Source organism: Esox lucius, chromosome 11 (genome assembly GCF_011004845.1).
Source record: "Esox lucius isolate fEsoLuc1 chromosome 11, fEsoLuc1.pri, whole genome shotgun sequence".
NCBI classification, from domain to species: domain Eukaryota; kingdom Metazoa; phylum Chordata; class Actinopteri; order Esociformes; family Esocidae; genus Esox; species Esox lucius.
Genome location: NC_047579.1, coordinates 26284206 through 26356294, shown reverse-complemented (window position 1 = coordinate 26356294; position 72089 = coordinate 26284206). Strand labels below are relative to the sequence as shown.

Here is a 72089-nt window from a genome sequence, read left to right as displayed (position 1 = left end):
GGAAATTCCTCCCAAGGAATACACCATTACTCCACTCCTACTCCCAGTCACTGAACTCTGAATCTCCTTGAAAGTGGTCTTAGTGGCAGAGCCTGTGTGGTGTGAGGCAGCTTCCACTTCCTGATTATTGATCCAACTGTGCTCACTGGGATATTACTTTGTACCCTTTCCTTTGCATTTGTACCACTTTATCTTTATTGTTTGTGCAATGCTTTTTGGCCTTCATTTTCCTTCAGATTCATAGCCTTACCAATGGTACTTCAACAATATATTTTATCCAGAATTGTATTCAAAATTCCCCATCATTCATCTGGGAGCTTCCACCGCACAGGAGTTCAATGAATGCACAAGCAACATATTTCTGTTTTTTTTATTTTTTCTAAACGTGTTTCCCAACATAAAACCAGTGTCACCTTATAACAATTGCTTTTGAGTGTCAGTGTATTAAAATTAAATAACAGAATGGAATTTCTATGTCCCATTTAAAATTCTGTGCCTTTGTAAATGTACTGTACCGGTATACAGTATGTATGCATGTATGTCTGTATGTAAATGTACTGTATACAGTATGTACGCATGTATGTCTGTATGTAAATGTACTGTATACAGTATGTATGCATGTATGTCTGTATGTAAATGTACTGTATACAGTATGTATGCATGTATGTCTGTATGTAAATGTACTGTATACAGTATGTACGCATGTATGTCTGTATGTAAATGTACTGTATACAGTATGTATGCATGTATGTCTGTATGTAAATGTACTGTATACAGTATGTATGCATGTATGTCTGTATGTAAATGTACTCTATACAGTATGTATGCATATGTGTCTGTATGTGAATGTACTGTATACAGTATGTACGCATGTATGTCTGTATGTAAATGTACTGTATATAGTATGTACACATGTATGTCTGTATGTAAATGTACTGTATAGTATATATATATATGTGTGTATGTACGTATGTATGTATATGCAGTATCTCACAAAAGTGAGTACACCCCTCACATTTTTGCAAATATTTGATTATATCTTTTCATGTGACAACACTGAAGAAATGACACTTTGCTATAATGTAGTGAGTGTACAGCTTGTATAACAGTGTACATTTGCTGTCCCCTCAAAATAACTCAACACACATCCATTAATGTCTAAACCGCTGGCAACAAAAGTGAATACACCCCTAAGTACAACCCAATTAGCCATTTTCCCTCCCCAGTGTCATTTGACTCGTTAGTGTTACAAGGTCTCAGGTGTGAATGGGGAGCAAGTGTGTTAAATTTGGTGTCATCGCTCTCACACTCCCTCATACTGGTCACTAGAAGTTCAACATGGCACCTCATGGCAAAGAACTCACTGAGGATCAGTAAAAAAGACCCTGAACTGAGCTGCAGCACGGTGGCAAGACCATACAGTGGTTTAACAGGACAGGTTCCACTCAACAGGTCTCGCCATGGACGACCAAAGAAGTTGAGTTGATGTGCTCAGCGTAATATCCAGAGGTAGTCTTTGGGAAATAGACATATGAGTGCTGCCAGCATTGCTGCAGAGGTTGAAAGGGGTTGGGGGTCAGCCTGTCAGTTCTCAGACCATATGCCGCACACTGCCTCAAATTGTTCTGCATGGCTGTCGTCCCAGAAGGAAGCCGCTTCTAAAGATGATGCACAAGAAAGCCTGCAAACAGTTTGCTAAAGACAAGCAGACTAAGGACGTGGATTACTGTAACCATGTCCTGTGGTCTGATGAGACCAAGATAAACATATTTGGTGCAGATGGTGTCAAGCGTGTGTGGCGGAAACCAGGTGAGGAGATTTTCACTTAGGGGAGTATTCACTTTTGTTGCCAGCGGTTTAGACATTAATGTGTGTTGTGTTATTTTGAGGGAACAGCAAATGTACACTGTTATACAAGCTGTACACTCACTACTTTACATTGTAGCAAAGTATAATTTCTTCAGTGTTGTTTCATGAAAAGATATAATCAAATATTTGCAAAAATGTAAGGGGTGTACTCACTTTTGTGAGATACTGTATATACTACCAGTTTTTGGGTCACATAAAAATGTATAAGGAATGGAAAATATAGTAATTGACAAGGTTAGCAATAATGACTTTCAGCTCCCTCCAAATATTTTTATTGGGTTCAGGTCTGGAGACTGGCTAGGCCACTCCAGGACCTTGAGATGCTTCTTACAGAGCCACTCCTTAGTTGCCCTGGCTGTGTGTTTCGGGTCGTTGTCATGCTGGAAGACCCAGCCACGACCCATCTTCAATGCTCTTACTGAGGGAAGGAGGTTGTTGGCAAATGTGCAGTTAATACAGGTAATGAGTGAAGAACAGGAGGGCTTCTTAAAGAAAAACCAACAGGTCTTTGAGAGCCGGAATTCTTACTGGTTGGTAGGTGATCAAATTACTTATGTCATGCAATAAAATGCTAATTAATTATTTAAAAATCATTCCGTGTCTCACAGTTGAAGTGTACTTGTGATAAAAATTATACACCTCTACATGCTTTGTAAGTAGGAAAACCTGCAAAATTGGCAGTGTATCAAATACTTGTTCTCCCCACTGTATAATCAATTTCTCCCCAACCATGCATCTAAAACAGTCATTACTCAAGTTCATTGAAGCTTGCCTGTAAGAAAATACAAATAGTATGTCACTAATTTCCATTGATTTCGATATAATATTGTTGTGTGTTTCATTTGTGTACACTATTGATTAAAGTAGAGCAAACCAATCAGCTCAGGCGTCTCTGTCTGGGTCTGTCAGTGTCCCTGTGTGTCGGTCTGTCTGTCTCCCATGCCTCAGCAGAGGTCACACATAGCAAAAATCATCATCACACTAGCAGGGAATAAGGAACAATCACAAGGAACCAGCAGCATCAGAAAACTACATGTTGTTGTTGTTTTCTGTGTTTCTTTTCAGTGGTGATAAATGAATAAGGAAGGGTTTTAAATGGTGTTGTTTAAATGTGTTACTGGTCCCAAACACATTCTAGTAGATGTCGTTGCTGGTATAGAAACAATTATTATGTATCCACTTTCAAACATTGGTAAAATATAGTAATAAGGAGAAGGTGCATGACTACGGATTAACGTTCTATAAATGTAACCAAAAATACAAAATCTATGAGCATGATCTAAATAACGACATCTACTAGTGGATTAATAAAGTGTATTCATAGGTTTGAATCTTCTAAACCTGCAGTTTACCATTGCAGTTTCTCCAAGCAGTCGTGTAGATACATTGAAACAATGCTTGTGGCGTTAGCGGATGTTTGTCTTCAACTTGGGAGCATGGCTCCTCCTGCTGGCCTTTATAGCAAATTAAACAACACAGACTTTTTAACCTGATATCACAAGTTGACTGCAAACACACTCTCATTTACAGCAAAGGCCTGGGCACGAGAAGGGAAGAACGAGGTAATTGAAAGCTGTGGGTGATGAGGGCCAGATTGTACATTTAGCCAGGACACTGGGGTTGATACCTTATTCAAATAAATGCCATGGAATCTTAAGTGACCGCTGACATCCGCTGTGAAGTGTTAGACAGTTGGAGTTGTTGGCGGGAAGGTATGTCTCATTCAATGTTTCATATTTTTTGGTTGACTGGGTGTAACTGAGTCTAGAGATCAATATTTACAGAGGATTTAAGAGTCCAACTCATGAGTCAGACAGTTTTATGCAGGTGCTTGAGGTCTTAGTTCTGGTGGCTTGCATCGGAGGGTGTTTGCATTACGCCTCAGAGTCAACAATACAGTACAATCCTCTCCTAATACTAGTATCCCTCTTCAAACTAACAAACCCAATGTAGCCACTGTCACCTGGTGGCAATTAAAAAACAATTGTGCTCCAAAGTTTGCATACCCACGGAGAATTGGTAATATACACTCACCTAAAGGATTATTAGGAACACCTGTTCAATTTCTCATTAATGCAATTATCTAATCAACCAATCACATGGTAGTTGCTTCAATGCATTTAGGGGTGTGGTCTTGGTCAAGACAATCTCCTGAACTCCAAACTGAATGTCAGAATGGGAAAGAAAGGTGATTTAAGCAATTTTGAGCATGGCATGGTAGTTGGTGCCAGACGGGCCGGTCTGAGTATTTCACAATCTGCTCAGTTACTGGGATTTTCACGCACAACCATTTCTAGGGTTTACAAAGAATGGTGTGAAAAGGGAAAAACATCCAGTATGCGGCAGTCCTGTGGGCGAAAATGCCTTGTTGATGCTAGAGGTCAGAGGAGAATGGGCAGACTGATTCAAGCTGATAGAAGAGCAACTTTGACTGAAATAACCACTCGTTACAACCGAGGTATGCAGCAAAGCATTTGTGAAGCCACACGCACAACCTTGAGGCGGATGGGCTACAACAGCAGAAGACCCCACCAGGTACCACTCATCTCCACTACAAATAGGAAAAAGAGGCTACAATTTGCACAAGCTCACCAAAATTGGACAGTTGAAGACTGGAAGAATGTTGCCTGGTCTGATGAGTCTCGATTTCTGTTGAGACATTCAGATGGTAGAGTCAGAATTTGGCGTAAATAGAATGAGAACATGGATCCATCATGCCTTGTTACCACTGTCCAAGCTGGTGGTGTAATGGTGTGGGGGATGTTTCCTTGGCACACTTTAGGCCCCTTAGTGCCAATTGGGCATCGTTTAAATGCCACGGCCTACCTGAGCATTGTTTCTGACTATGTCCATCCCTTTATGACCACCATGTACCCATCTTCTGATGGCTACTTCCAGCAGGATAATGCACCATGTCACAAAGCCCGAATCATTTCAAATTGGTTTCTTGAACATGACAATGAGTGGCCCCCACAGTCACCAGATCTCAACCCAATAGAGCATCTTTGGGATGTGGTGGTACGGGAGCTTCGTGCCCTGGATGTGCATCCCACAAATCTCCATCAACTGCAAGATGTTATCCTATTAATATGGGCCAACACTTCTAAAGAATGCTTTCAGCACCTTGTTGAATCAATGCCACATAGAATTAAGGCAGTTCTGAAGGTGAAGGGGGGTCAAACACAGTATTAGTATGGTGTTCCTAATAATCCTTTAGGTGAGTGTATGTAACATTTATAAAGAAAACAGTGAGTGAGTAGGCAAAACACATGTCCATTATTTCTTATGGGATTCACATTCAACTGTAGGTCATAACAGAATAGCAGAATCATAAAACAAAACATGGCAACGAAGAAAAAAATGAACTGACCCCTGTTCAAAAGTCTGCATACCCTTAATTCTTAATACTGTGTATTGCCCTCCTTAGCATCAATGACATCGTGCAGTCTTTTGTAATAGCCGAAATCTTGCAGGTGGTATAGCTGCCTATTCGTCATGTCAAAAGGCCTCCAGGTCATGCAAAGTCTATGGTCGTCTTGCATGAAACGCACGTTTGAGATCTCCCCAGAGTGGCTCGTTGATATTAAGGTCAGGAGACTGTGATGGCCACTCCAGAATATTCACCTTTTTCTGCTGTAACTATTGGAGGGTCAACTTGGCCTTGTGCTTAGGGTCATTGTCATGCTGGAAAGTCCAAGAGCATCCCATACGCAGCTTTCGTGCAGCTTTCTGATAACATACTGCATTCATCTTGCATTCAATTTTTACAAGATTCCCTGTGCCTTTAGAGTTCACCATCCCCAAAACATCAGTGAGCCACCACCATGCTTCATAGTGGGGATGGTATTCTGTTCACTATAAGCCTTGTTGACCCCTCTCCAAACATAGCGCTTATGGTTGTGATCATAATGCTCTATTTTGGGCTCGTCACTCCAAATTACAGTGTGCCAGAAGCTATGAGGCATGTCAAGGTGTTGTTGGACATATTGTAACTGGGCTTTTCTGTGGCATTGGCACAGTAAATGCTTCTTTCTGGCAACTTCACAATGCAGTAAATTTTTGTTCAAGTGCCATCATACTGTGCTCCTTGAGTACTGACTGGCATTTGCAAGGCTTTGGACACCTTTTTATACAGTGGGGAGAACAAGTATTTGATAACCTGCAAAATCAGCAGTGTTTCCCTCTTATAAAGCATGTAGAAGTCTGTAATTCTTATCATAGGTACTCTTCAACTGTGAGTGGTGGAATCCAGAAAATAACATTGTATGATTTTAAGTAATTAATTTGCATTTTATTGCATGACATAAGTATTCTTATACATCAGAAAATCAGAACTTAATATTTGGTACAGAAACCTTTGTTTGCAATTACAGAGATCATACTTTTCCTGTAGTTCTTGACAAGGTTTGCACACACTGCTGCAGGGATTTAGGCCCACTCCTCCATACAGACCTTCTCCAGATGCTTCAGGATTTGGGGCTGTCGCTGGGCAATATGGACTTTCAGGTCCCTCCAAAGAGTGGCTAGGCCACTCCAGGACCTTGAGATGCTTCTTACGGAGCCACTCATTAGATGCCCTGGCTGTGTGTTTCGGGTCGTTTTCATGCTGGAAGACCCAGCCACGACCCATCTTCAATGTTCTTACTGAGGGAAGGAGGTTGTTGGCCAAGATCTCACGATACATGGCCCCATTCATCCTCCCCTCAATACAGAGCAGTCGTCCTGTCCCCTTTGCAGAAAAGCATCCCCATCTCCATGCTTCATGGTTGGGATGGTGTTCTTGGGGTTGTACTCCTTCTTCTTCCTCCAAACATGACAAGTGGAGTTTAGACCAAAAAGCTCTATTTTTGTCTCATGAGACCACATGACCTTCTCCCATTCCTCCTCTGGATCATCCAGATGGTCATTGGCAAACTTCAGACGGGCCTGGACATGCGCTGGCTTGAGCAGGGGGACCTTGCGTGCACTGCAGGATTTTAATCCATGACGGCGTAGTGTGTTACTAATGGTTTTCTTTGAGACTGTGGTCCCAGCTCTCTTCAGGTCATTGACCAGGTCCTGCTGTGTAGTTCTGGGCTGATCCCTCACCTTCCTCGTGATCATTGATGCCCCACGAGGTGAGATCTAGCATGGAGCCCCAGACAAAGGGAGATTCACTGTCATTTTGAACTTCTTCCATTTTCTAATAATTGCGCAAACAGTCGTTGCCTTCTCACCAAGATGCTTGCCTATTGTCCTGTAGCCCATCCCAGCCTTGTGCAGGTCTACAATTTTATCCCTGATGTCCTTACACGGCTCTCTGGTCTTGGCCATTGTGGAGAGGTTGGAGTCTGTTTGATTGAGTGTGTGGACAGGTGTCTTTTATACAGGTAACAAGTTCAAACAGGTGCAGTTAATACAGGTAATTAGTGGAGAACAGGAGGGCTTCTTAAAGAAATACTAACAGGTCTGGGAGAGCCGGAATTCTTACTGGTTGTTAGGTTATCAAATACTTATTTCAAGCAATAAAATGCAAATTAATTATTAGAAATCACAATGTGATTTTCTGGATATTTGTTTTAGATTCCTTCTCTCACAGTTGAAGTGTACCTTTGATAAAAATTACAGACTTCTAAATGCTTTGTAAGTAGGAAAACCTGCAAAATCGGCAGTGTATCAAATACTTGTTCTCCCCACTGTATCCTTTTTTCTTCCATCCATCCATCTTCTTCCGCTTATCCGGGGCCGGGTCGCGGGACACTCCCCAGACACTTCCTCTAGCTCTTCCGGGGGGACACAGAGGCGTTCCCAGGCCAGCTGGGAGATATAGTCCCTCCAGCGTGTTCTAGTTCTTCCCCGGGGTCTCCTCCCTAGATCTTCCCCAGGGTCTCCTCCTCCTCTCCTTTTCCATCTTTATAAAGTTCCATTACCTTGTTACACAGGTCTTTTGACAGTTATTTTCTGCTCCCCATGGCTCAGTATCTAGCCTGCTCAGTGCATCCATGTAAGAGCTAACAAATTAATTGACTATTTATACACAGACACTAATTGCAATTTAAAAGACACATTTAAAATGTCACCTTGTGTGTCTGTAACAAGGCCAAAGGCATGTAAATTTTTCATCAGGGCCATTTGGGTGATTTCTGTTATCATTATGATTTAAAAAGGAGCCGAACAACTATGTGATAATAAATGGCTTCATACGATCACTATCCTTAAATAAAAGATGTTTTTGCATGATCAGTCACATTTTAAATATCAATCCCAAAAGTTCACTATTTCTGCCAGGATATGCAAACTTATGAGCACAGCTGTGAATGCCAGAGCAAAACTGGGGAACCAGGGTTGGTTCTGCAGCGTAGGCAGGTAACAGTGTGTTCCTGTTCAAGCCGTTGGCTGTTCTTTATATTAAGTTCTCATAAAAGAAAAAAAACTGACTGGCTGCAGACCCAGATTTTCTGGAACCCAATATACTGTTGCTCAGTATAGACATGCCTGTGCACTGATCAGATTCACTACTTTGCCCCTTACCTAGCGCTCCCTGTTGCCAGAGATACCATATTGCTGGGGATACTGTTACAGACATTGCTTAGGAGCCAGAGAAAGTGGCTTTTACCTACTTCCCGATGAGAAACATTTTTCTCTGTTTCTATTTGTGCCAGAAGCCACACGAGTGCAAAAACTCAGTTTTTTCAACACCATGATCAAGTTTCTATTCCAACATTTCAATATCGTCTGCCTCTGCTCGGGACAAATGAGGACCCTGGTGGCACTGCGCAGTGGCTGATAGTACGACATCTCTTTTATTAGGTCCGTCTTTACTAGAACATCTACACCCAGGGAATGATTGTTGTGATTCCTCTCAAGGCCCTTTACGCTCTTCTTGCCATACAAGATGTCACTTCATGGGTCGATAGAACCAGCTATGCTGCATTGTCAGGGAGCTTCTAGCTGTAAACCACTTAATGGCACGCCTTCCCTCGAAGAGTCAGATGTTCAATTTAAGATAACATGTCAAGTGGATACTATTATTTTTCTACTCTTCGGACGAGTTGTTGCATCCAGTGCTTAATCTGGGTCCATCCACTGGGTCAAAGGGCACTCATTAGGCTGCCCAGGTGACTTACTTTCGGGGTTGTTATGCCTTCCTAACTGTTAGTAAACAGGTTTTTGTTTGTGTCTGGTGCAGATCATTGCCTTTGATGAAATCTACAGTGGTCGCACCTCTTTCCAGAACTTTTTAAATAATCAAGTTTGTATGGAAATTAAGACCAGTACTTCATTGATATCTTCGGTTTGCATTTTATTTACAGCAAGACTGACCTTTTACTAATCTTGTCCACCAGAGGGCCTCTCAGCAGCATTTTGAAATAGGCCCCAAATTTGCAGTTTCACAGAGGCCCTGTCTCTGAGGTGAATTACAGATAAAATCACATAGGTTAGCTGGGCTACTGTTCAAAACTAGCGAGAAGATTTCAAAAGCTATTGTAGTTGTCTATATTTTATATATAGTACACAGTACTATATACTACACATCAACAAGTCAGAAAAACCTAAGCAGTTGTCTTTTCAATCATATTTTCCAGTTATTTTCATAAGTCACTGAGACCTCACCATCCTCTTCGACTTCTCACAGCAAGCGTACATTTTAGGGTAAGATACAGAAGACAGGCAAATGACAGATTATTTATTTATTTTGAAATCTCATATCAGAAAGTTAGGTAATAACAGTCAGAAGCATAGATTGACTTACTGTCCCTCCGGAAATAGTGCCCCCTTGGTAAAGATGAACAAAAAAGGTTATAAAAACGTTGCATTGCTCATAAGATGGACCTTACACTTAAAATATGAGAAATCAAATCTATAATTAAGTAAAACTGTGGGTTATTTTAAGAAAGTGCAAGGGTGCTAATACATTTGACTGTATATGTGTCTCAGAATCAGACAAACTAATGCATTCGTCATAATAATCTATCCATCTATTCATTCTTGTGTGTGAAATAGCACCAGCTCAAAAATGATGCGGTGCATTATGGGATTTCACTTCATTCATGGAGGGCCAATGGAAGGTCTAATTATATAGAGATAAAAATGCGTAAAATGCTAATAAAACCAGAATGCAATGATGTGCAAATAATTCATCCCTATATTTAATTGAAAATAGTACAAAGACAACATTTCTATTTTTTTTAATACATGCCAATTTTGAATGTGATGCCAGCAACATTGTTTAAAAAAAGTTGGGATAGTGGCATGTTTATTAATGTGTTGCATTTCCTCTTATTTTAACGAAACTCTGTAATTGTATGGGAAAAGAGGAGACCAACTGCTGTAGTTATGAATGTGAAATGTTTTCCCATTCTTGGTTGATATAGGATTTCTGCTGCACTACACTTCGGGGTCTCCTTGGTCGTATTTCTTTTATTTCACAATGCACCAAATGTTTTCAATGGGTGACAGGTCAGGACTGCAGGCAGGCCAGTTTAGCACCCAAACTCTTTTACTACGTGTCACGGCTGAAAGGCAGGACACAATGCACAGATCTAATGAACATCCTTTAAAAACTGAAAACAACAAAAGGAGAGGTACAAACCATTAACTGAAGGGCAGCAAACCACCATGCTAACTCAACAACAGTGACCGAAAACCAAGGGCACAACAGGGCAACTTAAATAGGATCCCAAATCAGAGGCAATAAGGAGCATCGGTTTCTTTTTTCAGTTTCAACATTTGATATATCTTTATACATTTTTCTACTGAATATAGGGTTTAAATGGTTTGCACACCTTTGCATTCTGTTCGTTTGCACATTGAGTTTTCTTCAGATTTGAATGAAGTCGGTGATGGGTTCTCAATGGCAAAGAATCTGACAGACAACTTTCATGTTAATAATGTCAGGCCCATTTCAAATGCTTCTTGTTGCCTTTATTATACATGTTGATGCCAACAAATGATAAAAAACTATACAGAATAAAGCCATACATATCTGATCATCATGAGAGATAGTGTGCTTTGCATATCATTATTTCATCTTGTTATAACAAGATAATAGTTGATTTAAAAAAAGTGTATCCCGTGACACAACATACTGTAGTAAAAACAAAGGCAATAGTTACAAACACAATGAAAACACACCTGAAAATTCTAATTTGCACTGGAGCTGTGACCAACCTGCCTGGAAGAGGACCCAATCGTATTTTGCATCCACACACAGTGAGGAGGTTGATTCCAGTCAAAAATAGTTATCCAATGAGAATTGCAGAAGTTTATTTAAGTCACGTCTCCAAAATTACACCACCTTTTCTCAGCTGAATTTAATGAAGATATTTAAAAAAGGTACAACAGGGCCAATTATCTCAAAGAGTTGTAGAAACATTATATTCACAGTATCAAATTCTAATGAACATACATAATATATCAAAATAAAACAACAAATACAGAGCTATACATGTTGCTACTGCTATTCCAAACAAAGTTCCCCAGCAATACTAAAACAATCTCATGTGCTATGTAAAAAAATATTATAATAACACATCTAAAAAGGATAGTCTGCTGTAGATAGATGTACAAAAACATGCTACTCAAAGCTAAAGCTAACTACCAAAAAGGACACTTGCTTAACTCATTCTAGCTAACATGAAATGATTTAGCATAGCATAGCATAGCATAGCATCATCTTCCGCTTATCCGGGGCCGGGTCGCGGGGGCAGCAGTCTAAGCAGGGATGCCCAGACTTCCCTCTCCCCAGACACTTCCTCCAGCTCTTCCGGGGGGACACCGAGGCGTTCCCAGGCCAGCCGGGAGACATAGTCCCTCCAGCGTGTCCTAGGTCTTCCCCGGGGTCTCCTCCCGGTGGGACGGGACCGGAACATGGTTTAATCAGGCTAAATGTACCAGGGCTAACTAACATTAGCATAACCTTTCAATCAGTAAACAAACACATCAACAATACAAATTACCCATGCTTTTTGAAACAAAATATGAACATCAACATTTTACTGAGACAGTGGCAATAATAGGCCTTGATCTCTTGATCCAGTTCCAAAACATTAAGATGTGTGGGCTAACCCACAAGTGCCATGTAATAATAAGATTGCCAGGACTGAGATAATTACAAATGGAATTGGAGACAGCTGATGTTGCTCTGATGGAAGATTTTTAGGAAGTCTAACAAAGATAATGACTGTCACTCCGTTTGCTCAGCGAGACAAATAAAACATTTCGGTAAAGGTTTGCACATTTTATGGTTAAGTTTAAACTGGATAGTATATTAATGCTACCTGCAGGATTGGGTAACGACACTTAAACTACAGTAAGTTGTGACTGATAATTTTCTAGACCAATAGTAAACTTTGGTGTTGTCTTTGTCACAATATAAAAGTGTGTGAGGAGACTTAATAAAAAGACTGGGTTTGAGATTCTATTTATTTCAGCTTGGGTTAGTGTTACCCAATATGAAGTTCCAGTTATATTTTTGTTTAACAATGTTTTCTTAATGACTATTGGCTAAATTGCATGTTAATCCTCCTTTGCTAAGCGCACTGCCTGCCCTTCTAAAGTTGCATCGCTTCTCAAGGCAATCTTTCCATCTCGATTCAGTGTACGTCATACCAGACACTTTCTTTAGTTCTTTATCTCTGATTGTGCAACCATTGTGGTTTTGTCATTCCGGTTCAAGGTACATATGTATATTTAACAAGGGTGTTGCCTGGCAGGCCCACACTACTACAGGAATGGCTAAAGCCTGAGCTTTCTTTGGGAAGTTCATGTGGCAGAGATTCACGCACAGCCCCAGCCTGGTGCATTGAATACTTTCAGATGGGAGGGGTGAGCGTGTCTAAGTGTCAAAGTAGATGTGCATTATCCAAGGCTCCCTGTGGAATTTAGAGTCTTAGTACTGCTCCTTGGGTCAGTAATGCTAAGCCATAATACCAATAATAGTAATTAGCGGAGTGCTTGTATTTTTCCTGTTTCACAAATGCACAAAGTGTTATACACAATGTATGCATATTCCACTCACCCTGAGACATACTTGGAGATTGGAGTCAAAGCCCAGGAATTGGCCATTATTGATGGTGACTCTGAAGCAAGTACAGTTAACTGTCTTGCTCAAGGGCTTAATGAAATATTTTCCACCTTATCCACTTGGAAATTAGATTTTGGAAACTGCTTTTATACGCTAGGCAACCCGTTGCTGTCTAATCAGCATCTTGATATGCCACACCTGTGAGATGGATGGATTATCTCTGCAAAGGAGAAGTGCTCACTAACACAGATTTAGACAGATTTGTGAACAATATTTGAGAGAAATAGGCCTTTTGTGTACATAGATAAAGTCTTAGATCTTAGAGTTCAGCTCATGATAAATGGGGGCAAAAACTAAAGTATTGCGTTTATATGTTCAGTGTAAATACTTAAGGAAGTATGAGGACATAAAATAACAAGCAACATTCTATGTCTGTTTTCGTTCTCCACAAAATATTAGCCTTATTTTGGTAAAAGGGCAAGAAAATATAACTCATCTGAAATTCTTAGGCAGAGATCTAGATGCAAGAATAACGGGCCATGACTTATTTATAGAGAACAAAAATATTTAATGTTCTTCAACAGTTTCAATCTGTATAACCACGAACGGATGTTCAAGGAACCTAGAGAGCTAGCCAACTCTAACTGGCCGTTTTTCCTGCCAAGGAGCTCTCTGATGATCCTGATTAAATTAAACAGTGAGATCATATTGCAAAGATCATTTGTCCCCAACTGCAACTCACTTTCTGTCAACATATAATGTATCCGGCTAAAGGAGCTACAAGGCTTAAGATCATAACAAGTCAATGGTACATCCATTAAACAAATCGATAAGGACTGAAATACCTGACAGAATTTGTTGTAGATGGGGATATTACAGGATTTGTATTCAATCATCAAGACGTATTGAAATTAGCGTTGCCTATCTGTAATCTAGACACTTGAAACACTACAGATAAACATAAAGATCTGTTCTGTCTTAGGGTACCAAATATATGAAATTGATCCTATACTCTCTGAACATTATTGGCATCATCCAAGACATACTTGATTATTTATATACTCCTATGGCCACCCTAAAGCATTAAGAAGTTACGGTTGTGGTTGATTGCGAAATCATAATGATACTTTCAGCCACTTACAGTGCCCTGCTCTGTGTATTTTCTTTTATTTCTAATAGTCTTCCTGTAAATTGATTTCTTCTGTCTTCTGGTCAGTTATAAAGGCTTGTTTCCAGTCAGATCAAAAAGCCCTACGTTGTAGATCGGGGGTATGGGTTAAAAAAATTCACAAACCACGACATGCATCTTCACATGCGGTCTGAAAAATGAAATCTATACTTGAGAGAATGGATGAAAGCTCTCAAGGGAAAGCAAGGCAAGGCAAGCGTCTAGCCCAAACAGGAATCATCATCAGTTCAGATCAACATCCATTTCAGATGCTGTGCGGGTTAACATGAGATGGGATTCAAGGGGGTCTGTTGAGGAGGTGGAGAGACAGCAAGGGATGATGTTTTCTATAGGTTATCTGCAGTGCAGTCACGATATCCAGACTAGACCAACAGTCCAGAAATATCCACGCCCAATGCTATTTGGTAATTCTTTCACTGAGTACTTCGGAATCATCCCTAACAGTAAAGATCCCTGAGATACTGTTACTACATCAGGACTAACATCAACGTAGCAATCTCTTTTCAACATCTCAAAGGTAGGTCTTGATCTGTTCTCTTTAAAATGTGTTTTTCGCAAGATTTCCGAAAGGATGATTATTGCAAAAGGTAGAATATACTTTGGGTTTGATGTAAGGCTTAAAGAGGAGCAAACTTTGATTTCCAATTTCTGTCAGTATTAAATTGCATTATCTTGAAGTTACAGTACCAGTCAAAAGTTTGGACACATCTTTGTGGCAAGGGTATTTCTTTAGTTTTACATTTTACACATTGTAGATTAATATTAGTGAAGACATCCAAACTATGAAATAACACTTATGGAATCATGTTGCTACAAATATAGTGATAAATAGATACAAATACATTTTAAACAGTAGATTCTTCAGTAGTATCCAACCTATGCCTTGATTACAGTTTTGCACACTCTTTTCATTCTCTCAACCAGCGTCATGAGGTAGTCACCTGGAATGCATTTAAATTTAAATTAAAAAGTAAAAAATGTATTTGTGGAATTTCTTTCCTTGATGCATTTGAGCCATTCAGTTGTGTTGTAACAAGGTAGAGCAGGTACACAGAAAACATCATCATGTCTGTACTGTAGTAGTACATATTATGTATGTGTGGCTCCCATGGAAGAGGGCGTGGGACAGTGTGGGGACACTGTCACTGATTTATTTAGAACTCAAGGCACACTCAACACGAATCGCTACCACAGCATTCTGCAGCGAAACGCCATTCCATCTGGTTTGCGCTTAGTGGGACTATCATTTGTTTTTCAACAGGACAATGATACAAAACATACCTCCAGGCTGTGTAAGGGCTATTTGACCAAGAAGGCGAGATTTGATGCTGTATCAGATGACCTGGCCTCCACAATTACACAACCTTAACCCAGGTGAGATGGTTTAGGATGAGTTGCAGAGCAGAGTGAAGGAAAAGCAGCGAACAAGTGATCAGCAGATTTGGGAACTCCATTTAAGACTGTTGAAAAAGTATTCCAGGTGACATAAATCTGGTTCAGAGATGACTAAGAGTGTACAAAGCTGTCATTAGGGAAAAAGATGGCTGCTTTTAAGAGTCTAAAATATAAATGCATTTTGATTTGATTAAGACGTTTTTGGTTACTACATGATTCAAAGTGTTATTTCTGATTTTGTGATGTCTTCACTACCATTCTAGGATATAGTAAAAATAAAGAAATACCCTTGAATGAGTAGGTCTGTCCAAACTATTGACTGGTACTGTATATGACCCTGATGTCTATCACTGATGGGAAACGATTTGAGCTCCATGTTCTTCTCAGAGAAATGGGAGATTCAATAAAAAGGGTGTGTCCATGACATTTCCTCTGAATGTATCATAAAAACGCTGTTACATTTTCTTCTCCATGATTCTACATTTGATAAAACAAGGAATCCCACTCAAAATGGAGAAGGTTACATGGCTTCTAAAAGAGGACATTAATATTCATTTGACTTTTAAGTAGATACTCTAATATGGATCACACATTTGTGTTAGATGTTATTACATTTGATAGGACGAACATCTGAGAGTGATGTGTGGCTATCTGTTGAACCTTCTATTTTCCCTCCACATGTCTGACTCCCAGGCGAGGAGGGGTGAGGCAAAAGGCCATGCCTGGACTCCGGAGAACATCCCCCCTTGGGGAGTGCACACTATGCTCCCAGTCCCAGGAACAGCCTCACTCCCCCAGACAGAGAGCACCGTTTTCAGTCTGTCCCGTAGCGAGTCACTGTGGACCACTGAGTCTGCCCGCAGCACCTGTGAGATATATTGGTTCCCCTTCCACCTCATGTCCACCGGGGGCAGCATCTTTGCCTGCGGCTTTATACTGAGTGGTCTGTACTTTGCTGGCTACTGCAGGAAGGCCACCAACATCCTGGGCCCAGCCTTGGTGTCCATTGGCCTAATGGTGCTGGTGGTGGGTGTCGTGTTGATCCCCATCACCAAGGAAAACAGGAAGCAGCCCACCACAAAAAGGCCCTTCAGTTACTACAGGCAACCACTCTTTAACATATGAAGTGTGACCGGATGAGGCAGGCCTTACAGTCTGGTACGCCTGTGGTTTTCGGGAGTCCTCAGGCTCAATGTCTGATTTTCAAGACTGTTTAGTTTATCAGAAGCACAACAGAGGATTACATGAGCATGGCTACATGTTCAAATGATGAATGTATGAAAATTGATGAATGCTATTGTGAAAATTAACTTGTGTGGGGATAATTTGTTCTATTGTTATGAATGCCAATGTTTTTCTTCCACCACTAAAAATCTTTGCAGAATCTTAATATCTGTCAGGCCTGAATATGCATGGCAAAGGATGTCATTACCAAGATACTGGTGATTCAAGTTTTTAAGCATTTGAAAGCATTAGGTGATTAACATACAGCCAAATTACACAATTCACTGCGTTTATGCAATATTATTTGACTAAGTGACATTAAGCTTATTAAGAAGAAAGATGTGTGCATGCATGTCTGTGAGAGCATTTTTGTATTGTGGCAGGCTCCTGGTTAACTCTTCATGAATAAATAAATTATATTAGAGTAAGGATGAGCAGCAGTGGTATGTGTGCGTGTATGAGAGATCCAGGTCAATGTATATGTGGGGCATTATGGGCTAGATTTAGGCATTAGAACTAGGTTAGGTTTAGGCATAAAGGTTAGTTAATTGAGATTAAGAATTATGGATTTAGCTAAAATGAAAAACAAATGTGTGTGATCTTGGTAGTACTATACATTTTGGAACCAGATGTTCCCCAGAGAATTTGTGAAATCTTACAAGCTGTTCCCAATAAGAATGTTTGGCTGGTCCCAACAGAAAAAAACATTTCCGCCTTAAGGGTCAACTTTAGGGTCAAACTTAGTTCAACACCCCTAGTGTTAGAATTGGGGTTTCTTTTAGGTTTGGGCATTACAAGAGAAGAAAAACAAATATACCCCAGAAGGAGTGTGGCAGGTCCCCACTAGGCAAAACGGTTTCAGATTTAGTAGGGAACACACAGTCTTGGTTCAGGGTTAGGTCCCAGGTCAATACACAAGTGTAGAAAGACAATGTGTGTGTGTGTCATTGCTTTGAATGGCAGTGTGACCATATGAATGGAAAGGATTTTATATCAAGGGAAGGTGAAGTGCATCAAACGTTTCAAAGCATTTGAATATTGTTTTCCATTGCTGAAACTCTGATTAAAAAAAAAAGACCAACATTTTAGAGTGACAATAAAAATGCTGTTGGTATTAGTTATTGTTTCTATTTGAATATCAAGGTTTGTCTTAACATGGCTATTTACATAAATGCATTCATTATCTTTTTGCTGATCCAGGGTAGGTAGCCTATTTTTTCTGCAACATTTCTTTCCTTAATTCCACATACATGCAAATAATAATTTGACTGGGCAAATTACGTGACGTCAAAAGACTTGAGTTGGTCTGCACATTTGCATCAAGATCGATACGTGAGTAGTCCGGTGGATATATGAAAATGATGGTATTAAAAGCCTCAAATTAAATATTTATTTGGACAGGTTGGGCCCGGAACATTCTGAGAATGGGAGATATTGCAAATGAAAGAAATTCTCTCCATCATATCTGCTAAACCAAACATGTTACCACAGTAAAGATGATGGTTGATGTGTTGATGGTGAAGGATTACAATGAAGCGATAAGAAGAGGCACACACAGCAATAGATGCTTCTTCCATTGCTTTACTGCATCAGACAAACAATGTTTTCTCCTTTCTCAGAAGGCTTCTTTAGGTTGCCGGATATGACATACAGATCTTTACATTTAAGCTCGCTGGGTCTGTCATTTAAGCCTCATTGATAATCAAACAAGTTCCAGATAAACAGGGTCAGCTGCATTATACCATGTATACATTATATTACAAAATATTTAAATAAATTCAGATATCACAACATTTGTACTGTATATACTATTTACTGTATATACAAAAAAATAAGGCCCACCAGTGTGTGGTATATTGCTAACATACCACAACTGTCGTTTGAGGCACAATGCCTGGCAAAGTGCTTAGACACAGTGCTTATGTCAATAATTGGATCAATAATTGGGAAATGGAAGTGGCTACACCACCAGGCACTGCTTGTCCCTCAGAAATCTGCCTTCGAACATGTGTGAACAATGTTGCTTGGCTAAAACTCTAAGCGCTCTATGTGATGCAAATCCCACACTGCCCATCCTTCAACACACACCATTGCGACAGAGAAGTGTGGTGGTGTTAGCATCACGATCTGGAGATGCTTCTCAACAGCAGGGACAGTACGTCTTGTTAAAATTGAAGTAAGAATTGATAAAGCAAATTACAGGAATTTCTGCAAGAGGATATGCTTCAGAGGAAATTCTCTATCAGAAAAATGTTTTGATCCCAAGCAGGCCAAAGAAACAAGAAAAAGTGTCTCAAGAAAAAAAAAGGTGAATGTTGTACATGGGGCCAAGTATTGACATCAACTCATTTGAAAGTGTGATCCACAAGATCCACAAGTGTCGTCTAAACAACCTAAATAACCTGGACCAAATCTGACAAGAACAATGGGCCAAAATCACACTGATGCTGTGTGCAAAGCTTGTAATTAATTACCAAATATATTAAAGCTGTTATTGCAGCAAAAGGTTCTGTAGCCCTAACAAAATATTATTGTTTAGGGGTAGAATGGATACTGTATGCAAGCAAAATATTCAAATAATTTCTGTTTTCTTAAAAATTATTTTCAACATAAAACCAATTACACCTTACAATAATAGTCTCTGTGTTTAAAAAATAAAAGATCAAACACAATTACATATCAATGTACAATTACTACACTATATTAAAATCAGTCTGATTTTTGTAACACTGCCTTTTTTGTCCAATCTACAAATGTAAAATTAATATTTTATTGACAGTGTACAGCTTACACTATACTTGTGTTTACATTGACTTGAAGAAAAAAAATTAAAAAAGGTGTGTCCTGCAGGAGATTTCGAAAACAGGAACAGAACAGACGCACCTTCCGTTATTTTCAGGTGTCTCTACGGCATGATGGATCTTAGATGTATTGGCGGTTGTGTTCCGTTATTTTTTCTTGGTATTGCTTTTGATGTTGTTGGTTTCATTATCCTGTTTATTGGCATATTTGCAAATTTGCAAATTAATGGTAGGTTTTATGGCGATTTCTTGATATACAGTGGTTCAATAATCATATTTTTCAGTCTGGCTTGGTGGATAATGTGGTACGTAGGAAACATACACGTTTCAGAAGATAGCTTTGGAACAAGCTTACTAAAAAAGAAAGATACTTTTGTGCAGTTGGCCAGAAAGTTGTCGGAGAGGCTTTCCAGAAAATTCGCACATGGAGATGCAAGCTCAAAGTATGCAGAAGACTACGACAATAAACTGCCGACACATTCACCTGTTCACATAGCTTCCCGAATTACTTGGGGGAAATCGGTCGGTTATCACAATGACGGCTATGACTTCAGCTTGGAAACTTCAAAGGAGAAGGAAAAAGAGACAACAGTTGCCGAACATGGATCCACAGACAGTCGTTAATGATAGACTGTTTTGATAGTAAGTTTTGGGACAAGGTCTAAGCTTCTAATACATTTAGCATACTTTCTGGAAAATTCAAACACAGCAGTTTAAGAGGAATGATCGAACTAACATTACAACGTTAGATTTCAAGGTATCTAATACATTATGTCTAGTTGCACCATAGGTCATCTTATAACGGGATTGCCAAATATGGGTTTATGTAAAGGTTAATCTTTCAAATGTAATTGTTAAGGATGAACGTTTTTAAGCTAACTGATTGCTTTTCTCATTTTTATTTCAAAGTTCTCTAGGACTTCTGATCCCAAGACTACTGCCCACATTGTAAAGTTCAAGCAAAGGTAGCCTACTACAGATAATTCAGCCTTAATCAGGACAGTTCTGGACATTATACTGAAATATAACATTACTTTTATCATAAGGCGAAGGGAACCGTAAACAGATATATATTGTAGATATTACTCTGCATAAATGTCTTACCTTATTCAATTATTTTCGATATTTCTTTCAAGAACATTTGTTAAATGTCATCCCTAGCTAAATACATGGATATTTAATGTGTTGTTTGAATTGTACATCTGTGTGTTTTTGTAAGAGTTATGTAAAAAAAAAATGTATATATATTATTATTATTATTATTATTATTAAAATAATATCCATGTTCTACCATGTAGGATAACTCACACTGACGTTCGTCTAGCCAACCAATAGGTTACTGACAGACGTTTTACTGCACTCACAACTGCCACGACAACATTAAAACAGTTGTCCAACAGGTTTTCCTTTGTGTCAACGATGGTATTGTCAACACACTTTGAAAACCCTCAACAAAACATTGTTTGACCTGGGGCATGGAGCTTGCTTTCAACTGCATGTCAACATTATTTAGACTATACTTTTTACAAAATTACTAAGTTAGGCAAAATTACACTATTATACATTTATCTGCTTAAGTTTCAGAATTATTTGTTTCTTAGTGATGTATTATATATATTTTTTCTACATATTCTTTAGATTTCACTAGTCTTACCAGCTTTAAGTGCTTGTCTAAAATGTGTATGTAGAATATTGAGTCAGCGTACTGACTAATAAATGTACTCTGGGGGTTGCCTGCTCCTATGCTAATGTTTACCGTGGCCTATTGCACAGAGGTAAACCAATCTCCCAACACTATCAGACCGGTCAGACAAGTTACTTCCAAGGGAGAGCTTTTTAACTCTAGTTCCACTTTCTGTCAGTCACATAGTAAATCATCTGTACGGAATGCACCCACACCAAAAGGTCCCCCATGAACAAAGTGTGTTGACACTCCCTTCATAGAAGGAGCTATGGAGTTATGCACGTAGCTACTGCAATGTCCTCTATTTAGTGGTTGGCACATTCAGAGTGCTTTCCATTTAACTTGTACACATTTACCTTTTGAACGTTTTTGAGGTATGGCTGTAAAAACTGATCAATTAAAATGTATAATGTCGATAATGAAAATAGTTGGCAATGTTTTTCATTATCAATTAGTTGGGTGTTTGTGAGACACAAAATGTTTTGTAAGATGGAAGAGACTGCAGTACACTGTAACATACTCTACAAGTGTCTGTTTTTCATTGAGCTCCATATTGTTTTGGCATCATTTGGAAGTTTGGAAATAAAATCCTCATTCGATCAATTGTTAGAGTGAAAAATATTTCCCATTAATATAACGTTCACAGTAACACCACTAAACAGGTGGTTGATTGACAAGAGTTGATTGACAGTCATGAATGCTAAGCATTTCCCATGTTATATCTGTGGTGAATCATGCCATGAGTGTTATAGAAACTTTGAGCAAAATGCATTCCGAACCAAACTCAATGTATTGAATTATCGGGAATCGGATGTTGTCTGTGTAAGCTATTTTTAAAGTGGCCTGATATGATTCTCAGCAATGCGTTTCCTTATGACTCACATTCTGGGTGATGCAGAGAGAATTTAGCATACTATTAACATTGTTTTCTTTTTTATTCATTATTTATGAAAACATTTTAGAATAGTACCTTTCAAACAAGAGTAAAACAACTTTGCAAAGCATCTGATGTTATAGTTTATGTACATTTGTAGCATGTTTTCTATTTGTTTTATTAGTACCCAGTATATTTATTTTTGTAAACAGTGTATTATGTAAGAAAAGGGAAAAAACACATATACAATCTTTGGAACCTGACACAATTTTCATAATTTTGTCTCTGTACGCCACCACAATGGATTTTAAATCAAACAATCGAGATGCAACTAACGTGCAGACTTTCAGCTTTAATGCAAGGGGTTTTCTCCTTTGTGATGCTTTGTCAGGCCTTTACTGCAGCGGTCTTCAGTTGGTTGTTCTTGGGTCTTTCTGCCTTAAGTTTTGTCTTCAGCAAGTGAAATGCATGCTCGATTGGGTTGAGATCAGGTGATTGACTCAGCCATTGCAGAATATTCCACATCTTTGCCTTAAAAAACTCCTGGGTTGCTTTCGCAGTATGTGTTGGGGCATTTTCCATCTGTAAAGTGAAGCGCCGTCCAATCAACTTTGCTAAATGTGGCTGAATCTGAGCAGACAATATATCCCTATACACTTCAGAGTTCATCCAGCGACTTCTGTCTTCTGTCACATCATCAATAAACACTAGTGACCCAGTGCCATTGGAAGCCATGCATGCCAATTCCATCACACTGCCTCCACCGGTTTTACAGATGATGTGGTATGCTTCGGATAATGAGCCATTCCAAGCCTTCATACTTTTTTCTTCCCATCATTCTGGTACAGGTTGATCTTAGTTTAATCTGTCCAAGGAATGCTGTTTCAGAACTGGACTGGCTTTTTTAGATGTTTTTTTGACAAAGTCTAATCTGGCCTTTCTATTCTTATAGGCTTATGAATGGTTTGCACCTTGTGGTGAACCCTCTCTATTTTTACTCTTGTGAAGTCTTCTCTTTATGGTAGACTTGAATAATGATATGCCTACCTCTTGGAGAATGTTCTTCACTTGACTGGATGTTGTGAAGGGGTTTTTCATTACCATGGAAAGGATCCTACAATCATCCACCACTGTTGTCTTCTGTGGACGTCCAGGTCTTTTTGTGTTGCAGAATTCACCAGTGCATTCTGTTTTTCTCAGAATGTACCAAACTGTTGATTTGGCAACTCCTGATGTTCCTGCTATCTCTCTGATACAATATATTTTTTTACACTTGTGTTCGTTGTCCATAACACACGCTTGCCCATACCTTAACCCCACCACCACCATGGGCCATTCGATCCACAACGGTGACATCAACAAGTCTGCCATCTGCCCTGTACAGTGAAAACCGGGATTCATCCGTGAAGAGAACACCTCTCCAAAAGTGGCAGACGCCATCGAATGTGAGCATTTGCCCACTCACGTTGGTTTCGACGACGAACTGCAGTCAGATCGAGACCACGATGAGGACGACGATCATGCACATGAGCTTCCCTGAGACAGTTTCTGACAGTTTGTGCAGAAATTCTTTGGTAATGCAAACAGATTGTTGCAGCAGCTGTCCAGGTGGCCGGTCTCAGACGATCTTGGAGGTGAAGATGCTGAATGTGGAGGTCCTGGGCTGGTGTGGTTACACGTGGTCTGCAGTTGTGAGACCGGTTGGATGTACTGACAAATTCTCTGAAACGCCTATGGTAGAGAAATGAACATTCAATTCAAGGGCAACAGCTCTGGTGGACATTCCTGCAGTCAGCATGCCAATTGCACGCTCCCTCAAAACTTGCGACATCAGTGGCATTGTGCTGTGTGATGGAACTGCAAATTTTAGAGTGGCCTTTTATTGTGGCCAGCCTAAGGCACACCTGTCAAATAATCATGCTGTCTTATCAGCATCTTGATTTGCCACACCTGTGAGGTGGATGGATTATCTCGACAAAGGAGAAGTGCTCACCAACACAGATTTAGACAGATTTGTGAACAATATTTGAGAAAAATAGGCCTTTTGTGTACATAGAGAAAGTCTTAGATCTTTCAGTTTCAACTCATGATAAATGGGGGCAAAAACAAAAGTGTTGCGTTTATAATTTTGTTCAGTGTAGATTTGTCTGTCCATGACACTTTTATCCAATATTCGAACATACTGTCCTGTGTCTGTGTTATTTTGCCCATCATTATATTTTCCTTTTATTGTCCAGTCTGAGATATGGCTTTTTCTTTCCAACTCTGTCTAGAAGGCCAGCATCCTGGAGTCACCTCTTTACTGTTGACATTGATAGTGATGTTTTGAAGCTGCCAGTTTAGGATCTGTGTGGCATCTTTTTTACTATCAACTGTAGACCTATATCCTTCACATTTCATGAAAGGATGGTGAAACTAGTGTAGATGGGTTAGTCTATCAGCGGCTAAAGACCACTCAGTTGCATTGATTGACATATCTCTTGTGATCCTCAAATACACTACAAAATACAGCATTAAATGTTGACATTTGTCATTAAATGATGAAACATACCATTGAATGATGAAATACACCATGGAAGTATGAACATAGATCTGTGCAATTACGTTCGCCATCAACATATCCCTAGTGCTATTGTACCTTAAAGACTTGCTATAATTTTTCTCCTTAACATTTCAATATTTTGTTGGTCTATAATATCATCGATTTATAGTGAAAAACTCCTCGTTTTTCACTATTAGGGTTAAAAACTTAACCCTAAGTTGAATTTAGGGTTAAGTTTAGGCATCACAGTACTGAGGTTAGGGTTAGGAATAAGGTTAGGGTTTGGTTACGGTTAAGGTGAACTTAGGGTTAAGTTTAGCCATCACAGTACTGAGGTTAGTGTTAGGAATAAGGTTAGGGTTTGGTTACGGTAAAGGTTAGGCATCACAGTACTGAGGTTAGGGTTAGGATTAGGGTTTGTTATGGTTAAGGTTAGGCATCACAGTACTGAGGTTAGGGTTAGGATTAGGGTTTGTTATGGTTAAGGTTAGGCATCACAGTACTGAGGTTAGGGTTAGGATTAGGGTTTGTTATGGTTAAGGTTAGGCATCACATTACTGAGGTTAGGGTTAGGATTAGGGTTTGTAATGGTTAAGGTTATGCATCACATTACTGAGGTTAGGGTTAGGATTAGGGTTTGTTATGGTTAAGGTTAGGCATCACATTACTGAGGTTAGGGTTAGGATTAGGGTTTGTTATGGTTAGGCATCACATTACTGAGGTTAGGGTTAGGATTAGGGTTTGTTATGGTTAAGGTTAGGCATCACATTACTGAGGTTAGGGTTAGGATGAAGGGTTTGTTATGGTTATGGTTAGGCATCACATTACTGAGGTTAGGGTTAGGATTAGGGTTTGTTATGGTTAAGGTTAGGCATCACATTACTGAGGTTAGGGTTAGGATTAGGGTTTGTTATGGTTAAGGTTAGGCATCACATTACTGAGGTTAGGGTTAGGATGAAGGGTAAGGTTACAAAAACAGAAAAACACTTGGCACAATTCAACAAAAAACATCTTGCCTCTTGTCGGAATCGAACTCGCAACCGACGGACTGAAAGTTTGTTGAATGCACTAATCTGTCAAATAATGAAGCAGAGCTATAGAGATTCATGTGAGGCTGAATCACTAAGGGCCCATGCCAGGTCTACATTATTTGAAATTACAAACCAATGAAAGACATGAAATTTAAGAATCCAGCTAAGCTACACCTATTCTATGACACCCTAACCACACCACAGCAGTTTGAAGGAAAGCCATTCTACATGGAATTGCGTAAGATATCTAATTACATAGAGTGTGTAATACTGTGTCAAGCACACACAGTTGCTGTCTAACTCTAAACACTCTACAGATGTCTCTGACTGGTTGGATTACTTAAAAGGCGTCTTATAAACTAATTTTTGAATCAGGTGATTGTTTTTCTGACATCATTTTTTATGGCCATGGCTGCTTAATCAAATTCCTCTGGATCTTATTCTGGCATACGGAAACTTCCAGAACTTTGCAGAGCTTCTGTGTGCTTCAGTTTCTGCACGTGTTTGGTATCTGCTCAGGCTACTTATGTCTCTGCTTAGGCTACTTATTGACAAAAACAGCCTAGAGGCAGCACTTTTGACCACATGAGAGAAAAATGCATAGGTTTAGAATACTGTGATAATTTGCCGATGTCCTCTGACACCATAAGTAGAAAATAAAAAAATGCACAGAACATGATCTGCACAAAAGCTTTGGCTCTTTCGCTATGGGAGACAGAGAAAATAGAGATCCACAATCAGATTTGTCAGAAAATCTTATGAATGCAACTGTTTACTATAGGTCAAATTGTCTTGTTTTACTTATAGCCCTGGTTGTCTTTAAAAGAACATGGTAAAACACTTTAGTAAGGCAAAAAATTTGGCAGAGCAAGCAAAAATTATGTAAACAATTTATTTACATAAAAATGCTAATGTAATCCTTTTCTTATTAAATAAAGGATTATATCATACAATGACGCTGTTATGCACAGTGCATCTGTATTTAAATGTACATTCCACATAATGGAGGAATCTACTGTAGCTCAGAAACAATAACCACGTGACAAATAACCTTGTTTGTAAGTAATAGTGTGAAGGAATGAGGTTGAACAATTTGGCTGTGCTTTGTCCTACAACTTGTTGTTCCAGCTGGATACCAATCTTGTCTTAGTGTCCTACAATACAAAAAAATGCAAGGTGTGTTCAAAAGCAGTTTAAAGTAGGTTGTGGCTGAAAAAGCCTTGTGTCATTGTTGTAACACTCTCAGCTGACTACGTGTATCAGGCCCAGCCATGGATACCTCTTCTATGGGTCGTTGTGTTTTCTTTCTGGTTCTGGCTTTGATTTTTGATGTTGTTGGTTTGATCCTGTTTTTCTTGGGGATTTTTGCTCCATTGAATTTCTGGGACTTCTTTGTATTGTCAGGTCCATTGCTCATCTTCCTGAGCCTGGTGTTCTGGATATTCTGGTACCTAGGGAGTCTCACTATCCCCTACGAAGAGCTTGTCTTACCAAAGTGACACGCAAACATAGTAAAAAGTGAACTGACCAGTGGCTGGTACCTTGGACTTTGTCTTATACTTGGACTGGAACTGAAGCGAAACTCAATAACAAAGGAGATGACCTAAAGAATCCTCAAAAACTCAATGACATTTTTAATTTATTATGAGATTTTTGTCATTTGACCTTCAATGGAGTGTATAAACACAAAATGGTAGACGACATATAAATGGTCCGCGATGACTGAGCTCAAGACTTCAAACTTCAGGGAATTGCCCAGATTCTGAATATTTGACATTTGGTTGTCTTTTGACAAGCTTTTTGTGTACCTTTCTGAGGATAATGATGGTGAACAATGAGGAAGAAATTATTTAAGGCTAGTTTTAAAAAGACATTGGTTGGATATGAAGAATGACAATTTGCTCCTTATTCTACCCCTGGTGTGCCAGTTAAACTGAAATGTTTTCATGTATGGGCAGAAACAATTTCATCCCTGCTGTGTTGGAGAGGAGCAACTCTAAAGCACTTTGGACAGTCAGCAAGCAATCAGCATGTGCTGTATATTTAACATATTGGGTTAGTTTCTGTTCTTAAATACACATTTATGTTTTGTAAATGTTTGTTTTGTCCTGAAACAAAAATGCCAGCCAGAAAGATGCTTTAAAAATGTGACTCAACCTTGTAAATGACAAGTCATGAGTCTGCCTGAAACCAGTATAAATGACCAATGTTGGTTTTGCTTGAGGAAGTTAAAAAGATCAAACTAACCATGAGTGAAAACCAACCAGCCATCATTATTCGGCAATGACGAAGGCATTTCTAAACAGACGCTAGCAGGGAGACAATGCAGCGGAATTGTTTGACTGACATGGTAACCCTCATATGCACAGTTATGAGGGACATGAAACAATATGTATGACGCTGACAAATGTGTTTGCTCATAATTTGTAGCATGTATCATTGGTACAGGCTTTTGCACAGTAAACTACCCAAACCTGTGCTATATTAATCCAGTCAAACGACCAACAGGGAAGTGGTAGGCCTAAAATGTTTAAGTGTTCCAGCGTTAGTTAAATGTTAACTGAACACCACGCGTGTTCCATTCTTTACTTTGAAATGACGTATGACTGAGGAGAGAAAGTTGCCATTATTTCCTGCCTCTAACCCATGTTCATTTCCTTGACCTAACCAGGAGTCTGGGTGGCTGTAGCTCCATCTGATGCCCTCACTGAAAGTGTTATTAATGTGTCCATTTGGCTGTGGCCCCGGTCAGAGGAAATGGAGAAGCAGCATTAGAGCAGCTCACTTCAGGAGCGGTGGGAGGGAAACCATGCTGCTCAGACCCTCACGGGACAGTGGATTTCCTGCTAATGCTGGATTTCAGGTTGTCATGGCGGCCTGAGTCATAAACATCAATTGCACATTATCACCTCACACATCAGTAGGATAATATGATGAGGCATTGAACTAAACAAGTTGGAGGTGAGGCAAGATCTCAGTTGCTTGTTTACACATGGCTTACAATTATGGATTTGCCCATCAACCTGATGCAATATTCCCTTCTCATACAAAAGGGATGTCTTGGAACCAACCCAGTACCCCCTGTAAATAGCAACGTTAATGTTATTTGTATGATTTGCAAGTATTCCTTGTTATTGTTATTCATATCACTGTGTTCAAATCCATATAGTCATATGCTTGTGTTACTACTTTCTATAAGACTTTTTTCCAATATACATATTTTGAGAAATAAAGTGAACATTTAACTGTTTGTCTATACCAGTTCATGAAGAAACAACTGACATTGTATTTGATCAACCATTACAAAACAATAATCCCTTATTGCTTTTGTTTGAGAGAGACAGAAACATTGGTCAGAGCCAGCTCCTTGGTTGTTGCACTATATGCATTTCAAGATAAAAAAACAAAGCAATTGGAAGACTGTCCATAATCTATTGATCAGTAATTATTCCATTACATTATTTCTAAATACCTTTGGTACAGTTAATAGTATTTTTCCCCCATCTTGTAAATATTGTAAATAAAATAAGAGGAGCATGTCTCCCTCCAGTGGTGGCTAAATATTCATACTGTCCATTTGTATCTGTGGTCTTGTCCAGAACACCACCAAATGTAAGCAAGTTTGAAATGATTCAGTTTTAAACAAATATATTTTATTTTATTTTTGGGGCTCCTTGTCATCAATGTGCAGTCTATAAATTATTTAAGAGAGGATCAGTACAGAGACAAAGGCTAACTGTGAATATCGAGAAACACCCTGAATGTAATACTGATAATGTAAATACAGTGGGGAGAACAAGTATTTGATACACTGCCAATTGTGCAGGTTTTCACACATACAAAGCATGTAGAGGTCTGTAATTTTTTTTATCATAGGTACACTTCAACTGTGAGTGATGGAATCTAAAACAAAAATCCAGAAAATCACATTGTATGATTTTTAAGTAATTAATTTGCATTTTATGGAATGACATAAGTATTTGATACATCAGAAAATCAGCAGGAATTTTGGCCACTCCTCCATACAGACCGTCTCCAGATCCTTCAGTTTTCAGGGCTGTCGCTGGGCAATACGGACTTTCAGGTCCCTCCAAAGATTTTCTATTGGGTTCAGGTCTGGAGACTGGCTAGGCCACTCCAGGACCTTGAGATGCTTCTTACGGAGCCACTCCTTAGTTGCCCTGGCTGTGTGTTTCGGGTTGTTGTCATGCTGGAATACCTAGCCACGACCCATCTTCAATGCTCTTACTGAGGGAAGGAGGTTGTTGGCCAAGATCTCACGATACATGGCCCCATCCATCCTCCCCTCAAAATACACAACATTATTCCTGGCCGTCCACCTCGGCCGCTGTCCAAATAACACACATTCTTATACCCAACTACTTCCGACTTTTGGCATTTATGTACAAGTGAAGTGAAAATTATATGTATGCGCACGTGCTTTGTACAAGTATATATGTATGCGCACGTGCTTTGTACAAGTATATATGTATGCGCACGTGCTTTGTACAAGTATATATTTATGTGCAAGTGAAGTATAAAATGTTTGGCCTAGGCGGCTTCTCATATGGTGTGCTATGATCAAAATAACCCGCTTAATTTGCGTTTGACATTTGGATAAACAGCGCTTGCTGCGTGACTGGCCTTGCTGTTATTTTCCACAGCTGTGGCGATAGCATTAATCATAGACGGAGTCTGAAGTATATTTTGAAGCAAAGACACTGCTTCGACCTGAGCAGCACTGTTTAACGCCATTAGTCCACCTGTCTCAAACACTTTTTTTATGTTATTGGGGGTTACTGTGCCACCTTGTGGTAGCAATTTCGTAAGTAAAGTATACATGTATGCACGAGGGAAGTATGCATGTATGCACAAGGGAAGTATGCATGTATGCCAAGGGAAGTATGCATGTATGCGCAAGGGAAGTATGCATGTTTGCGCAAGTGTTTACAAGTATATAAGTATGTGCAACTGCTTTGTAAAAGTATATATGTATGTGCAAGTGCTTTGTACAAGTATATATTTATGTGCAAGTGAAGTATTCAGTTTTGGCCTAGGCGGCTTCTCATACGATTACGTTCTATGCCAACATATCCAGTGCCATTACGTCGGTCAAGCATGTTATACACTCACCTAAAGGATTATTAGGAACACCTGTTCAATTTCTCATTAATGCAATTATCTAATCAACCAATCACATGGCAGTTGCTTCAATGCATTTAGGGGTGTGGTCCTGGTCAAGAGAATCTCCTGAACTCCAAACTGAATGTCAGAATGGGAAAGAAAGGTGATTTAAGCAATTTTGAGCATGGCATGGTTGTTGGTGCCAGACGGGCCGGTCTGAGTATTTCACAATCTGCTCAGTTACTGGGATTTTCACACACAACCATTTCTAGGGTTTACAAAGAATGGTGTGAAAAGGGAAAAACATCCAGTATGCTGCAGTCCTGTGGGCGAAAATGCCTTGTTGATGCTAGAGGTCATAGGAGAATGGGCCGACTGATTCAAGCTGATAAAAGAGCAACTTTGACTGAAATAACCACTCGTTACAACTGAGGTATGCAGCAAAGCATTTGTGAAGCCACAACACACACAACCTTCAGGCGGATGGGCTACAACAGTACAAGACCCCACCGGGTACCACTCATCTCCACTACAAATAGGAAAAAGAGGCTACAATTTGCACGAGCTCACCAAAATTGGACAGTTGAAGACTGGAAGAATGTTGCCTGGTCTAATGAGTCTCGATTTCTGTTGAGACATTCAGATGGTAGAGTCAGAATTTGGCGTAAACAGAATGAGAACATGGATCCATCATGTCTTGTTACCACTGTGCAGGCTGGTGGTGGTGGTGTAATGGTGTGGGGGATGTTTTCTTGGCACACTTTAGGCCCCTTAGTGCCAATTGGGTATCGTTTAAATGCCACGGCCTACCTGAGCATGTTACCTGTTACTGACCATGTCCATCCCTTTTTGACCACCATGTACCAATCCTCTGATGGCTACTTCCAGCAGGATAATGCACCATGTCACAAAGCTCGAATCATTTCAAATTGGTTTCTTGAACATGACAATGAGTTAACTGTACTGAAATGGCCCCCACAGTCACCAGATCTCAACCCAATAGAGCATCTTTGGGATGTGGTGGAACGGGAGCTTCGTGCCCTGGATGTGCATCCCACAAATCTCCATCAACTGCAAGATGCTATCCTATCAATATGGGCCAACATTTCTAAAGAATGCTTTCAGCACCTTGTTGAATCAATACCACGTAGAATTAAGGCAGTTCTGAAGGTGAAAGGGGGTCAAACACAGTATTAGTATGGTGTTCCTAATAATCCTTTAGGTGAGTATATATCAATCCACATTTTGAATGGCCACACGCGGCGCTCTCCTTACAGGTTTTCGTATTGTATTATTCTTTTAAAAACAACTGATTTGGCTTGAGTGAGGATGGTCTACATAAATTGCCTTATTTGGATAGGTGGAATCCTACAAAAATATTGGATTATCACCATACACAACGATTTATTTTTCTAAATATATATAACGTTCTTGACCGACGTAATGGCAAATATATGTCGGCATAGGACGTAATCGCGGTTTTAACAATATTTCCCAAGGAACGTAATTCTTGAGATATATGGTACATTTGCAAGGCTTTGGCAATTTTTCTATATCTTTTTCCATCTTTATGAAGTTCCATTAACTTGTTACGTGGGTCTTTTCTACTCCCCATGGCAGTATCTAGCCTGCTCAGTGCATCTACATGAGCGCTCACAAACTCATTGACTATTTATACACAGACACTAATTGCAATTTAAGAAGCGTGGGGAAATTCACATTTATCTTTTTCTCATTGTTTTACATCACAAGAACCTGGCATTTTAACAGGGGTGTGTAGACTTTTTATATTGAGAGTAAACTGTTTAAACTGATAACTAGAGCCCGACCGATGTTTGTTTTTTTGTACCTGATAGCGATTTTGGAGTGGAACAATTTACAGATACCGATTATATCTGCTATGCCAGGGTTCTGGAGAGGAGAATACGGCCGATAGTAGAACCTCGGATTCAGGAGGAACAGTGTGGTTTTCGTCCGGGCCGTGGAACACTGGACCAGCTCTATACCCTCTACGGGGTGTTGGAGGGTTCATGGGAGTTTGCCCAACCAATCCACATGTGTTTTGTGGATTTGGAGAAGGCATTCGACTGTGTCCCTCGCGGCATCTTGTGGAGGGTGCTTGGGGAATATGGGGTCCTGGGTCTTTTGCTAAGGGCTGTCAGGTCCCTATACAACCGAAGCAGGAGCTTGGTCCGCATTGCCGGCAGTAAGTCAGACTTGTTCCCAGTGCATGTTGGACTCCGGCAGGGCTGCCCTTTGTCACCGGTTCTGTTTGTAATTTTTATGGACAGAATTTCTAGGCGCAGCCAGGGGCCGGAGGGTGTCAGGTTTGGGGACCACACGATTTCGTCTCTGCTCTTTGCAGATGATGTTGTCGTGTTGGCCCCTTCTAACCAGGACCTTCAGCATGCACTGGGACGGTTTGCAGCCGAGTGTGAAGCGGTGGGGATGAAAATCAGTACCTCCAAATCCGAGGCCATGGTCCTCAGTCGGAAAAGGGTGGCTTGCCCACTTCAGGTTGGTGGAGAGTGCCTGCCTCAAGTGGAGGAGTTTAAGTATCTAGGGGTCTTGTTCACGAGTGAGGGAAGGATGGAACGGGAGATTGACAGACGGATCGGTGCAGCTTCTGCAGTAATGCAGTCGATGTATCGGTCTGTCGTGGTGAAGAAAGAGCTGAGCCGCAAGGCGAAGCTCTCGATTTACCAGTCAATCTACGTTCCTACTCTCACCTATGGTCATGAGCTTTGGGTCATGACCGAAAGGACAAGATCCCGGATACAGGCGGCCGAAATGAGTTTTCTCCGCAGGGTGGCTGGGCGATCCCTTAGAGATAGGATGAGAAGCTCGGTCACCCGGGAGGAGCTCAGAATAGAGCCACTGCTCCTCCACATCGAGAGGGGTCAGCTGAGGTGGCTTGGGCATCTTTTTCGGATGCCTCCGGAACGCCTTCCTGGGAAGGTGTTCCGGTCCCGTCCCACCGGGAGGAGACCCCGGGGAAGACCTAGGACACGCTGGAGGGACTATGTCTCCCGGCTGGCCTGGGAACGCCTCGGTGTCCCCCCGGAAGAGCTAGAGGAAGTGTCTGGGGAGAGGGAAGTCTGGGCATCCCTGCTTAGACTGCTGCCCCCGCGACCCGGCCCCGGATAAGCGGAAGAAGATGGATGGATGGATTATATCTGCTGATTCTTCTAATACTATAACTGAAAAATATACCCTTTTCTGCATGGATTGTGCTTCAAACTAGCCTACAAAGACACTCAGAAAGTTGATTTCTTTAAATAAAACAAATTTATTTTCTTTGTCCATTGTTTGTTACTCTGTAACATCTTCCATTCAATGGAATGTACAGAATTATAAAAATGACATATTCACATAAATAGAAAATAAATAACACCAGTAAGGCAACAATAAACGATAGTCTGTATTTTCCTTGAATGGTCTCAAATCACTGTTTAGCTTTACAGTCATTAATACTGCCACTTCAGTAGTGGCAGGCTATAATATAGGAAGCACACCTTCTCAGCCAAACAGGCAATCTATGAGAAGTATTAGAAGTTTTTTTTGTTGACCTAACGTTAGTAATGGGCAAATCATGGAGCCAAATTATTGGATATTTTCACCAATGTGATTCCGTTATCAACATTCACCGAAAAGAGACTTTAGTTTTCCAACTATCCATACATGTAAACCTCTTGAAGTCAGTATGTATTGAATTGAATAATGCATTTTCTTCACTCTTTGTACTTAACTTTTAGCAGATAACTGTAAGATATTTTTAAAGTAGGCATATCATAGAACTTATTAACAATAATTGTCACAGATGACATTTTTCAACAGAAAGAGGCAATTGCTGTCAAACAACCGGTCACTACTGCATTTGTAGCAACAACTAAACATGGATCTAATGCTGTATTTGTTCAAGAGTTGCCTTACATTAGCTAACTAAACAAAAATGAGATAACCAATCTACAATGTATTTTTATGCAGATACATTTTTATTAGCTAATGCTAATATGTACTGTATGTTCAATACTCAGTGTATATACATATGCTTAATTCAACCATGCAGTTCAACACATCCACATTGTAATTACATTTTCTTCTCCAAAATAATTCTAAAGTATAGCAATATTCCAACATTGCATAGCATTATCTAGACAAAAAATGTAATGTTGCAGCTGTATTGAAGCCATTTTCATTACGTTAAATGAGTTGTTTCATTCCCTGTCACCACTTCCTGGAATCTACCCCGGCCCTGGTCAGGTACTCATTGGAGTGGGCCATTTTGAATGGTGAACTGATGCAAGCCTTAAATACTCACGGATGCATTCAATTGTATGTGTTACTGTCCAACAAGTGTATTATTATCACCAGTGTGCTACTTTCTAACAAGTGTATTGTCACTAGTGTGCTACCTTCCAACAAGTGTGCTACCACCAGTGTGTTATTTCCCACAGTCTGTTCATCTTGTAGTGTATCCAAATTTATTTTACCCTGTTGCTTTTGCATAAATGTTGTTCTTAGGTACAGATTTAACCAGGCATATAAGACCAGTGTTGTTGCATATGGTTATTCTTAATAAACTTAAATGGCACTTTTTAACTACTCATATAATTTATTTAACAAATCTGTATTTAACTTGTCCCGAGGACCTCTAATGATTCGTAGAGTATACAATGGGAAGAATGAGAGTAAGATGCCACTTCTAGCATTAACCGCATCCGTTTTAGCCATGGCTACCATCCTTTGTTTACAAACAACTTTCGACTGAGGGACATTCACTCTAACTGGTAACGTCATCGTGAAAAGCACATGTTAGTATGCTACAAGGCTACGTCAAGTAAAAATAAAAAAAATAAAAATACGCGCATTACTTCTGTACAATACACTACCAATAAGTGCGGTCTACGCTCTCGTCGGTTGGTTAAAATATTCTGTATTTGTATAACGAACATGTTTTGTCAAAAAACGTAAAAGCTCTTCAACAATTATGACCTCCATGATTTACTAGACGGGTCACGGGGCATTGTGGGTACATAGACGAGCTGCTGCAAACGATGTCATATCCAAATCCAGAAACGGAATCCATGGTAATAGTGCTGGAACATAATAATGTCATAATGCTTAGTGGGGAAAGATAAATATTGTAAGCATTTTTCTCAGCTTTTATTCTTAACTTATACCGGTCATTAATACAACTGGCAAATAGTTTATCCAAAAACTGCATGCTCGTTCATTAACTCGTTGTATCAAGCAAAAGAGGGACATGCCGCTTTACGTACACTGCAGTACACACAATGCACATTGAGTGCAGTACATCAAATTATTACTATATATGCAATTTCTACGAATTATTTATACAAGCGGATTGTTCAATTCAATGTTAACAAATATGACCATCTCGAAGCATTAAATTACTCTCTTGCTAACCGCATAATTTGAAGGTACATTTGTTACTGAGAACGCCAGTCCAGCACGTAAAAACGTCAGTGCCATTTTTCATACCTAGCCAAGAATTTGCACGCGTACGCTACAGTTCAACCAACCTTGATAGAACTATCGACTGTTTCTTTTATCTGATTGGTCATATTGTAATGTGCATGTTTATTTGTCATTGGGTTATAGAAATGCCAATCATACGTTATACGCCTTTGACGTTTTTTGGTTGGCCCTTTTTCCTACCCTTTCTCTCCCTGTAGCGGCGGTGGGTTGGAGCCGCTGTCCCTGGTCTGGCACGTTCCCCTCTACATTTTTTTTTGTTTTAAATTGGGTGTCCCCTTTTTTAGATTCGACATTCTGCGACGCTGTTTAAAAGCCGTACACAGAAGTGCCCATACCGGTGTTTATTTACTAAGTATTTATCAAATATAACATTTATCCTTTAAAATGGCGATGGTAAGTGGGTTGTCTGGGCCGGTTGCCCGGCTTGAGGGCCGTGAATTCGAATACCTGATGAAAAAGCGGTCGGTGACTATCGGTAGGAACTCATCTCAGGGATCCGTGGATGTGAGCATGGGTCATTCCAGTTTCATTTCTCGAAGACATCTTGAAATATTCACTGTTAGTGATGATATCAGTAACGGTGGAGACTTCTACTTGCGCTGCCTCGGCAAAAATGGGGTGTTCGTGGATGGAGTTTTCCTTAGACGGGGTGCCCCTCCTCTGCAGTTACCACGAATGTAAGTTGAACATGTTTTTGTGTTCTCTGTAAAAACCTCAGTAATGTCTTCTCAAACGTTATCATTGTTTTGGGTTTGAATGTCCTCAAAGCACGTGCTGTTGAAGCAGCGCTAGGATGTTGTTTGGGACCGTGAAGGCTACGTTAATGTTGTAACGTTATGCTGGTTAACTTGCAAGATGGTTAGCCAGCCAGTGGTTACAAGACGTATACTAACGTCAGCTATTTGTGAACACGTGAGACAGGAATTGGATTATACATGACGTCCTACCACAATGTGCATAAGGCTTACTGACCCAGGTCATTGCGTATAACTAGATGTATAGTACAGTAGTTGTAAACAGTCCGCAGCTGTCTGGGAGGTCACAGGTAAACAATGTAATAGTTGTGTCCGTGCCTTGTGAACTGCTGTAGCTAGGGAGGTAGATGGATCTGCCCTAGTGTGTTTTTGAACACTATTTTGGATGGCTACGTTACTTGAAGGCATGTGTCTATAAAATGTGACGTGCATCGTCACACTATCACTCGATTGGAGATGTCTGTCTGTGTGTGTGTTGGGGGGGGTCTGGCATCTATGCAAATACATGTTGGGATATTATCTAATGACTATTTTTGCTTTAGTTTGCTGTATCTGAAACAAAAGTGTTATTCCCCAAGATATAGTTTCCATCTTTTCAATAGGGAATCTATTTGTTTTCAACACGTTTATAATCATTGTTGATATCTGTATAGCGTCTCATCATAGCTATTTCATGTCCATCTGCGACAAACATCGAATCGCAATTGACATCTAGAATGTTGAAAACGAGAAGAATAGCTCTACACGTGATGTTGGCAATTAAGTGTCCTTGAATTTCCCAGCCCTACGGTCCATCATAATTTAAAGTAATAACGTAGTAGCTGCTTATGTTCCTTGATTGATCAGTTTTAACTCTGGCACGTAGCTTTCGTGACACGCAACACTGCTGAATTCTTAACTGACCATCCACTTTTCTTATTCAGCCATTGCCTTGTATCTGGCGCTGTGACTGCTGTCTAACGGTTATGAATGAATATCATAATAAAACCACAAAAAATGTAAACGCATTGAAACTTTTCCAAAATTGTATAGTATTTGTTTTATTAGAAATTACTTTTAACTCTGTCTGCTTATTAAACGGTCTACATGTCCTGTTTGCAACTGTGTTTTGATGCATGAAGATTTAATCTGCAAGATTCACATGGGTGGAATGTGGGCCCCGGAAGTAGGCTACCAATACTATAGTATTGCTTTTTCATATCAATCTGTCACTGTTTAAAATACTTTGGATGTCTTGTTACTCAACCAATGCTGAAATTGATGCATACTTCTGGGTTATTTATCTAGAATAGAGGTTAAGCACAGAATCACATCTTTCTGCATTAAAACTAATTGAAAGTTCTTATTGTAATTTATCCCTTCTAATTTCAACATGCAATTCTGTTGCACATCTGCGCTCTGAAATCTTTGCTCTTTTCCGACCCATTAAATTATTTCATTTATAATCAGTGAGCACTGAGTGTGACTAATGTGTGGTTTTCTTTGGTGCATCCATCTGCAATTTCAAATGGTAGTAAAATATTAGGAATTGTAGCAAGTAACTCTATTAGGCAGTTTCTTGCAATAAATTCTTGCGGTCATTGTAGAGTAATTTATTTTTGTTGCTGTAGGCCAAATAGTGTTGCACTTTAATGAAAATTATGCTACATTCTACTGTGAGTCTTGCATAATTTTTTTTGTTGTGAGTCTATATTTGTCATCTCTCTTTCCTGTTGAGGGGGGGGGGGGGGGGGGGGGGGGGGGAGATTGCAACCTCTCAGAATGTAACAAATGATGTGGTTTATAGCATTGACATTGGTCTTCGAGGTCCTGAAACACAAAAGCACCCTCAAACCAACATAGTACTATCACCGTAATCATCACCATATCGTGGTCAATACTGTTGAATGGAGTGTTTGGTTTTCATCAACCATAACAAGAACTGTGTCATCCAAAAGGCCAAACTTTTGACTCCTGTATGTTCAAAGGGCCATATGTAAGATTTGTACTACACTACTTGCAGAAATAGAAATGAATTACAGAAAGACATCTGTAGTTGATGTTTCAAATACTTTTGTTTACACAAAAGTGCCTGAGTCTTTCTCGTCGGCCCCCCTATCAGTTTGTATTGGAATGTAGTCTCCTCCAATTTGATATTACTATTACTACTTCTACTACTTCTGGTCTCATTTGGTAAAAGAGGAAGAGAAGACATGTCATTTTATTCTTTAAATTCTGTGTTGTTAAACATTAGACCTGGGATTCTACACAGTGTCCCATTAACATTCTCCCAGAAGTGTGGCCTGGACTTTGAGGTATGTTTTGGCAAATTTCAGTTTACTTTTTACAAAACATTGCTCCCTTTGTCTGGAGAAAACCAAACTTGGCAACCCCTAATATTGACCTAATATCAAATTATTTTGTGTTGCTTATTTGCTCTATTCAGTGGTGAAAAGGGGTCATAAGTTAACTTTTTATAGCAGGCTAACAACCATTCACAAAGTTGAGTGGCTTCAAACTGAGGCTGCTACTTCGCTGGTATAAAGATTAGCAGGAGAATTTTCAACTCATCTGGACATGGCGATGTTAGGTCTTCCTTCGTTTACAATTCAGTTCTTGCACCTGGACACAGCCATTTTCTTCATGTTTGTGTTATGTATTTTAGAATATTCTGTATTACAATAAATTACAATAAATAAACCCACCTGCAACAAGGCACATTGACAGTGTATTTGACTAGAATGCCCATTGATATTCCAGGTGAGTTAATAATTTTTTTGCCTTTAAACTACTTCAGAGGCAACCTTTGTTGGAAGCCATTTACCTATGGTTTGCTACTAGTTGCAAGTAGCAGGCGATAATGAAAATGGGTGCTGAACTTCCAAGCTGTCTTACGCACCTTTTTTATTTCTGGGTTGAAAAGTATACAAGCCTTAATTGAGCGCACTGTTACTACTTTTTAAATACTAATTAACACATTGTAGAATGATAGTGAAGACATCAAAACTATAACGCTTTTAGAATCACATAATTACCCAAAAAAGTGTTAAACAGATCGAAATACATTTCCTACTGTAGATTCTTCAAACTAGCCACCCTTTGCTTTGATGACAGATTTGCACACTTTGAATTCTTCCAACCAGCTTCATGAGGTAGTCCCCTGGAATGGATTTCAGTTAACAGATTTGTATGGTTAAAAGTACATTTTTTGAATTTCACAGAATTCAAGTAACAGACACATCTCAACATCAACTGTTCAGAGAAGACCGTGTGAAACAGGCCTTTATTGCTGCTAAGATACCATTAAGAAGATACTTTTTTGCATAGAAAAACATGAGAAATTGACATTTGATCAGTGGAAGTCTCCTTTGGTCTTAATTAAAAATGTTAGACCATATAGATGGTCTCTGCCTGCGTGGTTTCCACCGTGGAGCATCATGGAGGAGGTATGATGGTGTGGGGGCACTTTGCTAGTGAAACAGTTTTCAAATGTGGCCCCAGTCTGTTAGGTCTATGTGATCAAGAAGGAGACTGATGCAGTGCCATCACCCGACAGCAAAGCTGTCATCATGGCCAAGTTTGGTTACTTTGAACAATTTAAAATATACATTTGTTTAAAACACTTTTTGGTTACTACATGATTTCATATGTGTTATTTCATAGTTTTGATGTCTTCACTATTATTACACAACATAGAAAAAGGTAAAAACAAAGACACCCTTGAATTAGTAGGTGTCCAAGCTTTTGACTGGTATTGTACATCTCCCAGCCATGTTTTTCTTCATTGTTAACATGTAATCACAATCAACCTACTATGAATGGAGCAAAATACTGAGAGGTCCTTGAAGAACTAGAGCTCAGAGGACCTCAGACTGGGGTGTGGATTAATCTTTCAGAACGACAACGACACAAAGCACCCAGCCAAGACAACGCTGGAGTGCCTTCAGGACATGTCTGTGAATGTCCTTGGGTGGACCAGTTATAGCCTGGATCACAATCCAATTGAGAATGTGTGCAAGAGAATTAGAAAATTGCTGTTCACCAAATGTCCTCATCCGTCTTGACCGATCTTAAGCCATTTTACATAGGAGAATGGGCAAGAATTGCTCTGTCCAGGTATGAAAAGATTGCAAAGCTGTTTGAGTCTTATCCTAATAGACGGATGGCTGTATTTGCTTTGTAAAATTGCTGCCGAAGTTGCCTCCATACCAAATAATGGCTGAATTTGTTGAATACTTATGCAGTCGATAATTTTCAGATTTTATTAGTTTTTGTGTTGATCAGTGACAAATCACATACTCCTGAGAACTCCATTTTGATTTCATGTTGTAGTGCAAAATGTGTGAAAGGGGTGAATGCGGATCTGTATGCTTAATTACTCTATTAGGCTCTGTGGCCATGTAGTCAAATCTGTATCACTTACTGCCATTCAGAGTGGTTGATTCAGAGATGGATTTTTGTTTTATACAAAGGCATTTATAATGCACATCTAGATGGGTAATTTATGCTTGGTAACTACATTTGAAAACTCATTCCTCTAGATGGATTCTCGCTTGGTGTGGTCTGTATAGTGAGGTGATCATCCTCCCCTGTCTTTCATAAAAGTAATGGAAAGACATGCTCTTTGTTGACGTTGGTATTACATTGCCTCTGAAAAGGGTGTTGGAGTGCATATGCACAATATAATACTTGAAGTGTCTGCCTTCACCAGACTGTCTCCCAGCAGTTTTCTACCCTTTCAGTGGACATTCTAATTTGAGACTTGGGTGTCAGGGACTTGGGTGTCTCTCTGCATGTGTTCTATGCCAGCTCTGTTGAGGCCTGGCAACAAGTGAACCAGCGCCTGGCATCCGGACCGTAGAGAAGCAGGGCTCATTGGCATAACAATCTGGGCCTCAGTCTTGCTTTCGGGTGTGTTATGATACAGCCTGATCCTGCACTGATTGAACCCCCAGCGTATATGGACATCCCCATTCTAGGCATGCATGCTGTTTTCTTCAGTGTGTCCGAGGTTGAGATTGGGCTGCTACATTTGTGCTTTTTAAGTTCATTGCAGTTGAAGGAGATCTTTCACTTGTATGGTTTGGTGGCTATGCAGATCTTTGCTGTTGCAAAACCATGGCATTGCCGGGCACATAGCACTGGTGCTACAGAGGTTGATCGTTTTGTAGCACAGGGCACAAAATTGTAGCACGATTATAAAATGTCTTACCATCTCTAAAAACATAGTGCAGGTCATTAATTAAACCGGTATGTGAATGGCAACGGACATGAATGTTGCATACAGGGCACACAAAATGCGAACCTTAACATGAAATGTTTTCAGACGAACATTTTCTCCTTTTGCCCATAATGGTGATTTGTATACACCAGATCTATATATTACATTTCAAATTAGCAGTGTAATTTCATCAATTTAAATGTATGTCATCAATACAATATTGTTAATATTAAATTAGTGTGTAAATCTAATAACAGAACAAATACAAACAAAAATGGGAAGCGGTGTGTGAGAGTATGGTGTCTCTGCGTGGCATACATTTAGCATGTCTGCAGGCCACCAGTAACAGAACAAGAGCTGCTGTTTTGACACAAATGTTAGTCAAGGTAAATCCGCTTTTCCACTCTGTCTGTAAATTTTTCTTTTTGTTTTGCCTTTAATTTCATTTGGCATTGGTTCTACCAAACTCCAATACACTTTATTTATTTTTTAAATCACGATAGACTAACCACCAGGTAGAATAGTGATGTGCCATTGATTCACACAAAAACCCTCACTTAACACAAACCTCTCTCACACACACACACACACACACACACACACACACACAACTATTTGGCACGTGCTACTGCGGTAAATTCATCGCACAGACCATTTTCTTCATAGCCCGTGCAACATATGTCGCACTGTACAGTCCTGCAATAGGTGTGTCCTGCAATATAGAAAAACAGTTGACACATAAACAACATGTGCATGCACAATTACAACTTAGTCTCTCAGAAAAGGACTAATAAATGTGTGCTTCTCGTTGATAGCCCGTGGTCTTGGGTTGGATGTTTAAAAAAAGATTAAAGATATTTCGGAGGCTGTGGCTTCACTAGTGGACAAGCATCTACAAATGCACTTCATATTGGAGACAAGACCGTGTGGTAAAATCTGCCAGCAGTGGGTGTTGCCTGCACACTTTGGAGCCATAAGGGTAGAAGGGGTCTTCAAACGATATGTTAATCTAAAGCAAAGTTGCCATTGTCTTCTTTTCCGAGGGCTGGTTTTGCTTTGGCTTTATAGCATGGGTTGTATTTCGAAGAGAGACATCGTTCATCTTGAATGCATGGTTGCATTAATGTAACTTGAGCACTAGATATGCATCGATCAGAAAATGGTTGATCTGTACCAATATTCATTTACCATGGCGGTTTTCTGATACTGATGTTTAGTCATTTATGTACCCGTTTACCCTGGATTGAGTTCAATAAATAAAATTGCTTCTGATTATACTTATATTTTAAGTGTACATTCAATCATACAAAACATATATATTTAAATATTTTTCAATAACAAAAGATTTCCAAAATAAGTCAGAATTCATGGAAAATGTATAAATTATATTATAAATACACATTTGCTTCTGTAAGTGTCTATTATACACTGCCTATGTATGTACTAAATAAGGTAGGTAAGCTATTAAACTCTAAACTCAAAACTGCATTAACAAATGCCATTGTTGGTCTTTGCAGAGGATGCAATTTGCTATGGTGTAATTTGTATAATCCGCTGGGTTTCTGAAGATTCTTAAGTGCTCTGATAGTTTGTAGCCTTAAACGTACTTCTGGGTAGGGCTTCAAGTACATTTTTGGTTTACCAGCAGTTGTGGCAGAGTGGAAATCTACCAGACACCTATTTGGCAGCAAACCCCCATTTCTTCACAGCATAGAAAAAACAAGTATGCTGTGTAATGATTTGAAAAATAATAGAAGTATAGAATCTACAGTATGAAATATAGTAACATGGTATATTACTGCTCAGTTTACTAAAAATCATGTGACCTTAGCGGAGTACTTTAAACCGAAATATCACAGATTGGAAATATGCTGCTGGCCTTGAAAGAGATTACTGTGTTAACGGAGCCAACAGCACTTAGGTGCTTTTTGTCATCCGCCATTCACTAGCTGAGTAGAATCCGACTGTCCTGTCATTATTTGATGTCATTTCCTGCAGTTTAAACTCAAACTATCATTAAAAAGCACCATGTGAACAAATGAAAATTTTTTAAATGGTTGTATTAGGAGATTGTGTGAACTTTCTTGTGCTGAAAGCAAAATCATATTGGCAAAATTCTGCCAATACCAATTCTAAAATTTTTGCCTGAAAATGTCTGATACTGGTTGCTGGCCGATACATCGGTGTGCGTGCAGCCTACATAAAAATAGGTTTTTAACATCAGTTGCTTTTTAGCCTGTTCACTTCTGGCCACACTGTTTGCCTGCTCGTGGGTCTTGAGTTGAAATTAAATTCTACCCGCTCTGCTATTGAGAAAAGACCTGCCTCTCCCGAGTCATATTGTGGGAGAAACAATGGAGCAACTTCGCCAACGATTCATACAATTTTTGTGAGAAACATTTTAATACAGTGGATCCTGACCCACGTTCACTTAGAAGAGCTCTAAAGGTGAATGCATTTCCATCAAGAAACCCAGTTCAGCCTGTGGAGACAAGACGGGTAAGTTATGCTTCCGATTGCTATGTTATAATACACAAAGTACACATTGCCTCTGGATGTTCTGGGCAAGGGTTGGGGATTAACGTGTTCACCATCGTCCTCTTTTGCTGCCGTCTAAGCTTCTATTCGGTCAGTTCCTCATCTGTGTGTTATGATTAGAACAAGTAAGGCTCTATCACCTGAGAACTTTTCTTCCTGCTCGTATTCAGAGTCAGACATAATATACATTGGTGCTGTCGGGCGGAAACCTCATCTCCATATTGTCTTAATTTTTTTTCTATTAATCAACGCTATAGGTCACCCTTCACGTCTGTCTGTGGGTTTACTTGTAACTGAACCTCATAACTCCATTGGGTCCTCTAACTATCGGCAAAATACTGATAACTCCACCCCACCTCCCTCTTGAACTAATATGTTCCGCGCAGAGCTGAAGCTAAACCTAAAGAGGCAATTTTCTGACTACATCTGAGGTGCAGTCTTAATTTTAGTTTTATGATTTTTAATATTGACGTATTATTAAAAAAAAAATATTTGTCAGGTTTTTAATGGGGTTGTCTGTTTATAAAACAAAATGTGTATACGTTTTTGGGGGGGGGTTTGTTTATTCACTGGGTTTTGTTTTTTGTTTGTTCTTTAAGGGTTGGTTATTTTTCCATTGTTTATGATATTCCAGGTTTTGTATTCTATTCTTGTTTTGGTTTAATTAGTGTTATTCGATCCCCCTGTTCCTCGTTTAGTGCGCCTATTCATTCAGTGGCCCTAGTCAGTTCCCTGTGAGGTATTGTTTATCGTTCACCAACTTACTATGCCTGAGTTTTCTTACCAAAACACCATAGTACCTAGATTTTCCTGTGTAAAATACTTGTGCTCATTCTCAACTTTTTCCTAGCCTTTATTTTGTACCTTAGCTGTGTTTCCTGGATTTCCTTTTACGAAATGTGTTTCTGGATTTTTTTACCTTATCTCATGCCTGTATTTGTTTTCTAAATAAATCTTCCAACGGTCCATGTTTGGAACTGCAACCTTCTCCCCAATTCATCAGTTGGGGAGAGTTGGCTATTGTGTTTAAAAATATTTAGCAAGGCTAAATAAAGAACTGGTTGTTCAAGTAGGCCTACAGCATTTTCTCTACTCAACCCTATGCCTACAGCAGGCAAATGTTTTATTTAGCCTATTTGTAGTCTGATACAAGGGAGTGAAGAAGAGTGCAGGCAAACCACGGTAGGTTGGAGCAGGGTTGCCATGTCTGAATTATTTTGGGCCTTTTTTTTTCAGAAAGTCACTTGAAAATATTGTTTGTTGTGCATTTAGTTTTTTGGGGTTGTTTCCAAAATGCACATGCTTATTTGCACTTGTGTATTGTTTTGACCATGAGGCACACGAAAACAGACCTTCAGTGGCTAGAGGTGCATTCAAAATTTCAAATCCCTTGTTTGCAAACAATGGCAAATACATTTCCATTAGCTTTGTATTTGCCATCAATGTGTTCACAAACATGGAAATACCGTACCTATGTAGTGAAAAGTTGGCTGGAAATGTAGTTCCACCTTTAAGAGAAATGTTTTTGTGCGTTCACAAAATTTTACGATTTTGAATGTAACTTCAACGTTGGGTAGCCTACTCTGCCTTATTCAAGCAGCCGGCTCTCTCAAACTTTAGTAGCCTGAAAAAGCGTTGTTTGTGTAAAATAGCTTCGTCTGCAGCTCCAATTTGCTTCTTTTGTGCTTCTTTTGTCCATTCCCGGTTATTGTTTCTCTTGTGATTTCTGGCAACACTGTTTGGAGTGCAGTTTATACTAGCATTTGCTGTCTAGTAGTGTTGTCACGATACTAGAATTTCTAACTTCGATACGATGCCTTGAAAAATATCGATATTCGATACCATTTTCGATACCACAGAGAAAAAAACTGCCACAATATTAAGGGGTTATTTTTTTATTTAAAGCTAAATATAACAAGTCTAGAACATATATTTTACATTAACAAAAATGTCCTGAGGTAGTGCACTTGTTCAAAAGTCTCTCAGATACATTCAAAAACCAATAAAGTATGCCAAGAAGTGTGCTCAGTGTTGAGCCCAACACAGCCCAAACACCAGCTCTGCATGTCCCAGGTTTCAGTGACAAATTGCAGAGTTAATGCCATGAACGTGGAAGTGGCTCTGCTTGTCCACAGATCAGTGGTGCATGAAAAAAAGGTTTTCCTTCCAAGATGGTTCATGACTATTTCTTTTGTTTCGTTATATAGGGCTGGGATTTTAGTGTGCATGAAAAAGTTGCGTGAAGGAAGGGCATACCTGTTGTTCAAATGTTCAAGAAGTTGTTTGAAGCCAGGTTTCTCAACAGTATACACAGGAACCTGATCCATGCAGATGTACACTGCTACAGCCCTGTTCAACTTCTTGGCTTCATTTGAGTTTGCTTCATACTTTCTTTGCTGTTCAAATACAGCTGGTAGTGTAGGTTGTGATTGTGTTGTTTTTGTTGCAGGTCGAGTCTCATCTTCTTTCTGGTGCTACAAGAGAATGCCAAACTTTAATAAACATTTTTTTTTTTTTAGACCACACTTTTAAAATGAACTGAATGAACTCATCTAAGAACTTAGGTTAATGGTAATAGATATTTGTTAACATGAATAAGCAATGAAAAATACTTACAAAACATTTGTTAATCAAAGTTAAAAGTTGATTTAAACTAACATTCACTAATACATGTACTGATTAAAATCCAAAGTTCTATTTGTTAATATTTTTTCATTGGACCAGAGCTAACATGATCCGTTATATTTTTATTACCTAATACCTACTGTTATCAAAGATTAAAATATACTGTAACAAATGCATTGCTCATCGGTCATAAAAGCTGGTTAATACATTAACGTTATTTGATGAACAGATTTAAACGCAAACGTGCGTGCATCACACGCGAAAATAGTGCTCACTGGATCGACATGAAGTCGTCAAGTCACCTTTATTTATATAGTGCTTTTAACAATACAGATTGTGTCAAAGCTCTTAACAGTATCAAATTGGAGGATAGAGTGTCAGTAATGTATAATAATAATACCAACCTCGAGAAATTCTTTATACAGATCCGGGTGTCGGTCTCTCAAGTGCTTTGCTATATTAGTGGTGTTAGCGCCTTTTGTTAGCACTGTTCTGTAGCATCTCTTGCATATTGGCTTGCTTGTGTCCTTCGGCTTTCCATGTTCATTTGCCTCATGTGCAAAATATTTCCAGATAGCACTCCTGCTGTGTTCCTTATCAACCAAAGCCGGTCGCACGGGCGCTGCACTCGCCATCTTTCCATTCACTTCACCTTTGCTAACCAGAGCGAATGAGACGAGTGCGAGTGCGAGTGCGCGTGTGGTGGTTGTCAACGCGCCTTTGGAGAGAAGTGAAAGTGAAAGCACGGCTAGTATCGATACTTCGGGAAATTAGTATTGGTACCGTTCAGAAATTTCAGTATCGATATTTATCGAAATATCGATATTTTTGACAACACCACTGTCTAGTCATATACAATACCGTCTTCAATGGCATGTTCATAGCCCTTAATCTTTCATAACGAGATTTTGGCCAAATGTATTCAGTGACAGGTAAACTGAGAGCACACATGGCTACAATAAACTTTGTAATCTGTAAATTGATGATAATCTAATACGATGCACTTGCTGCCTCAGATGTGGCCATTCTAATCGATTATGGACAAAACATGGATCTCCCCATTCAAAAACCCGCTTGATTTTTGGTAAAATATTATTAATGTAAAGACACTACCAACTTTGAATGGGCTTTGTTCAATTATTTCAAAAACACCCTTTTTTTATTATTTCCTGAAAAGTAGCCATTTTGGAGATACAAGGTTTCTACCCGACATGCATTTTCTTTTTCCTAGCAAATAAAGTTTGACTGTCCAAGGTGAATATCAAAGACAAAATGGGAAACGTTCTTGCTTTCTAGCAAATTCCAACATTAGTTTACTATGATGTATACACTAACTCTTCCCGAAAGAGTGCGTGGATTGATACAGTTGTGAACAAAACAGTAAACACCAGAAGTACCCATTTATTTGAAATTAATTAAATTGCAAACATTTTACTTTATTTTGAGGAATACAACATTGTCATGTTCTTTGAGGTAAACCACACCGCTTTATTAGTTTGGAGTGTTTTAGATTAGTTTTCTGCTTGCAATGCTGCTTTGCGATAGCTGTACAAACTGTTTCCATTCATGAAGTTGGACGATGCGAATAAAGCTAATTACAGACTGGGACAGAGCTGAATAATGGGTTGTTTGAAAAATGACTATGTGCCTTCATGAATATCTCTTGGTAAGTTGATAAAAATAAAAACAAAAAACAACAACAAAAAAAAGTATGACCTTTTAAGTATGATCTCATGGAAGGTTGTACAAAAGCAATTTATTTTGCACAGTTTTTCTTAACTTTTTATTTGTCTTATATCTTCATCCTCCTCCAATCCAAGGATCACATCTGGTCCCTTGGGTAGTCCATATTAAGCCCTGTGTTATTCTTTGACAATGTTCTTATTTTAAAAATTGAGGTCATTTTCTATTTAAGCATTTTTTGGTGGAGGGTTTTGGTTTCCATCTTTTGATGTACTGTAACTGGTAGTTAACCGTGAGATGAGAATTTCAGAATGTTATGGTAAAATGTTGTTAGTGTCATTTTAGGTAAATTACCTTTTGGGTAAACCAATCATAACGCTTGGCAGAGACATGCAAGTTGATATTACTTGAGGCTGAGCTAGAAAAGCAAAGTACTTTCATTTCACTCTGGTTTTTACTTTTGAGGGATAAAGAAACCAGAAGGAGTAAAGGTTTTTGGACAGTTGACAGACATCATTAACAGGGTGTACCTGCTCCTACTCTGACTTTCCTTCTACCACAATGTATGTGCACATTGTTCATGCCTCCAACATTGCAGTACACATTTCTATGTATAAAGGTGTCCCTGTAAAACCTCCCCAAATAATTTTCCCAAACCACAATCCCACTGGTAATACATTGTAACAGATGTTTTTGGTCTGAATTCCCCATACCTACTCTGTGGTTGCTTTACATTGTTTGGTAATGTAGCTTTTTGTTCAATTTCTCTGCAGGTGCACTTTCAGGTTTCCCAGCACAAACATCAAGATCACATTTACGGCCCTGTCCAGTGGGAAGAGGGAAAAGCGTGAGACGCCGGAGTCTCCGGTGAAACCAGTCCAGCCCCAGATCTCCCCGCTAACCATAAACATCCCAGATAATATTGCACACCTGATGAGCCCCTTGCCATCACCCACTGGCACCATCAGGTGCAGTAACCAATCAAATCAATGCTTCATCGTGGGGCTTGAGGCAGAGGTACCTCTGTGGTGAGACTTGGTGATTAACAGTCGGGTCCTTTTCTTCCCCACAGTGCTGCCAACTCGTGCCCATCCAGTCCCCGGGGGGCGGGCTTGTCTGGCTACAGGGTAGGCCGCATCGTCAGCTCTGCAGAGCTACAGCTCATAAACGACAACTCCCAGTCGGAGAACGACAAGGAGGCCTCGGGAGGAGACAGCCCCAAGGTAACGAAGCTGTAATGATGTGTGTAGAACTGGGCTGCTAGTCGAGGGCATTTGTCTTAGTCATTCCAACCAATGTATGGGACCAAATGTTTGGTTATAAAACCTGTTTTACCCCTAGAGAATCACCTGCTTTTCTTTCTTTGCTTTCTATAGGATGATTCCAAACCTCCATACTCATATGCACAGTTAATAGTCCAAGCCATAACTATGGCACAGGATAAGCAGCTCACACTAAATGGAATATACACTCACATCACAAAAAACTACCCCTACTACAGAACAGCAGACAAAGGCTGGCAGGTAAGCAGCAATTCACCATTATCACTCTTAAGTGTTTGTAGGTTATTTGATGACGAGTATACACATCTGAAACTGTCCTCAATAGCATAAGGATTTGACCGCAGAACTTCATTTAAAATACCTCGACTACCACAGTGCGTAGTTGAGGGACCACATAGTGAAAGAACGTGTATTTCTTTTGGGTGGGGTGTTGCCACCATTGTCTCAAGTCATAGTGTGTCATTATGTAAGCCAAAGCGTCTCATGGAGCCATCTGTCTACCCAGTAGTTGACATGTTTTTAGCCCGATTAACTGGTTTAGCATCTTTACCCTGGACCTTTTCCCCCCCCAAATGTTAGGAAATCGTGGCAAAACTATAATTGAATCTGTCGCCGCAGCCTGTTAAGTCTAGGCATACCTAGTTCCTGGTTCAAGGTGGTGCTATTGTAGTACATGGAGGTTCTGACCAATGGGGCTGGAAAAATCAGTCATTAAGCTAACTAGCCTAATTAGCTTCTCCCGGTGTGCTTCAATCAAGACTAATGCTAATAGATTATAAATAACTATAAATAAGGTTACCAGGTCAGTTTAAATTGGTGATTAACGTCTCCTGCTCCCTGCTCTCCTCATCACTCAGACACGCCATATGGCTTCTCCCATGTTTCCTGGTTGAGCTGCAGCTATGCTTCTCCCATGTTTCCTGGTTGAGCTGCAGCTATGCTTCTCCCGCGTTGCAGTTCCATGTGGTCAGGAGTGATTATTTGGACAGTGAAGCATGTTTTTGATTTATACTCCAAAGATTTAGATATGAGGGAACAATTACTATGAGATTATAGTATAGGTTTTCTTTTACATCACGTTGAAGGCTGTGTATGTGCGCCGTTTACCTGGGGAAGTGATGGCAACCAGGATGGGGTGAATGACAATCTGGTGGAGGGAGTGTGATGCTCTGGGCAATGTTCTGCTGGGAATCCCTGAGTCCGGGCATTCATGTGGACGTCAATTTGACACTTGCAACTTACATAAACATGGTTGCAGACCAGGTACATCCCTTCATGACAATGGTATTCCCTGATGGCAGTGGCCTCTTTCAGCAGGATGATGCACCCTGCCACACTGCACACATTATTTGGGAATGGTTTGAGGAATGTGATGAAGAGTTTGTGTTGCCCTGGCCTCCCCATTCCCCGGATATCAATCCGATTGAGCATCTGTGGGACCAACAGTTTCGTTCCACGGTGACTCCTCCTCGCAACTCACGGAACTTGTAGAATCTGATGCTAATGTCTTGGTGTCAGGTACCACAGAACACCTTTAGGGGTCTTGTAGGGTCCATGCCTTGGTAAGTCAGCTGTGTTTGGGCAGCACGCAGAGGACCATTAATTTTACACAGTATGATAACTTGTTTCGTCCATGCCCTGAGCATAAGTAATAGTTATTAAGCCTGTGCTTTAGCAAAAAAATAAAGTAGTGGAAGACTGAAAATGAAGCCAATATGGCTCTAAACATGATGTTAACTGTTTCTGCGCCAGGGAGGTAGGCACAGATAGGCCTGGGGGTCCACAGGATCACCCACTGGAGAGACTGGTCCATCTTGATTGAATGTAGACCTTTATCTAATAGGATAAAGGTACAGTAGGGCACCCATGCTGACAGGCTGACTGAAAAGTTGGTCACCGCCGGAGTATGTGTGTGTAATGGACATGGATTAGAATGAGGAGCAGAGTGTGTGTAATGGACATGGATTGGAATGAGGAGCAGAGTGTGTGTAATGGACATGGATTGGAATGAGGAGCAGAGTGTGTGTAATGGACATGGATTGGAATGAGGAGCAGAGTGTGTGTAATGGACATGGATTGGAATGAGGAGCAGAGTGTGTGTAATGGACATGGATTGGAATGAGGAGCAGAGTGTGTGTAATGGACATGGATTGGAATGAGGAGCAGAGTGTGTGTAATGGACATGGATTGGAATGAGGAGCAGAGTGTGTGTAATGGACATGGATTGGACTGAGGAGCAGAGTGTGTGTAATGGACATGGATTGGAATGAGGAGCAGAGTGTGTGTAATGGACATGGATTGGAATGAGGAGCAGAGTGTGTGTAATGGACATGGATTGGAATGAGGAGCAGAGTGTGTGTAATGGACATGGATTGGAATGAGGAGCAGAGTGTGTGAAATGGATTGGAATGAGGAGCAGAGTGTGTGTAATGGACATGGATTGGAATGAGGAGCAGAGTGTGTGAAATGGACATGGATTGGAATGAGGAGCAGAGTGTGTGAAATGGACATGGATTGGAATGAGGAGCAGAGTGTGTGAAATGGACATGGATTGGAATGAGGAGCAGAGTGTGTGAAATGGACATGGATTGGAATGAGGAGCAGAGTGTGTGAAATGGACATGGATTGGAATGAGGAGCAGAGTGTGTGAAATGGACATGGATTGGAATGAGGAGCAGAGTGTGTGAAATGGACATGGATTGGAATGAGGAGCAGAGTGTGTGAAATGGACATGGATTGGAATGAGGAGCAGAGTGTGTGAAATGGACATGGATTGGAATGAGGAGCAGAGTGTGTGTAATGGACATGGATTGGAATGAGGAGCAGAGTGTGTGTAATGGACATGGATTGGAATGAGGAGCAGAGTGTGTGTAATGGACATGGATTGGAATGAGGAGCAGAGTGTGTGTAATGGACATGGATTGGACTGAGGAGCAGAGTGTGTGTAATGGACATGGATTGGACTGAGGAGCAGAGTGTGTGTAATGGACATGGATTGGAATGAGGAGCAGAGTGTGTGTAATGGACATGGATTGGAATGAGGAGCAGAGTGTGTGTAATTGGGCTGTAGCACAGAGGTTTTGAGTGGCAACTATTTGTCCTGTTCCAATTTCTCTCTGGGAGCTCTGAACGATGAGTGGTGAGCATGTTCTTTCTTAAGATGTAGCACCTTTCTTAAGATGTAGGCATATTCTGTGCTGTTGATCTAGTCAATGTTCAGTGCTTCTTGGACAGCCTGATTGAAAACTAAATGGTAGCCTACATAATCACTAAAGTAAATTTTGGTGTTTATTCTTACAGAAACATCACAATTTAATAGAGGTATTTTTGCAGAGCTGAAAGTGGTATGGACATGTAATCCTTGATTTTAAGTTGTTAAATAGTTTCCAACCACAAGCTGTAGTTTACTGAAATAAAAATTATTGTCTTTGTGTCATGTCTATTTTAGTCTTGGTTTGGGAACTGCTTGGCCTATGGTGTGTTATTTAGAATATGGGAAGATAGAAATTAGGAGGATGTATTATTCTGCTTAGTAGACAAGCTTTTGTTGAACGGTATTAAGATTCAAGGTTTAAGAGAACACATGCGAAATGTAGGATATTTAATTGTTAAAAAATAATGTTTTATTTATATATATATATATTTTTTTTGCTTTCTTAGGCTGCTACTTTAAATATCAACACCTAATTAAGGGATAAACTTAATGTGTTTTTGTTACACAGCCAAATACATCCCCAAATTGAACAAAGAAAATTAGTTACACAGCGGCTACTTGTAATAAACAAATGGATCATGGCAAATGCACCTCTCAATTAATGTTGTCTGTATTAAATGTGCTTGCGTACAACATTGGCGTACAATTTCTAGGTATAATATAATTACATTTCTAGACTAAATAAAACATTACCAAATCAATCCCAGAATTCCTTTTTGAAAGGGATATTAACCTGAGATGTGCTATTACACAGCTCAGGACAGAATGCGAGTTGCACAGGTCTGGTAAAATAATTTATTGCCTGTTATTTATCATCTCATTTGATGGTGGTGCCTGTCTTGATTGCATCCAACCAAGAGTAGCTAGCTTATGCTTTCTAGAAAGGTTGCTTACTAAGTATCTCCTAAAAATGTTCCACTTGGAGAGTCTGTCAGTGACTAACGTTACCCAACTGCTTAACTGCCAACGACAAGACTGTACATGCGCCGCTTATGCTTGGACAGCACCATGAATGATCACTGTTTACCTCTCTGTGGGAAGCATAATGTAGATCTACATGTTTATTGTGATTCACATGGAGTTTTGATACACAAGTGGCAGTTTAAATGTTAAGGACATTTTGTCAATGTGTCACACTCCAGTTAACTGGATGTAAAATGAGGCGCAGTATGCAAGTCTAGGTATTGGTCCGTTTCAGTCAGTTTTAGCCAAACCACTTTCAGACATCCCATGAGTAGCTGAGACTCACAGACTGCCGTCACACTGTCTGACGAGTCCGTGGCGTGTACCACGATGTACTGTGATGTGCATCACAAGCCCTCTCTTCAGTGCTCGTTCTAACAGAAGTGTGTGTTCTGTTCCAGAACTCGATCCGTCACAATCTGTCTCTGAACCGCTACTTTATTAAAGTAGCCCGGTCACAAGAGGAACCGGGCAAGGGCTCGTTCTGGAGGATAGACCCGTCCTCAGAGGGCAAGCTGATGGAGCAGGCGTTCAGGAAACGAAGGCCGCGGGGTGTGCCCTGCTTTAGGACCCCTCTCGGACCCCTCTCCTCCAGGTAATTGGGCGTTCTTCATAGTGAGTGCATGTGGATCTACACACGAGCATCCCCTTGGCTAGAGTCAGGAACATATTTCAATATTTTTAATTTCAGAAGTTACACACACTGGTTAGTAATTTGTTGCAAAATTCATTTTAGATGTAATCTCTTGTGAATCTGAATATGTCTCAATAATATAAAACATTTTAACCGAATATGCCCCCCACCACCAAAGCATTTTTGTTGGTGTGCCTTTTTTGGTATTTATATACCGTATAAATAAATACAGTCATCAGTTGTTTTAGCCTACTGTTTAAATATGAATATTTAGTTGTCCTAGCCTTATTATTTGTGGTGTTCTATTAACTTGGTTGTCTTGATTATCAAACCATTCTGCCACTAAGAGTGACCAAACTGGCTTGTTGATTTGATACATTTCAAAAATGTTTTTCCCTGCTGCTTGATTGAATTTGACACTTGGATGGATAGAAAACACTGACAATATTATAAATATCAGTTTATAATCTGTCAAAGTACCATTTACAGCAACTGTTGAACATATAGGTATGCGTTTTAGTGTACAATTTACTTTTATGGACACCACAATTTAATGTTCTTAAACTTGGTCAAGTAGCCTAAAGCAGACACACATCTGATTTGTTTATCCTTCATTTTCAATTGCTCTCTTCCTAATCAGAATCTGAAACATGCTAGCAAACACAAACAAGCTAGCAGGTTAAAGTTTGGGTTGGTTTTAGATGGCCTTGTTTTGTGCCAACCACTGCAATGTAGTTTATTCTGGCAGCAGCTTACTTACAAAATGTCTGTAAACGGCAAGCTAGATATTCTTTTAAATTACAAAATATTGTGGGGATGCAGTTGGAAAACCCCTGGCTCTGTACAACACTGGCGATGCAGTGTACTTGGAGCATTGCAAAAATGTTTTGCCAATTACTTAGGCAGGACAAAATTCTAGGGAGACGCCCTTTTAAAACAATATTCACATTCCCTGGGTTGTGTTTTGTTATGCTCCGTACCGGCCTTTATTCTCAAAAGCCCCAGTCTCATGCAAGACTGTTAGATTGGCATGGGTATTTACCGCCACCTAGTGGCCGGATGTGCTCCTCACAATCAGCTCCCATAGGGAAAATGTCATTTGGTTGAATGAATGTAATTTGAATGCATTTGTAAATGCAAGGCTTCACACTCCTTTTCCCCTCGCCCAGGAGTGCCCCCGCCTCCCCTAATCACTCCGGGGTACTCTCCGCCCACTCGAGCGGGGTGCAGACCCCTGACAGCCTGTCCCGAGAGGGCTCGCCTGTCCCCATGGAACCGGAACCCGCCCCTGCTCCAGCCCCACTCCCTGCAACAGCAGTCCAGCCCAAACTAGCGGTCATCCAGGAGGCCCGCTTTGCACAGAGTGCCCCAGGTGAGTCCCAGTTTTGGCGTCCGACAACCCCTCGCCCAGCTCTAGTCTTCTGTGTGCGCCGGGCTTTCAGATTCTCCATTAAAGATGCGTGTGGTTTTTCCAGGCTCTCCCCTCAGCGGGCAGCCCGTGCTCATCACGGTTCAGCGCCAGCTGTCTCAGGCCATCAAGCCGGTGACCTACTCCATGGCCACGCCCGTGACCACCATCACCAACCAAAGCCAGCAGGCCGTCATGCAGACGGTGCACGTCGTCCACCAGATCCCCACCGTGTCGGTCACCGGCATGGCCGGGCTCAGCGCCGCCAACACCTACACAGTGGCCGCCCCCGCCATGCTTACCGCCAAGACCGAGCCCCAGGAGAACGGAGACTACGCGGAGACCAGAGGTGGGGATGGGGGAGGGGAGTCCTAAGCCCTGTGGCGCTTGTTCAGTCGCCTTAGTCGTATGGTTGGAAGGCACTGACGTTGTTCTTCCTTCCCTCCCCCACTCCTTTAATCCTAGTAAAAGTAGAAGCCGTTCCAACGATCACCCACGCCTCTTTAGGCGGCGGCAGTCGCATCATCCAGACGGCCCAGGCGGCCACGCCCGTGCAGACGGTGACCCTGGTGGAGCAGCCTGCCCTGGGCCTCCACCAACTCCCCGTGAAGGCCGTCACGCAGAACGGCACCCACCTCATGCCCATGCAGGCCAGTGCAGGTGAGACGCAGGCGTTGGAATGGCTTTAGTCCACAGGCTGTCCCTGACTGTAGCCGACCGCCGAGGAAGAGACGCCACGGTTTCTACTCACTCCTGTAATGGGCTTCACTGTTAAGAATCACCATCCTCTTTTTAGAAATGGGTTGTCGCTCAAATGTGGTTCTCTGTTATTCTGCTGTCAATGTTCTCAAAAGCACAATATTTAGCACAAGTACTTTAATGACTAATTATGAGGTTTTGCTGCCGGGTCTTTTCTTTTGCATGTTAACCGCGAGTTTAGCAGACTCATTCCTGCACTGTAATATGTACCTGTCCTCCTCTTCCTCCCCCTGTTCAGCCACCGCTGTTGCCAGCCCCCTCCACTTGCTGGCCACTCACGCCTCCGCTTCCGCCTCCCTCCCGACCAAACGGCAGAACGGGGACCAGGCGGCCGGCGCGCCCCCCGATGCCAAGCGCCTCAAAGCCGAGGAAGGGGACAGCGCCGCCTCTAAAGAGGCAGACACAGACTCCTCAGCAGCCGATGACCAGGGCAGCCGCCACAACTAGTCTTCTGGAACAACACATCTCCCCCTCCCCTAAGCATTTACCCCCCACCCTTCTTCCATTGACTCTCAAGGTGCCAAAAGAAGAAGGGTTTTCACTTTGATTTAACCATTGTAGAGCATCGGACAATGTACACCCCTTTACAAAAAGACGGGTCGAGGATGAGACGAGGACCGTATGGACGAGGCTGGACTGTAACGGTGCCCTGTGAGACATCGCCATCGGGGGGGACGGGGGGACGGAACGGATGACGACCATACCAAGATCACAGGAAGCCTTAACAACTATTCGCCTTCAACCTGAACTTTGACCCCCTGCAGCGAGCAGTTTTACTGGGACCCATGTATGCCCGGCGGCAGTGTGCCACCTCCGTCTCAACTACCTCAGTACAGATTGGGGACCACAGCCAAGGGCACCGTTCGACGGACCCACGGAAAGACTGGAGTGACCAACGGGCGGAATGGGGGAGCGTTTTGTGCAAACGATATGTCAACGAGTGCATTCAGCAAAAGGGATCAAAACACTGAGCCAATTCCTGGACCTTTGGCAGCTAGCCTTTCATATACTGACCGACCCTTATTGCAGCCCTAAGTAGATATGCAGTATTTTGTTGTTCTGATGTGGAGCATAGGATCTGTTTTGGATGTATTTTCATTTATATCGGTGAAAAAAGTAATAACAATCTAAAGAAAGGACACAGCAGTGGAGTCAATGACATTTCAAATCACTCCAACTGAACTTAAAGAAAAAAAACTCTTGCTGTTGTTTTTGTATGTGGACTTATATTTTCTGTTCAGTGAAACTGTGTAATTTCCTTTTACAATTCTATCAATTAAGTGTTTTTTTTCTGTCAAATCCTCATCTTTTCACTTCCATATAAATTTGCTTTGTTACACTCACATATTTTCATACTTGCACAGATAACCAGTAAGATATGAACTTATTAATTCCATGTGTTGTTTATCAGATCATTGAGCTTGCATGTAACAGATTAGCAACAATTATCTGACTCATTAACTGTAAATTTAACAGAAGGAAAAAAAACTGCTTAAAACCAGACCATAGCCCATATCCACCAAGTCTTTTTGGGAGTGGAATTGCTGATTAGGTACATACCTTCTGTACTTATCTCTCTCTCTGTGGATATGGGCCTAGATCTGCACTTGATTAAATGTTCCTGTCGTCTCTACCTTTTTGGTTGCTTTCCTTTATCCCCTCTTTATCCTTGGCTGTGGTGACTGTGCAGTGTTGGCAGAGCCTTTGCTTGATTCTTTTAATTCTGTTTCGGCAACCTGACCAGTCTGTCTTTAGATTGTATATGTTCCAACCGAAAGAAGAAAAGTTATCAATGTTCTGCTTCAGTGGATAAATGCTTTTTTTAATAAATTAATTTAAAACCTTTAACTGGCAAATTTCTTTGTCCAAATATTCATTTTATTGGTCCCAAGTGAACAGATCTCCTGATACGCTTTTCATTCATGTGACTATTTCATTGGCTAGGACAAAAGGATAGGTGACATGCCAGCATGCAGTTTGGCACATAAGGCATGAATTAGATCAAATAATTTGGTTGCCTTTTGACAGTCTACAAAGTGATCAATGTGTGGATTATGATTTTTACATTGCCTTAATTGTCCACCAAGGGGCAGTATTGCAATGTGAATCCAAACTTCCTTCACATTACAATTGTGAGCTGGTGACAGATGTGCACAATGAAAATTTGTTTGCAGGAATATAATTATTCCACAGATGTTACTACTATTACAATAGTGTGTTGCTTGATATTAAATGACGCAGAAAAATGGGTCCTGCTCCAGGGGGACTAAAGATGACCTCAACGGAATTAAAATCTGTGCACTGCCCAACTTTTTACAAAAAGCTCCAAAAGTACAAAGAAACACGCCCCGCCACTAAATTGAAATAGTTTGAACTACTCTTAATATTCAGGTCAAATTGAAACAGACATTGAACGAGATGGCACTTTGACCCTTTGAGCACTACCAGAGAGGATGATTGCTAAGTGTCCATCCTGTTTGAAGATACAGTTGGGAGGACAGTCAAGTGCAAGATTTGATTTCACTAAAGTGGGTTGAAGGCACAGGTGAAAACAAAATCATCTTGCAGCCCAAACTGTGATACATAATGTTTGGAGCTATAATGTTTGGGGATTTACAAGCTGCTATGTCAGTCTTACTGGAACGTCTCACACTGATTTGTGGCCCCCGTGTGTGAAATGTATACGCGTTATCCTTATACCATTTCAAGTCACAGTGAAAGAAACATGAGGTCTCAGAGGGAGATGTGGTCAGCATAAGTGGCAATGTCAAATTTTCCTAACAGCTTTTCCCACAGCTTGGTATAAAGATGACGTGGCGCTCTGTGTGTTGTCATAGAATGAGCGGTGACAAAGGAATTCTTGTTCTGTATGTCCGTTCAGTTCCATAAACATAATGAGAAAGTGTTTTGGAAAGCAACGGAAATCATCTCATCCTGCCACTGAAATAATTCTACTACCACCAGCAATAGTACTTGTTTAACAGAGGGCGCCATGTTAGTTAACAGGTAAACAACACTGTCAATGAGTTAATATGTCTGTGTTGTCCTTATGGTGCAGTGATTCTCATTACGAGGGTGAATTGAAAGTTGTGGTTGTATATTATGTTAATGTAATTTTAATGAAATTGTGTTCACAACAAATGATGTAGTCTAAATTGTCTTTAAGATTGCTAGTGACAATGTATCTTGAACAAAGCTTTTGCCACCTGGGAGGTGAATTAACAAGACTGAACCACAGGCGTGAACAGTGTCGAGTGGGCTTCAAAGACACTGTGCTTTGAATCATGCACTTCGATTTAATCTTTGCAATTAGGTTAATTTCAGAGTGCATTAGGTGAGGATGGAAGGGCTTTGTTTGGTTGATATCCACTTGACTATTTCAGTTATATTTGCAGTTATCTCTACACACTCTGAACGTTCTCTCCATACACAGCATATTCTTTACAGACCCGTTTCCCTCAGTGACACTTTAGTCCTTATTTTTCAATGGTTCCGCCTGGGGGCCATCTTACTCATGAGGCTCAAACAGCAGCTGGTCCTTCACCCTTGGTTAGTGTTTTCAGAGGATAATCTCCAGTCTATAGTCTAAGCTGACTTAAATCTTTGTGAATGGTGAGAAGGATTTCTAAGAATAAAAAAAGCTGTCACTGCAATGCTAATAACAGCACCTGGGCAGACAGCCTAAAGAGTGTTGTTAGTTGGTTCGGAGCGTACATTTCTACTTTTTCTGGGATTAATAATGAAAAATTATTTTGGAGACCGACTGTTTGAAAACATCATGTATATTACTATTAAATCTTAGTACTGCTTAAATCAACCAAATGACTGGAGATGCCCTGATATATTGGCAAGCAAACCATATGATAATCTCTGTCAGCCGATTGTTTTAAAATGGCCAACTTATTCTGATTGATTGGACTTTCGTCTGTTTTGGTTTTTCTTAGGTAATGTATCCTGGTTGGCCTTAGCAATTTTGAGCGTGGCATGGTTGTTGGTGCCAGACGGGCCGGTCTGAGTATCTCACAATCTGCTCAGTTACTGGGATTTTCACGCACAACCATTTCTAGGGTTTACAAAGAATGGTGTTAAAATGGAAAAACATCCAGTATGCGGCAGTCCTGTGGGCGAAAGAGCCTTGTTGATGCTAGAGGTCAGAGGAGAATGGGCCGATTGATTCAAGCTGATAGAAGAGCAACTTTGACTGAAATAACCACTCGTTGCAACCGAGGTATGCAGCAAAGCATTTGTGAAGCCACAACACGCACAACCTTGAGGCAGATGGGCCACAACAGCAGAAGACCCCACCGGGTACCACTCATCTCCACTACAAATAGGAAAAAAGAGGCTACAATTTGCATAAGCTCACCAGAATTGGACAGTTGAAGACTGGAAGAATGTTGCCTGGTCTGATTAGGCTCCATTTCTGTTGAGACATTCAGATGGTAGAGTCAGAATTTGGCGTAAACAGAATGAGAACATGGATCCATCATGTCTTGTTACCACTGTGCAGGCTGGTGGTTGTGGTGTAATGGTGTGGGGGATGCTTTCATGGCACACTTTAGGCCCCTTAGTGCCAATTGGGCATGGTTTAAATGCCACGGCCTACCTGAGCATTGTTTCTAACCATGTCCATCCCTTTATGACCACCATGTACCCATCCTCTGATGGCTACATCCAGCAGGATAATGCACCATGTCACAAAGCTCGAATCATTTCAAATTGGTTTCTTGAACATTACAATGAGTTCACTGTACTGAAATGGCCCCCACAGTCACCAGATCTCAACCCAATAGAGCATCTTTGGGATGTGGTGGTACGGGAGCTTCGTGCCCTGGATGTGCATCCCACAAATCTCCATCAACTGCAAGATGCTATCCTATCAATATGGGCCAACATTTCTAAAGAATGCTTTCAGCACTGTGGTGTTGAACACCTATGGTGTTCCTAATAATCCTTTAGGTGAGTGTAGTCTTAGACTATATCGACATGCAGGGCAAAAGGAGTACAAGGCATACAGCCTCTGTTGGTCCTCAGATGCAAACAGTGGAGCCACAAAGGGAAAAAGCTTGATGGCTTGGGTCATATTGGATCTGGACAAGACCTTAGCAAATGTGGCTGTTGACTCTGGAAAACCCAAAGCAAGGCAATGATGGGGGCATTGCCATGCTTCAAATCAGTCTTTTTATTGAATTTGTTTGGGAGAAAGGAAAGTGTGCTTTAGTGAGGAGTTGACATACAATTGCTGTTATAAAGAGAGACATATTATAAATGTTTATTTAGTTTTGAAGTGGTTTAAGCAAGCAGTGGAACATGTATATTGTGTATTACAAAATAATGGCACCAGATTTTATTATCATCTGTAACATAAATATGAGGGGATGTCTTTTGTTTCCCCATGTTGATTAAGGCTTCTGCCAAAATGTGTCAATTTCTTTTCAATACTGTTGCTAAACTAATAAGATATTAAAACACAAAATGTCAGTGAGTACAGGTTTTTGCCTTCATCCAGTCTTTTTAGTGAGCCATCAGCATCCTGAACTAGGCAGATAGGTTGCTTTAAATTCCAAGTAGCTATCCCAAGTAGTGACGTATCAGCAGGGAATCCTCACCTAAATCACAAACACCCAGCCTCGTCTTCTACCCTGCTTGCCTATACCACCTGACTTGGCAAAGCCGCAGGCAAGGGTGAACAGTGACACATATGCAAGTGAAACTCGGTGCAGTGGTTGGCCTCAGAAATAACACTAACTCACATGGACAGTGTGAAGCACCAAACGAAAGGAAAGTGAAAGTATTACTGCCACTAACTGAGTGGTTCAGTACACAAACCCGGCATGGAACCCTTTGTCTTCTTTTATCTGGAAAGCCCTTGTCCCTGCTAATACCCAGGAGTACAACCCAAATGGACAATTAAAGAGCTTGCTGATGCTGTAAAGAGCAAGTGGCAGTGGACAGTCCCATTGCAGGAGCACTAAATAGTTTGTTGGAATACCAACAAAGTGACTCAACCCCTCGGGGTAATTCACGGTGAGAACGCCCAAAGGACTAAGCAGCAGTTTGGTTGCCACTGTAAGGAACCAGCCGTAGAGGAGGGTCCTATAATGCACATTGGTTTGCTGTGACAAAGAGGTCAAACCGTATGGTGTCAGTTCACAGTGAAGAGCATCCCTGTGAGACCCACAGTGCGATCGTGGTTGAGCCAGGGTTTAATCACCCTGGAGATGGGGCTACTGGGCCAACGTGACAGGCCTTAAACAGCGTGATAGGAGGTGGTGTTCAGGTTGTCCATGTGCAAAAGGGCACATCCCCCACTGTGTCGTACCAAGTGACTGACCAAATGGAAACTATCAGTTCCAGTTTCCCTTTCAGTTCCAGTATCTTTCACGTGTGCATTACCATAATAAACTCCTGGTATAGTATTACATCCCCTGGAGATCAGGGATTCACGTATTATGGTTTTCTTTTACAATGAGGGGTTTGAAAGCGTCAGTCCAATGACAGTGTCCTAAACTTTAACAGCATAACATCCATGAAATTCTGCTCACGTTCTGTCTACAGTATGTATCTACTGTGTCTACTGATCTACATACACTACTGTTCAAAAGTTTGGGGTCACTTAGAAATGTCCTTGTTTTCCATGAGAACATACATGAAATTAGTTTGAAAAGGACATTTTGCAAAATGAATAAGAAATATTGTCATTGACAAGGTTAGAAATAATGAATTTTTTGAACTGACATAATGATTGTCTCCTTCAAACTTTGCAGTTGTCAAAGAATCCTCCATTTGCAGCAATTACGGCCTTGCAGGCATTCAAGTTGTCAATTTGTTGAGTTAATCTGAAGAGATTTCACCCCATGCTTCCTTAAGCCCCTCTCTGTCCATAACACTTTTTTCCGATATTCCTTTGTCCAAAATGTCTGTGTTCTTTTGCCCATCTTAATCTTTTGTTTTTATTGACAACTCTGCCTAGAAGGCCAGCACCTCAGAGTTGCCTGTTCACTTCTGAAGTTGAGACCTGTGAGGCGTCTGTTTCTCAAACTAGACACTATAATGAATTTGGCCTCTTGCTCAGTTGTGCACCAGGGCCTCCCACTTTTCTTTCTATTCTGGTTGGAGCCAGTTTGCACTGTTCTATGAAGTTAGTAGTACACAGTTTTGGTATGTCAAATGGTAAAAATGTTGTGCATTTCAACTATCCCAAGTTGAGTTTTGAAACTGTGTGTTTAATCCATAACCCACACACACATTATTTCCTGTGGTCTTCCAAAATGAAGTCATACCTATTTTAATCAAACGCCCTTCATTCAGGGGTGTCTTACTAAGGCGTTTAATACTTATGCACCCAATTATTTTCTGTTTTATAATTTTTTATTTATTTAGAACAGTTGGCAGATTACATTTTTCCCTTTGACATTATGGATTTTTTTGTGTTGATCGCTGACAAAAATCCCTAATTAATTAATTAAGTTCATTTTGTTTTAATTTTGTAACACAATCAAATTTGGAAAAGTCCAAGGGGAGATAATACTTTTGAAAGCCACTGTACATCAAATATAAACTGTGTGTGTGTGTGTATGTGTTTGTGTGTGTGTGCGTTTGGTAATATATATATATATATATGTTTTTACATGCATTTTTCTGTCTATTGAAGAAAGTTTAAAATGGGTGTCAACTGCGATCACAAAACAGCAGCAAAACAACAAATACGAAAGGGAAAATAGAAAGAAGATTCTGCGAAAGAGCTGAGTAAATAAGTTGACTATATTAATCATGTGTCACGTGTACGGCCCTGTTTCTGTGAACTGCATTCCTTGCGCTGGGTGGCCTCCAGGATAGAGGCTTGCTGTGGTATTCTTGTGCCTGCGTGTTTAATCACATTACAGAAGCCAACAAGCTGCGGCTGGGGACACAACAGCCTTCTGGATCGGAGGCCCACTGCTACGCGGAGGCCTGGGACAGACCCGGGCGGGTGGGCCCGATTTAGACAAAGGGCATGTACACAGACCCCATTCCCTCTATTGAACAAGTCTGTCAGCACCAACAAAACCACTCCCTCCCTCCCCAGTCTCTGGGTCTACGCTCCGCTTAATCAATCCAGCTTTTTGCCCCAGACTCCGCTCCGTGTTTTCTGTCTCTCATGTTCCCTGCCTGAAAAAGTAGGTCACTGTTTGCTTATTATTCAGCAACTGGAATGATTGTACTGTCAGGGATCCGTGCTCCTGCCAGTGTTCGGTGTGACATGCGCTGTGGCCCGGCCGGGGAAGGCGGTCTGTGCACGGTTGTGAGACAGAAACGGCAACCCGGTGGTTTAAGGCCTCCGACAGCTCCCCTCGGCCGACCCCGTAATGTTTCACAGTGCTAGAGCGGCATCATTCTCTTTCCCCAGATACCAACGACGTGGCGGTACTCTTAGGTGAATACCACCTTACTGTGGCATAAAATGCCGGATGTTTCTCGGCTCCCACTTTCTGCAACAAAAAAAAAAAAAACAGGCGTAAGACACGAAGGTCAAGGAAGCTCAGTAGAGATTTTATATTGTTTTGGAAATAGTGTATGCACACGGAGCTGAAACAGAGAGATTTAGCTTCGGCTACTGAATTAAATTGGCAAAATACGTGCATCCTGGATGAGCAGCAATCAAATATATGAGAATGGATGTGTTTTTAAAGTCAAACACAAACATTGTGTTTTAAATATAAGGTCAGACGTCACATCAGGCTCTCAGAAGTATTCACCCCCCTTGGAATTTTCCACATTGAGAATATGTGGAAAACATTGCTGTTTTCCATAGGTCCACATCAAACTTGACAAAGCTGGACCAAATTGGCAAAGAATAATTGACAGAAATGCTCGGACTGTGCAAATCTGGTCGAAAAAGACATGTCTGTTATTGCTGCCAAAGCTCTCTCAACTAAATATCAACTAAAGGGAGTGAAAACGCAATTCGTATTTTTTCTGTTTTGTATTTGTAATTCATTTAGAAATGTGGAAAAGTCCAAAGGGGGTGAATACTTTTGGGAGCCACTGTATAAAACCGTGTGTGTTATAGATACTAAAAAAGTAAACCTGTGGTATACTTGTGAGCGTGTGCGTGCATGTGTGTGCATGTGTGTGTGTGTGTGTGTGTGTGTGTGTGTGTGTGTGAGAGAGCGAGAGAGAGAGAGAGATAGAGAATGTACCCATGCATGCATAATGACCCTGCTACCTTCCTGGTTTGGGAAGGTATCAATGTTAATGTCACCTGCTGAGCTCTGCTGTAGGACTCCTCATGACATCCCCTTTGCCTTGGTAGAGCGCTTGTAGCTTCACCAGCATCCCTCTGTAGTCTGCCTGTTTATGGTTGAACATGAGTCATTGCTGGCTTTTGTTTGTGATCAGAGCAAGTATCATACAACAGACCTGTCACAACCAGTGTGCACCCTTTGAACATAATGGCTGGCCATCTAAACAGCGCTCAGTAGGTACCAAGACCTGTGATGTCCACACTGGACTATTGATTGGATTGAACGCAATGTGGTCTCTTTGTAGATTTTCAGAAAGTGGTCAAATTGATTTGTTGGCCAGCCTTTCCATGTCTTAATGCAGAAAGATAACCTGGAACTTATTCAGAGAAACGTCCACAAGAGCTTTCACACATCGACACATTCATTATCTTCACATCTGTAACGACCACACTCTTCAACAATGTATCATGCCAGTCGCTAAGCTATTATCTTTAAAATCATCAATCGTTTCCACCCATTTCCTGACACACAGCTCTGGAAAAAATGAAGAGACCACTGCACCTTTTTCTTTCCTTTCCAAAAAAGTTGAAAAGGAAAGTTTTGAGTGAGGAACAGAAGCGTTCAATTTGCAGTGGTCTTCTGTTCCTCACTTCCTTTTCAACTTTTTAGGAAAGGAAAGAAAAAGGTTGCCGGTTCTGTTCGTAATTTTTATGGACAGAATGTCTAAGCGCAGCCAGGGGCCGGAGGGTGTCAGGTTTGGGGACCACACGATTCCGTCTCTGCTCTTTGCGGATGATGTTGTCGTGTTGGCCCCTTCAAGCCAGGACCTTCAGCATGCACTGGGATGGTTTGCAGCCGAGTGTGAAGCGTTTGGGATGAAAATCAGTACCTCCAAATCCGAGGCCATGGTCCTCAGTCAGAAAAGGGTGGCTTGCCCTCTTCAGGTTGGTGGAGAGTACTTGCCTCAAGTGGAGGAGTTTAAGTTTCTAGGGGTCTTGTTCACGAGTGAGGGAAGGATGAAACGGGAGATTGACAGACGGATCGGTGCAGCTTCTGCAGTAATGCGGTCAATGTATCGGTCTGTCGTGGTGAAGAAAGAGATTTACCGGTCAATCTACGTAGATTTACTCAATTTACCGGTCAATCTACGTTCCTACTCTCACCTATGGTCATGAGCTTTGGGTCATGACCGAAAGGACAAGATCCCGGATACAGGCGGCTGAAATGAGTTTTCTCCGCAGGGTGGCTGGGCGATCCCTTAGAGATAGGGTGAGAAGCTCGGTCACCAGGGAGGAGCTCAGAGTAGAGCCGCTGCTCCTCCACATCGAGAGGGGTCAGCTGAGGTGGCTTGGGCATCTGTTCCGGATGCCTCCTGAACACCTTCCCAGGAAGGTGTTCCGGGCCCGTCCCACCGGGAGGAGACCCTGGGGAAGACCTAGGACACGCTGGAGGGACTATGTCTCCTGGCTGGCCTGGGAACGCCTCGGTGTCCCCCCGGAAGAGCTAGAGGAAGTGTCTGGGGAGAGGGAAGTCTGGGGATCTCTGCTTAGACTGCTGCCCCCGCGACCTGGCCCCGGATAAGCGGAAGAAAAACCTAACCATCCTAATGATTCTCCAGGCATTACAAGAAGCATACCTCCTGATGAGTACAGAATATTTCATGAATGCAAAGTGGGAAATATGGAGATGTGGCCAGAGACTTGTTGCCAGTGGCAACCAATCACCTGATGTTGGCGTATATCCATATCTTGGCTATCATTAGGCGCACAACGTGCACATAGCTACTGTAACATGGTGGACATACAATCTGTCAATACCTGGTTGACGGAGGGAAAGCATCAGTCTGGCAGAAATCTGATGAAACCAAATGCATAAAACCAAAACCAAATTCAGAGAAATGCTTCAAGGCCATGATTGAGACACTCTTAAGTGAGTACATGGCATTCAATGAGGGAAGATTACTGCCAATATCTTTCTCCTTCTTAAACATATCCTACAGGACCACCTTTCCCCCTGCCCCTCCCTCATAGTTTCCTCTTTGCCTTACTCTGAACCTCCTTTCCATCTACCTCCTCTTTCTATCACTTCCAATCTCTTACTCTCTCCCTCCTCCCTCTCTTTCTGCTTTTCTCCTGCATCTGTCATTCTCCCTCCACACCTTCTCCGTCCTCCACCCTTTCCAGTCCTGTCCACCGCTCCACATGTCCCTCTCTTCTCGCCTCCATTCTCTTTCCTCTCCTGCTGTACTTCTTTCCTTCCTTGTCACCTCACTCTCCCTCCTCTCTCTTCCACCTCCACAAATTGCATATTGACGCATAGGCAGTCTGGATGTGTACTCTCCCTTTCTCCCACTCTCACAGCTTTCCACCTCCTCTCCATATTTCTGTCTATCACGCCTCTTTCCTTTCTCTGTCCCTTTTTTCGTTTGACCTCCCCCTTTCTCCCTGCTTGCCTTATCTCCCCTCTTACCCATCCTTCACCATCTCTCCCTTCCCTTCCTTCACTGCAACCTTTTCTTCTCCCTCCCGTCTTCCACCTACACTCCCTCTCTGCCCTCCCACCTCCATCACCAGGATATTGAAATGAAGACATTAAGGGGAATTGAAGCACAAGTTAATGCACTGAATAGAAGATGAGAAAGTTTGTGAAGACCGAGGCACATATCCACTCTGCCAATAAGAGAGACAGACAAGGCAGGCGTCAACTGACAAACCAACAAGACTAGATAGAATACAGAAATCTGCCAGCCGATTTCATGGCCCCTTATGTTACGTTACAATTTTAAATTAAAAAAATTCACATTTGCATTGGGAAGATATCAGGGTGACAGAGCTTGGCGCTGTGGGAACCTGCAATGGCTTCCTCAGTAGACCATGTAAACATGTCAAAAATGTTTAAAAATAGCAAGCGTACTTTGTATTCGTATAGTTTCATTTTACATCTAGCTGTGTTGTTTTGTGTGGCAATGAGTTTGACGGTCACAAAAAAATATCACAATTTTCTACAACAGTTGCTAGCCAACATCAGCTAAGATAACTCAAATAGCCGAGCTAGCAATTCAGAAGAAATATGAAATGTGAGAAAATATTCATGATGCCAACAAGTGCAGCACAAAATGTTATGTATGTTCCATCCAAAGCAAGCTACTTTTGCTGACTTATAACTACAGCTATATGGGAGAGAGAAAGAGAAAGTGACAGGGGGGAAAGGAAAGACAGAGAGCAATCAATAGAAAGGGGGAAGAAAGGGGGAAAATGGAATTGGGAGGAGGGAGGGAGGGGATGTAGTGAGTTAAATGGTAATGCTGGGAGGCAAACAGGGGGAGGATGAAGAAAGAAAGAGGTGCAAGAGAGGAGAGAGGAAACGGAAAGTCAAAGACAGAAGATAATCATTTCATCTGAATCATATGAAGTTGCCTGACAGACTACATCCACTCTGGAAATGACACACTCTTAACCATACTGGCAGGCTGAGGTGTCCCTGAGAATAAGTCTGTATTTTCTGTATTTCCCCATTCCTTATAGCTTCCTGATAATCCTTTCCTTTGCTCATTAATAGATTCGAACCTGTTACTGTTTATTGAATCGTCCGCATTCCAGCCTGTCAACACCTTATTAACATCGACTGGCTGTCATGTCTCACGCAAATAGCAGCTGAAATCGGGTTTATCCTAATTAAATGACTAATATGTAGCCTCTCCTGGATAGAACATTTGTTTGAATAACAATTATCTAGGCGCCAGTATAGTGTTGTTATGTTTAGTCCTTCCAGTTTCCATAGGGACAAGACAGTTTATTTTCTCATCACCGTTAGCAACGGAGAATCACTTCCCATTTTCTTTAATATCTAGGTCAGCTTGTACGATTTTCATGAAAGGATAACAAGACAAAGTCTCACCACAAATATCTGACTGAGGATCTTTTAGAACACCCCGTTGCATAGAATAAACGTTGTAGTTCACTCAATTTTATTCACATTTTATTCATTTGGAAAAAAAATCCCTGACTGACTTATCGAACACAATCAGCCAAAACATAGGCTGAAGACAAAAATGTATTTTCTCCATGAATAATTGATTCTATCCTACAACATTTTGGGGTCAATTAGTATGGCTTTTATTTTAATAAACCTAACTACTACTGTCTTTGATGTGTTCCAATGTATCTCCCTTCAGTTCCTCAATAATAGATTATTTTCTTCAGCACACAGTCACCTAAGAGTAAAACCAGCTCTTACATGTTTGGATCCAAAAAGGTGCACATCCTTTGCAAACCCAGCATCAGCATCGGCCCACACAACCCCCTCAGGGTTTTGTTGTGTTCTACCACTCATCCCCTCTGCTACCTGGAGTGTGTTTATCTATAGCTGCGGCTGCCTCTGCCTGATAGGCTTGTATCCTGCAGTGTGGGAGTGTGAGGTCACTGTCGACCACACAACAGTCCAGATCTCAGTGCCATACCTACACTCCAGTCCAGTACAAATGGACAGTTTACATTTTGCGCAATACAAATATTGAACAAGTTAACAGCAAAATAATCTGGGAATGAGTTAATCACTGCCCTGTCAATAATTAGCTGTAAAAATGGGCTAAATATAGTCTACTTCATAACATAGACCGTATATTATCCATGACTACAAATCTTGCAGAATCACAATACATACGTGAATATTCAACCCGATCATGACACCCCGTATGGTCACTCCATGATAACAGAGGTGTCTATTTCTCTACTGAAAAAAGTCACTATTGGAAATGGTGAGGAGCATTGGTCAATTGTATCCTTGTGTTCATGTGTCACAGACAGATGGAGTTATCTGAGATGCGGTGGGGGATGGTCCTCCACCTCTTTCGCCCATCGTCAGACAGCTCTGACGTGTCACCAGATCAAACTGGGGCATAGCCCTGAAACCGGCTTATTGCCAATGCTAAACTCAGTCCTTAATCACACAAATATTTCCCTTTGTTTACATTTTTCACTAAGCTAATATATACACTTGTTTTACAATGTTCGTATTATGGCACATTCTGGCATTTAAGTTCATATTTTAAAACACCTGCCGGTCTTCTAAATTAAACGATTGCCCTTCAAATGGCAAATCTGAAGCTTGGGTGTGTCACAGAGTGACGCGATGGCTGCCTGCTCCCAAATCCTGGGAATAATGTAACTCTATAACAAAGCCGTAATTAACCAATACAAATGTAATTCATTATATTTTCTTGTTTGCAGTAATTAAGCAAGCGATGAGTGACACGAATGTTGTCTTTCCTTGTCTGCTAGTATCAATGAACTGTGTAGAATTACTCCTGTGGGTTAAACTGTTCAGCGTAAGTCAAATTTCCCTCAGAAGGGGCCGGAAGCATCTTTCCATCTAGTGATGCAGGAGGTGAAGCCCTCTCATCAGTTGGTGAGGCGCTACGCAGAAAGCAGCGGGGGAACGTACCCGATCTAGGTCGAATCAGACACCGCACACTGTGGTGTGACACCTCAAACCTTCCTTTGATTTCACTTGGATTAGTTGAGGGGGTTGCCGGGATACTGCTGGGAGACCGAGGAGCACC

The 72089-nt window shown here is 40.9% G+C and overlaps 1 protein-coding gene across 1 annotated transcript; it reads left to right on the top strand.

Annotated features, from left to right (window-relative positions):
* The first annotated feature begins 36433 nt into the window (after nt 1-36433).
* Nucleotides 36434-59150, top strand: LOC105022933 (forkhead box K2). Its single transcript, XM_010891709.3, has 9 exons — nt 36434-36917; nt 49815-50009; nt 50114-50264; nt 50418-50564; nt 54903-55096; nt 56305-56507; nt 56611-56892; nt 57009-57203; nt 57541-59150. Exons 1-9 carry the CDS (start codon nt 36625-36627, stop codon nt 57747-57749), a joined length of 1869 nt encoding a protein of 622 aa, XP_010890011.1. The 5' UTR covers nt 36434-36624; the 3' UTR covers nt 57750-59150.
* Nucleotides 59151-72089: the final 12939 nt, after the last annotated feature.

What these genes read in the sequence shown, in the direction of transcription:
- LOC105022933 (XM_010891709.3), top strand. Translation starts at nt 36,625, where the DNA reads ATGGCGATGGTAAGTGGGTTGTCTGGGCCGGTTGCCCGGCTTGAGGGC. An exon ending in CAGCAGACAAAGGCTGGCAG is followed by an intron (nt 50,565 to 54,902) that starts GTAAGCAGCAAT and finishes GTTCTGTTCCAG; the next exon opens with AACTCGATCCGTCACAATCT. An exon ending in CTTTGCACAGAGTGCCCCAG is followed by an intron (nt 56,508 to 56,610) that starts GTGAGTCCCAGT and finishes TGGTTTTTCCAG; the next exon opens with GCTCTCCCCTCAGCGGGCAG.